The sequence below is a fragment of the Papaver somniferum genome, chromosome 3 (assembly GCF_003573695.1).
Source record: "Papaver somniferum cultivar HN1 chromosome 3, ASM357369v1, whole genome shotgun sequence".
Taxonomy (NCBI): Eukaryota; Viridiplantae; Streptophyta; class Magnoliopsida; order Ranunculales; family Papaveraceae; genus Papaver; species Papaver somniferum.
The window spans coordinates 123,299,405-123,371,493 of record NC_039360.1 but is presented as its reverse complement, the minus strand read 5'-3'; the positions used below and the strand labels follow the sequence as shown (position 1 = coordinate 123,371,493).

The 72,089-nt window shown below is 35.7% G+C and overlaps 2 protein-coding genes across 9 annotated transcripts; one reads left to right on the top strand and one right to left on the bottom strand.

The window, feature by feature from the left end:
* The first annotated feature begins 40,794 nt into the window (after positions 1-40,794).
* On the top strand, positions 40,795-44,586 carry LOC113357245. 8 transcript variants are annotated; one of them, XM_026600590.1, is made up of 9 exons: positions 40,795-41,007; positions 41,465-41,516; positions 41,783-41,856; positions 42,407-42,508; positions 42,713-42,868; positions 43,075-43,126; positions 43,298-43,371; positions 43,509-43,602; positions 44,301-44,586. In XM_026600590.1, exons 1-9 carry the CDS (start codon positions 40,877-40,879, stop codon positions 44,352-44,354), a joined length of 789 nt encoding a protein of 262 aa, XP_026456375.1. In that variant the 5' UTR covers positions 40,795-40,876; the 3' UTR covers positions 44,355-44,586. The 8 variants fall into 8 exon arrangements, with proteins under 8 accessions (XP_026456375.1, XP_026456382.1, XP_026456381.1 ...); XM_026600597.1 differs by having other exon boundaries at positions 40,797-41,007; positions 43,509-43,598; XM_026600596.1 differs by having other exon boundaries at positions 40,797-41,007; positions 44,210-44,417.
* A 114-nt stretch (positions 44,587-44,700) lies between these two features.
* On the bottom strand, positions 44,701-48,503 carry LOC113357244 (polyadenylate-binding protein 3-like). Its single transcript, XM_026600589.1, has 7 exons — positions 48,010-48,503; positions 46,399-47,174; positions 46,234-46,311; positions 46,045-46,134; positions 45,630-45,926; positions 45,264-45,482; positions 44,701-45,179 (listed from the first exon to the last, which is right to left on the bottom strand). The coding sequence occupies exons 1-7, from the start codon at positions 48,263-48,265 to the stop codon at positions 44,958-44,960; spliced, it is 1,938 nt and encodes a 645-aa protein (XP_026456374.1). The 5' UTR covers positions 48,266-48,503; the 3' UTR covers positions 44,701-44,957.
* Between the last annotated feature and the right edge of the window lie 23,586 nt (positions 48,504-72,089).

The window sequence follows — 72,089 nt, the reverse complement described above, 5'->3', positions numbered from 1 at the left end:
GATGGGTTTCCTCCAACCATTTATCTTGACATCTTCATCTTGCGTGATCCGTGTGGATGATATTGATCGTCTCTGCACCGATATAGTTTTCTCTGAGCCCTCGAACTGCAACTTCGAGGAAAGAGTTGCCAGCCAGACAACAATACTATTGCGATTATAGGAATGCGATGCAGTATGAAAGGATGAATGCAGGATGCAATTGCTGGCAACTTAACTTCAAAATCTCACAGAATTAGATCCAAAAACACCAGTAAAAAAAAGTCTTAGTCGGTCTAAGAATCATCCCCCTTCCGTCCTGCTCTCCCTCCTAGCTAAGGGAGAGTTACAAAGGATTATTACTTGCTATTTATGGTTGAGGAAGGTGGGAAAAGGGAGAATAAAAGAAGAGGATAAAGAAAGATTCGTTGGAAGTGCAAACTTTTTGAAACGACAAGCATATATTGGTAGTCTAATACAAGATTTTCTTTACGACTTCTTCCAAAGATCAGGACAAATTCAAACAACAAATTAAACTGTCATTATAGATCCATGTTAAGACAGATAGAAACTAACTAAAAAGTTAACCAGGATGGCCCAAACTAATATCGGAAAAAATGAAACAACTATTTTTTCCCATATGTCAGATTATCTTTTATGACTTCATGCGTCCTAAGTACTTGGCCTTCACATATGTAGTCTGGAAATGACCATGACCAAACTTTGAGGAAGTGTCAATGAACGTAAGATTAATCTATTCCATGGCCAGACTAAATGTTTGCTTAAGAAGTGATTGCCTCAATGTAACATGACATTAATTCGGAATGGTACATGTATAATTCGTCTAAGAAGTATGAATTCGGAAATTCCACAAATATTAACCCATAAAATATATGACTTTTAGTATCATCTCATGGTTATTTAATGAGCTACATTGGCATATCCATAACTACATGTTCATAATCCTTCGTTATCCGTATTTAAAAAAAAATAAAAACAGATGCTGGAAGTTTCAAAGTTGATAGAAAACAATTAGGTGGTAATGATGTGGAGAAATATTATACGCACGGGGTCTAGGGGTCAGTTTCATTCTTTGTTCCCTAACTGTAGCTCTAGTATTTGCACAAACATTCTAAAATCAAGAAAATATGTGAAACTGCATACAAGCTTGATTATTAATATTGGGTGGATCATTAAATTCTGGGATGATAAATGGATTGGTGTATGTCATTCTAAAAGAAAGATTTTCTCATATTTTTAAAATTTAAAGGACTAAGTCGGTCGAATCCGCATGCCTTGCTATCTCAAGCATGTTTATCAAGTTTAGTTGTCAAAACTATATGTCTTGATTTATAAACTACTTATAGCTAAGTCTCGGTTTAGGACAGTTTAGTGTAGTTGAGCTCCAGATTCCACGACGATCATCTTACGAAGACGAAAAACTACTCAAGGAACCAGTGGAACTTCATCCGACTAAAAGGCGTGCGGAGACTTGAACTTATCTATCACTCAAAAGTCTACTCTATCTCCTACTCTTGAGAAAAAGTCGTATAAGTATGATAGTTTTCATACATACACATTTGCTATTTCGAACCGAGTTTACTCGCCTATCTTTTTCTCGAAATATGTGTTGGTAAGCTTTCGCTTTAACCACTTTTCATCTTAACCCGTGACGAAATTCATGATGACGTTTCAATCTTGAAAATAGCTTTGATGACGATTGTTGTGAATAACGACTGTTATAACACTATAGAAGAATGTTTCAATGATTGAAATGTAGAGTTGAGATTACGTAACCAACTATGGATAATGAGCATATATAGTGTGTTCGCACATTAGTGTATAAATCCATGTGACGGAAACCAAGAGTGTGCATATGTGTGCATATAGGTTGGGTACGCGTACCAGCGGAAGTTTTCGAACCGAAAATTTCTGCTGAGTTTGTAAGTTTGCAAACTGTTAAACCAGTCACCTTAGGTACGCATATCCGTACACGTACCCACGGAAGTTTTCGACCGAAAATTTCTGCTGAGTTTCTAAATTCAAATCCGGTAGCTATGGTACACGTACCCGTACGCGTACCCAAGCTGGTTATATTTCTCAAATCGGAAGATCATGAACTTAAACAATAAATCAATAAGGAATCCAATCTTTGCAAACCGTGGATATATTGATCATGAGTTGATTCAAGTGAATCAAACCGATTTTGTCTCAATTGTGTCTATTCATAAAGAGCTAAGCAATTTAACAACTCTTCAACTAGTTCTTATAAGTCATTTGAACTAGTTATGTGAAGAAAATGAATACGGTTAATATGGAAGCGCTCATATGGCTAACTATCGGTTAACCATTTGTGAACCAACTAAGTGTACACGTTTAGGTATGGTTAATCAAACCTAAATGAAATACATTTCATTTGTGTGTGACAAGCTAAGTTTCGATCTAACTGTTGAAAGATATTAGCTTGGTTAAATCAGGCTTTTCATCTAACGGTGAATATTGAATGCTTTGTTACCAAGGTAACTTGGATTGCGAATCCTGATTTGAAAACTATATAAAGGATACATCTAGCATCTGGAAAAAATAATCCCCACACCTCTTGTGTGATACTAGTTGGTTTTGCTAGAGTCGATTCTCCTTTAACCTTAGGTTTCTTCTCGAGACCCTGTAGGTTAACGACTGAAAGACTTTCATTGGGATTGTGAAGCCAGAAGAAACTACTTCTCTTGTAGTTGAGCGATCTAATATTGCCATTTTCTATCTTACGAGTTCAATTGAATAATTGACTTGATATTATATCTCCGATATGGAAAGATAAAAAGAAATCACAAACATCTTCGTCTCATCATTTGTGATTCCGCAATATCTAGTTTCGCTACCACACGATTTAGATTACTGTGAGGTGATTGATAATTCTAGGATGTTCTTCGGGAATATAAGTCTGGGTTATCAATTGGTTTCTGTTCACCTTGATTTTATCAAAAGACAGAACAAAACTCTTAGGTTTATCTGTGGGAGACAGATTTATCTATCATCATAAACTTTTCTGTGTGATAAAGATTTGTTTGTTAAAGTCTCCGACTTTGGGTCGTAGAAACTCTTGGTTGTAGGTGAGATCAGCTAAGGGAATCAAGTGTGTAGTATCCTGCTGGGATCAGAGACGTAAGGAGCGCAACTGTACCTTGAATCAGTGTGATATTGATTAGGGTTCAACTACAGTCCAGACCGAAGTTAGTTTGTAGTAGGCTAGTGTCTGTAGCGGCTTAATACAGTGTGGTGTCCAATATGGACTAGGTCTCGGTGTTTTTCTGCATTTGCGGTTTCCTCGTTAACAAAATTTCTGGTGTCTGTGTTATTTCTATTCCGCATTATCTTTTGTTATATAATTGAAATATCACAGGTTGTGCGTTAAGATCAATCAATTAGAATATCCAACCTTTGTTTGTTGATTTAAATTGATTGACACTTGGATATTGGCCTTTGGTACCTTCCAAGTTTATCTCTCTGGTATTTGATAAAGACTCGCAAATTTCCATTTGCTTGAGTAAAAATCAAATCGAGAGATTGAGATATTAATCTTTGATATACTTTTATCTAGATTGAGTCTGACTGTCTAGTTGATTCTCTAGAAAGTATATTGGAGTTAGTCCATACAGATTGCTAATCAAAATATTGGGTGAGGTTGTTAGACCCTCGCTTTTTCACTAAGAATCTTCTAGTATCAGATATGGTGTCTTCACAAGGTGCTTGGAATTTCAATTTTATGAGAAGATTAAATAAAGAGGAAGTAGGCTGCTTCAATACGTAGGTGAAGTTTCAGCTACAATTATCTCCTCCAATGTGAATGATGACTGAAAATAGGATTTGGGTGATGATTTTCACATTGAATAACTGTTATTTTTCTCTTGATGTGGATGGCTTCCTGATTTTTTCTCACAAGCAAGTCTGGAATCCTAAAGTGCCTCTAATAAAGCCGTTCTTTCTAGTATATACTCTTTGTTATCATGTAGCTCCAACACTTGATTATCTGTTGAGAGCTTGCAAGATAATTCTAGTGCTTGTTTGTTGTGTGTTTTTGCTCCAGAGACTAATATCCATCTATTTCTCCATTTCAATAAAACTAGGAGAGTTTGGCATTATTTTCTTGATAGTTTGGAGTTATATGGGTATTTGCTGAATCCATAAAGTATAATATATGAAAATGTTCTTGAAAGAAAAACAAGAACATAATCAAGCAGACTTGGGGTTTATTGCCGTTCACTATATGGTGGAACATTTAGAATGAGCGTAATGGTAGACTTTATGGACATAGCAAAAAATGCCTTGATCAGATTATCATTTCAGTCGAATGCACTTTATTTAATTAAGCTATGAATACTAAGATTTTCGAGGATTTATTTTTGAGTACTTTGATTTATAATTGGGATCCAGCTGTAAGTAGTACCTAATATCCTTTAAGTAGTCCCTAATATATTTGTACTTCTCTTCTTTTTAACTCTCAACTTTTCGATGACTGTTAATTTTCAATACAATTTTCCCTTTCTTCTTGTTAGAGCATTGCTCGGTCGAATTCGCATGTGTTGCTATCTCAAGCATGTTTGTCAATATTAGTGATCAAACCTATATGTCTTGATTTCTAGTATACTTATGACTAAGTCTCGGTCTAGGATAGTTAGGAATAGTTGAGCTCCAGACTCCATGGAGATTATCTTGCAAATACGAAGAACTACTCAAGGAACCAGTGGAACTTCATCCGACCAAAAGGTATGTGGAGACTTGAACTTATCTTGTCACTCAAATTCTATCTACTCTATCTCCTACTCTTGAGACAAAAGTCGTATAAGTATGATAGTTTTCATACATACACATTTGCTATTTCAAGCCGAGTTTACTCGCCTATCTTTTTCTCGAAATACGTGTTGGTAAGATTTTGCTTTAACCATCTTCATCTTTACCCGTGACGAAAGTCATGATGACGTTTCAATCTTGAAAATAGCTTTGATGACGATTATCGATTCTTTATGTCTAACGACTATTATAACATTATAGAAGAATGTTTCAATGATTGAAATGTAGAGTTGACAATATATAACCACATATGGATGTAAGCATATAGTGTGTTCGCACATTAGTATATAAATCCATGTGCCGGAAACCAAGTGCGTGCATATGTGTGCATGCAGTATTGGTGAAGAAGACAGGTTGGGTACGCGTACTGGCGGAAATTCACATCCGTGAACTTCTGATGAATTTGAAGTTTACGAACTCAAAAACCAGTCACCTTAGGTACGCGCACTGGCAGAACTTTTTCACCCGAAAAAGTCTGATGAGTTTGGAAACTAAAACCAACTCAAAATCTGATAGCTAAGGTACACATACCCGTACGCATACCCAAGCTAGTTATTTCTCAAATCGGTAGTTCATGGACTTAAAATAATAAATTATAAGGAATGCAATCTTTGCAACCCTGGGTATATTGTTCATGAATTGATTCAAATGAATCAAACCGATTTTGTTTCAATTGTGTCTATTTATAAAGACCTGAGCAATTGAACAACTCTTGAACTAGTTCTTACGAGTCATTTGAACTAGTTATGAGAAAGATGAATACTGTTAATATGAAAGCACTCATATGGCTAACCATTGTCAAGCAACCAATGTACGCGTTTAGGTATGGTTACTCAAACCTAAATGAATACATTTCATTTGTGTGTGACAAGCTAAATTTCGATCTAACGGTTGAAAGATATTAGCTTGGATAAATCCGGTTTTTCATCTAACGGTGATTATTGAATGTTTTGTTGCCAAGGTAACTCAGATTGCAAACCCTGATTTGAAAACTATATAAGGAGACGTCTAGCAACTGTGCAAAACTAGTTCCCACATCTCCTGTGTGATACTAGTTGGTTTGCTAGAGTCGATTCTCCTTTAATCGTAGGTTTCTTCTCGAGACTCTGTCGATTAACGACTGAAAGACTTCATTGGGATTGTGAAGCCAGACGAAACTACTTCTCTTGTAGTTGAGCGATCTGATCTTGCCATTTTCTATCGTACGAGTTCAATTGAATACTTGACTTGAGATTATATCTCCTATAGGGTAAGATAAAAAGAAATCACAAACTTCTTCGTCTCATCATTTGTGATTCCGCAATATCTAGTTTCTCTATCATACGGTTTAGATTATTGTGAGGTGATTGATAATACTTGGTTGTTCTTCGGGAATATAAGTCTGGTTTATCAATTGGTTCTTGTTCACCTTGATTTATATCAAAAGACAGAACAAAACCTTTAGGTTTGTATGTGGGAGACAGATTTATCTATCCTTGTAGACTTTTCTGTGTGATAAAGATTTGTTTACTAAAGTCTTCGACTTTGGGTTGTAGCAACTCTTGGTTGTGGGTGAGATCAACTAAGGGAATCAAGTGCGTAGTATCCTGCTGGGATCAGAGACGTAAGGAGCGCAACTGTACCTTGAATCAGTTTGAGATTGATTAGGGTTCAACTACAGTCCATACCGAAGTTAGTTTGTAGTAGGCTAGTGTCTGTAGCGGCTTAATACAGTATGGTGTTCAATCTGGACTAGGTCCGGGGTTTTTCCGCATTTGCGGTTTCCTCGTTAACATAATTTCTGGTGTCTGTGTTATTTCTATTCCGCATTATATTTTGTTATATAATTGAAATATCACAGCTTGTGTTTTGTATAGATCAATAATGAAATCCAACCTTTGGTTGTTGATTGGATATTGATTGATCCTTGGATATTGGTCTTTGGTACCATCCAAGTTTATCTCTCTTGTATTTAATCGAGACTCGCAGATTGCAGAGTAAGATTTAAGTCAAGAGATAGAGATATTAACTCCTTGATATACTTTTTATTAAGATTGAGTCTGACTGTCTAGTTGATTCTCTTAAAAGTATATTAGAGTTAGTCCATACAGATTTTTAATCGAAATATTGGGTGAGGTTGTTAGACCCCGTATTTTCAATTGGTATCAGAGGAGGCACACACGTTAAAGACCTTACAAGTCTAACTGTCTCTTGTTTTTGAGTGTTTTGCTCCGTTTCGTTGCACTTGGTCCACTTCAAATGGACTTGGGAACTTGTATTCTTGGAGTACTACTCTTCTAACATCATTGTAGCTTTTACAAGAATGTTGTTGGTGAATCACAAAGAAGGAAGTTCAAGAACAATAGTAGTATGCATTACTATGGGATTCTTGAATGTTCACAATCATATTATGTGAACTGTAGTGCATGGTCGTTAATGACTTTGTATGTTCTTCTTTGTTAATAAAATCTTTTTATACGCCTTTGGTAGCTATTCTTGGTGTAAATCCGGGCGAAAAAGATTGATTCTGCCCTCTAAGGACAAATCATCTTATATGTGCATTACGAGTTTGTCCTGGTGCCTAGGAAACTTCTTATGAGAATTTATTCTTTTTTTGAGAAGGATTACTAGAGTTTGGAATATCCATTATTGTGATTACACATAGCTATGTCCAATGTTTTCATCTTCATGTTTTTAGATTTATTGGTTTAAATTCTAAAATTGTTTGGAAGATGATTTTTGCAGTATTAATCTTTATGGTTTTATATATTGCAATTTGCTATAGGATATATGTGTTTGCGCCCGTGAACCGTGATTGTCTCATACCTTGTCAAAAGTTAAGTCCTTTATATGTCGAGATGCACGTGTTGATAAAAGAAGAAATGAACTTTTGACAAATACAAAAGTTAAGCCTATTATGTCAATTATTGATGGAAGATAGGATAAAATCTTTTGTTTTCAAGGATTATGTCTATTGTATGTCATTGTGCAAATGGTGATGGAAAATAGAATGAATCCTTGTTTATTCCACGGTATAAGGTCGATCTCCGATCCACAATTTTTGTGTACGTACTGTGTTGTTCCATAAGGTGTCTTATGTTGAGCACAATCGACTGAGTTATTCTTAGCTTAGTTGTTGCTCCGTGAGGTACTTTATGTCGAGCATGTTCAATTAAATTAATCATTCTCGTTTAATTATTTAGTTGTTGCTCCATAAGTTCTCTTATGTCGAGCATGACCAATTAAATTGATTACGTTTTGTGGTTAATTTGGTTGTGTATTCCGATTAGATTAATTATGGGTTCTCTTGTGATTAATCTAATTGAGTATTTTTTTTTAGTCTCCATAAGTTCATTTATGTTGAGCATTTCCGGTTAAATTAATCATGAATTCTCTTGTGATTAATTTAATTGAGTATTTTGGACTCAAATTCATACTTGTATGTGATTGTTATGTCCAAAGAAATCCTTATTTTCTTTCGAAATTAAGGTCGCTCTTGTTGTTCTTTCGGGAATGACATATAATGGGGGAGAGTTCTTTTGAACTTGCGCTTAATTTTCATATCTTTGTGGGGAGTGCGACTGTGGAATTATTTAGGGGTTATCTTGTATCTTTATAAACTCCTTGATAAATGCATTTAGCTTCGGCTTTATGATTGCATCTAAACAAGTTGATATGTACTTTTCTTTGGTCTTGAAGCGTCTTCGTGGAAATTTCATTAGGATCCCGTTTTCGTACCTTTGCCAATTTTATTGACAAAAAGTGGGAGAATTAATGTGTAGTTCACACTACAAATACATAGGATTTACGTGCTTAACGGGTCATTATGTAGGGGGGAGTGGTTTTCATGTTGAGACAAAAGTATTGACTAAGGGGGAGTGATACATATCACCATAGTATTGTTGTCAAAGTTGTGATATGAGAACTTTGATGCTGTGTAATAATACTATGACACTGTATAACAATGATCGAGAGCTTTTGTTTTCTCATTGTTATGGCTACGGAACTTCAACAACTATGATGCTGAAATGAACATCTATGGAGTCACAAGAGTATTTGGAAAAGACGAAGTTTTCAAGTAACGTTGAAGCACCAAGGAGATCAAGCATGTGGACGAGAAGCTACAAAGTTTTATTTATTTTGTAATCCATATGTATTGATAGTTTTGTCACTAAAATTGACAAAAGGGATATTGTTAGAGCATTGCTCGGTCGAACTCGCATGCGTTGCTATCTCAAGCATGTTTGTCAATATTAGTGATCAAAACTATATGTCTTGATTTCTAGTATACTTATGACTAAGTATCGGTCTAGGATAGTTAGGAACAGTTGAGCTCCAGACTCCATGGTGATTATCTTGCAAAGACGAAGAACTACTCAAGGAACCAGTGAAACTTCATCCGACCAAAAGGTATGTGGAGACTTGAACTCATCTTGTCACTCAAAAGTCTATCTACTCTATCTCCTACTCTTGAGACAAAAGTCGTATAAATATGATAGTTTTCTACATACACATTTGCTATTTCGAGCCGAGTTTACTCGCCTATCTTTTTCTCGAAATACGTGTTGGTAAGCTTTTGCTTTAACCATTTTCATCTTTACCCGTGACGAAAGTCATGATGACGTTTCAATCTTGAAAATAGCTTTGATGGCGATAGTCAATTCTTTATGTCTAACGAATGTTATAACATTATCGAATAATGTTTCAATGATTGAAATGTAGAGTTGAGAATATGTAACCACCTATGGATGTAAGCATGTAGTGTGTTCGCACATTAGTGTATAAATACATGTGCCGGAAACCAAGTGCGTGCATATGTGTGCATGCGGTATTGGTAAAGGAGACAGGTTGGGTACGCGTACTAGCGGAAATTCACGTCCGTGAAATTCTGCTAAGTTTGAAGTTTACGAACTCAAAAAACAGTCACCTTAGGTACGCGTACTGGCGGAACTTTTTCACCCGAAAAAGTCTGTTGAGTTTGGAAACTAAAACCAACTCAAAATTCGGTAGTTAAGGTACGCATACCCAAGCTAGTTATTTCTCAAATCGGTAGTTCATGGACTTAAAACAATAAGTTATAAGGAATGCAATCTTTGCAAACCGTGGGTATATTGTTCATGAATTGATTCAAATGAATCAAACCGATTTTATTTCAATTGGGTCTATGTATAAAGACCTAAGAAATTGAACAACTCTTAACTAGTTCTTATGAGTCATTTGAACTAGTTATGAGAAAGATGAATACGGTTAATATGAAAGTACTCATATGCACTACACAATTTTTCCGGAATCGCAACTAAAATTCGTAACGGCCCAGCAGACGTTACAAATTTTCCTGTTACAAATAACCGTTACAACCTAGGCGTAACAGGCTGAAGCCGTTACGAATTTTTTTCCAGATTCGTAACAGGGTGTCGCTGTTACGAATCATAACATGCTAATTTTTAACGTGTGCTAATCACACGCTTGGTCACACTAGAGACGGTAACATGGGTTTATTATGTGCGTGTCATTCAGTTGTGTGCCGTTTTTTCCTACCCAACTTTGCTTTTGCTAGAGGATAATTCCTCCCCTGAAGAGATAAGGGATATTTCATCAAATACCATCGACTAAGCTCACCATTTCTCTTTTCCCTTTCTCTCTTCTCATCGCCTCCCTTGCAGAGATTGGGGTTTAACCAGTTTCGATCTGTTAATTCAATCATATGATAAATCGATCAAAGAGACTAGAGATTAGAGTCTTACAACAGTTTCGATCTGTTATTTCAATTATATTTTTTTTCCATTTGGCGTTTTCATTAATCGTGTTAATTCAATCGTTTGTTTTTTTTTCATTAGGGTTTTTCATTTTAGGGGATTTTTTATCTGATAAAGCTTATATGATTTCTTTTTCTGAAATCATTTTTAGAGTTTTATCTGTTGAAGAACTTGAGAGGTATTTACTTCATCATTTGTCAAATAAAATTTAGGGTTTGAAAGATATATGGTTTGAAGGATATATACTAATATGATTTTCTGATTTCATTTTAGGGTTTGAAAGATTGAATTTGAAGAACTAAAGTTGAAGGTATATGAATTGATTTGTTTAATTTCTATTTTAGGGTTTCAGTTAGTATGAATTGCATTGTTTAATTTCAGAGAGATGAAGTTAGGGTTTGGAAATTGATTTAAGGTTCAATTTTGTAATAGATAAGAAGAAATCAAAGACTGGGTTTGGTGGTTTGAGAGGTGAATCGATGTTTTGAACTTTGATTAGAGACAAGGAATTGGAAATTATTTTCTGGTTCTGAGTATAGATGATGGTGATTAAGATGAAATTGATGGTTAGTGGTTGAAGTGATGATTCAGAAGTTCAATTGAGGCATAACAAGGAATCAAGATCAACTACTTCAATCTAGGTAGGAATTTGATTTAAGGTAAACTGTCTTTACCTCATAGAAGCATGTTATGTTAGGTGACTAGTACCTGCAAGGCAGTAACTAGAAAATTAGAAAATGTGGACACGCGGACACAATAGACTTTATAAATGTGAAATATATTTATTATGAAGTAGCTGCTTTTCTCCAGATGGATACATGTTTCCATGTCTTATCAATACTTAGATGCCGACCACTCCGCATTTGAAGACTCGTCTTCCTATTAAAGTTGCTGCTAGCTTTGCAGCAGCACTGGTAGTGATTCTGCTCACCTTGTTCAGGCTAAATTTAAAAATTATGGTAAGGATTGGGTCACCGGTTAAACCCAAAAAATTCTCATAAAATATGTTATGGCCTGTTTCTGCTGGATATGGATTGTTTACGTACTTTGATAATCAATACGAATGCTAAATTTTATGTAGTAATGAAGCAGCAGTAGATTCATATCCTGCTACGAAATGCTACATTTAAACTTTACACTCTAGTGTTTGAGTAAGTAACGGATCATCTAAGTTGATATATATTTGTATCTTAAAACAATCAGTTAACAATGTGTTACCCTGTGACGGTACTAATTTTTACTTTTTTAATAGAGACATATGTCGCCATTATTCCCAGTGCTTGAGTTTTTTTAATGTGTTACCCGCACTTTAGTGCTTGAGTTTTTCTAATTCTTATGCTTAAGTTCTTTTGAAGTTTTCATGTTTCAAAGTTGTTTGGTTTTGTTTTCCATCCCTTTTGATGTAGTTTGGGTGCCTCCTTTTTTTGAAGGGATTGTAGAATAAAGGAGATGTTCCTTCTTTTCAGACAAGTTTGTGAAACCGTATGAGCAAGAAGCTCCTGCATTAATGAAGGTATTCCAAGGTAAGTTGAGTTGCCAGGTGCTATTTCTGAAATGAGGATTTGTTGAGATGAATACAGGGTATGTGTATTATCTGAACTTGGCGTTCTTGTGTGTGTTTTCTTTCTGCCATTTGTTTGATTGCTGGATTTTCTTTATGAATTTTTAGGTGATAATAATTTTACGGAAACTTGCTACTTTTCTCGTTTGGCATAAATGTTTATAATGTGCACGACCATTTTAAAACTTTTGTATGGATTAAGCTGTCTGAGTTCATAAGTTTCTAATCTTTTAATTGCTGGAACAAAAATTCATTCTAGAAAAATACAACTACATAAAAGCGATCGCACAAGAATTCTGTTAAGCTAGGATTTTTTTTTTATTTCTTTTTTTGCATCTTTAAAAGAGATACAATCATATTTAAAAGGACATGAACCAGAATAAGTAGGTCGACCTATGCAAATTGTGTTGAAATTGTTACACATTAAATTTTTGGTGCAGGATTGGATCACTTATTCTTGGAGATGAATTCTATTTTTACATGGTCTAAGTAAGTGGTCGGGCTTCTGGAATCTCAACAGAATTTTCCATTTGCACATTAACAGATGGCAAAGTTCGGACCAGTCAATTGAGGCAACATTAGAAGAAGGATTTGCTTGTAACTTGTAAGCATTTCAGTTGTATTCACTACGTTATCGTTGTACACCCACAATTTTCTTTTATCTTATTTTCACTTGGATTTCAGGGTAGGTGGTAACCGTTCGGTGAAGATTGTTCAGAGACACCACTTTACGTCTCACTTTAAAGGTATGGCAGTTGTGTCTCGTATTCAAGATAATCTTTTTTTTTCTTTTGTGAAGGTGGTAGTTCTTCCTTTCATCTGTTTTTCTTATTTTATCTATGGACTCCTTTTTCTGTGTATTTTTCATAAAATGCTTGCTATGAATTTCGATCATGAGCTTGAACTTGGTGGGGGTAAGCTTGTAGTTGAGTTTAAGGAGAAGTAAAAATTTTGGTGCATACTTTGCAGGGCCAACATGATGAGCTTGAAGCGAAGCTTTTTGAGGAGAGGGCTGCTCTTGAAGCTAAATACCAAAAGCTTTATGAAACACTTTTCCCCAAGGTATTTTTTTGTGTTCTTTTATTTAGCAAGTTTGAATTCATATATAAATTTATGTCTCCCTTATTAGTTTCCTATAGAGTTTATGGTCGTGAACACTGCACCATAGGCCTAAATTCCAAGATATGGTTCTTGTCTGTTACTGCTTAGGTGGACTTAAAACCTTGGTAAGCTTTAGGCCCCTAAACCATATAGGAAACTGTCCGTCACCCAGAAGCCTGTAATTATCTTGGTAATGTTTAGTAGCAATAAAGTAATTAAGAACCATCTTTTTTCCTTTATATGTTTTATTAGTTCAGTTTGAATTTATATCTTACTTTCTTCTCTGCAGAGAAAGGAGTACCACAACAATAACATAAATCATGGGCTTGTTCTTTATTACAAAACCACAGTAAGTATTTCTCATTGTTTTTCTCCCCAATTTATATTTTTTTTGAAGTTTTGTCTGCTTTTAACATAGGTTGGTATATATGCTTATGAAGTTTAAACTTAGAAGATACTTTTCATCTATAACTTTATGCATGGATTTCTGACTTGATGTCTTAAAATTTGCATCTTAAAGTTGGTCTAGTTGTTGTTATGCTTGAAGGCTTACTCCAGATTTTCTTATTTAAGTCCTTAGATGGCGTAACAGCCTCGGTATGTATAATAATTCTGAAAAACCATAGATGAGATAATTATCATAGCTTACCGGTTCAATTGATTGAAGCTGCAAGTTTTGAGTAACTTTCTGCAGTATCTACTTATAGTGATTTTCAAGTGAGAATGAATGAACTTAGGAACTGAAGTAGGTTTCCATGTATTCCCTAATGTAGTAGTTTCTACGAAGTGGAATGAACTTAGGAACTTAAGTAGGTTTCTACGATATGAACAAGAACTTAATGTGGTATGATCCTCCACTTCTCTTACTTGCAGCAGTAACCTCATAACTTAAGGATGATTTTTCTACGCATACTTCCATCTAAGTATATGTTTTTTGTGTTTGCAGTTTCATTGGATGATGCTCTGCTGCGACAAGTTTGGAGCAAAAAGGTTGGAGAACAAGGCAGACATTAGGTTGCCATAAGTTTCTATGTACATTCTAAGTTAGATAAATTTGTGAACATAGGAATTTCTATGAACTGATACTTAGAAGAATTTGTATACATCCCCTAGTATTTGATACTTAGAAGAATTTAAGTTCTTTTTTGTATGAATCCTTTGTATGAATCCATTTGAATGTGATAAGAATTGATTGAATGGAGATGAATTTGATTGAAGAAAATATTGTTGATTGTGAAGGATAAATGGAAGGTGTATGCAGGTGGTTATTTGGAATTCCGGCGTATTCCAGCCGAGAATGAGCTGCCGGTCAACCTTGACCTGGTCAAAATTAGTCATTGTCGACTGATTCTGACCAGGTCAAGGTTGACCGGCAGTAATTTTTTTACAGTTACAAAAAAAAATCGTAACGGATTCAGCTGTTACAACGTCCTGTTACTAAATAAATTCGTAACGGCTGGCGCATGTTACGACAGTGCCACGTAGTAACGGCTTTAAGATGTTACAAGGGCCGTTACAAAAGAAAATCGTAACGGCTAGTGGGCTGTTACGAAAAAATTGTAGCACCCCTTTTCGTAACGGTCTGGCTCTGTTACAACCCCGTTTCGTAACGCTCAAAAACCGTTACGATTCGGAAAAAATGGTGTAGTGATGGCTAACCATTGGTCAACCATTTGTGAACCAACCAATGTACTCCAACCTAAATGAATACATCTCATTTGTGTGTGAAAATCTAAGTTTCGATCTAACGGTTGAAAGATATTAGCTTGGATAAATCAAGTTTTTCATCTAACAGTGATTATTGAATGCTTTGTTACCAAGGTAACTCAGATTGCAAACCCTGATTTGAAAACTATATAAGGAGACGTCTAGCAACTATGCAAAACTAATCCCCACACCTACTGTGTGATACTAGTTGGTTTGCTAGAGTCGATTCTCCTTTTAATCGTAGTAGGTTTCTTCTCGAGACCCTGTCGATTAACGACTGAAATACTTCATTGGGATTGTGAAGCGAGACGAAACTACTTCTCTTGTAGTTGAGCGATCTGATCTTGCCATTTTCTATCGTACGAGTTCAATTGAGTAATTGACTTGATATTATATCTCCGATAGGGCAAGATAAAAAGAAATCACAAACATCTTCGTCTCATCGTTTGTGATTCCGCAATATCTAGTTTCGCTACCATACGATTTAGATTATTGTGAGGTAATTAATAATACTAGGCTGTTCTTCGGGAATCTAAGTCCGGTTTATCAATTGGTTTTTGTTCGCCTTGATTTATATCAAAAGACAGAACAAAACCTTTAGGTTTATCTGTGGGAGACAGATTTATCTATCCTTATAGACTTTTCTGTGTGATACAGATTTGTTTACTAAAGTCTTCGACTTTGGGTCGTAGCAACTCTTGGTTGTGGGTGAGATCAGCTAAGGGAATCAAGTGCGTAGTATCCTGCTGGGATTAAAGACGTAAGGAGCGCAATTGTACCTTGAATCAGTGTGAGATTGATTAGGATTCAACTACAGTCCAGACCGAAGTTAGTTTGTAGTAGGCTAGTGTCTGTAGCGGCTTAATACAGTGTGGTGTTCAATCTGGACTAGGTCCGGGGTTTTTCTGTATTTGCGGTTTCCTCGTTAACAAAATTTCAGGTGTCTGTGTTATTTCTATTCCGCATTGTATTTTTTTATATAATTGAAATATCACAAGTTGTGCGTTGTATCGATCAATAGTGAAATCTAACATTTGGTTGTTGATTGGATATTGATTGATCCTTGGATATTGGTCTTTGGTACCGTCCAAGTTTATCTCTCTTGTATTTAATCCAGACTCACAGATTGCTTGAGTAAGATTTAAATCAAGAGATAGAGATATTAACTCCTTGATATACTTTTTATTAAGATTGAGTCTTACTGTCTAGTTGATTCTCTTAAAAGTATATTAAAGTTAGTCCATACAGTTTGCTAATCGAAATATTGGGTGAGGTTGTTAGACCTCCGCATTTTCACTTCTTCAAAAAGAAAAGGTATTATACTGGAAATGTGGTTCGCCAATTCGTAAATATGTGTATAATTCGTTTCATACTGAAAATTTGTTAAACTAAGTCGGATCCCATACGCATATCCGTATGTAATCTGGATTCAGAAAAATTCGTACATAATTCGGAAAATTGATAACCATACTCTAAGGCTTAGTGTTATGGACACCCAAGATTCAACTTTCAATGCTCAATACGTCAGCTTGAATCAACATCCAAGCACTATGGTGTAAGAAATTTGAATCAAGGAAAATGATTTGGCGCTGGGAGATTAAAGCCCTTAGATTTTGAAATATAAAGAAGATCTCATGGCTGAGATTAAGAAGTAAATTCCACACCCTTATCCACATGTTGTGGTTAATGGCCAAAATACCCTTAAATTATTTTAGTTTTTTTTATTATTATTTACTAATTAGGTTTGGTTCCGCTAAGCTTTTTATTTTTGTTAGCCGAGTTCCATTAGGTTTTTTGTTTTATTTTCCTAGACGAATTTAATAGATTTTTCATATATAAAAATAACATAGAAATTCAGTTAGTTTTTGTTTTTATAACCGAACCTCGAGTTCGGCTAGTTTTGTTTTTTCAAACCAACTTCAATGGGTTTTCCATTTTTTAAAACCAACATAGAAGTTCGACTAGGAGTTTTTCCCATAGCCGAACTCAGTTATTAATTTTCTTTTAAAAAACAATATAAAGGTTCAACTAGGTTTTCTTTTTTATTTTTTCCTAGGTGAACTTAACTTTTTATTTTTATTTTCTAGGTCGTGTTTAGTGGGTTGTTCATATACCAAAAACAACATAAAGTCTCGACTAAGTCTTTTTTTTCCCTAGCCGAACCTCGAGTTCGACTAGATTTTTGTTTCCTAGCCTAAACCCAATAAAAAAAGGGTATTCGAACAGTTAAAGCCATCTTCCTCTACTTTAGGAGAACTTGGAGAAGATACTTTATGTTTTTTCAAGCGTCCGAAGAATTGTTTAGTTAGCAACGATGCTAGTAGTGGTTTTGGTAGCTTCATATTTCATAGGTTAGGTATTGTTATTCAAAAAGGAGTAGGTGTCCAACTTGTTGCTAGGTTACCACCCAAAGCTTTGTAATAGTTAAAATAAAAGGTCATTAAAACTTAAATAAAAATAAATAAATAAATAACTTAAACTTTAAAAAAATAGAAAAATTAAAACTTAAATTAGAAAAACTAAAATAAAAATATTTATTTAAGTACTTAATCGTCCCAACAAAAAGGAGAGGTGCCCAAATAATTATTCTACCGATGTTTGCGTATTATATAAAGCGTAGTTTAGGAGCCGATCTAGCAATTTTTATACATGTTTTGTGTAGTATCCTCACAATGAATAAGCATTCTAGAAAAATATTCAGTAATTAGGAGCATTATCTTATCGAGTAAAAGATATTTACAACCAATATAGTCTGATATGTTATCAAATCAGTCCTTTTTGAGCGGAAAATCTATCTTTTTCCCCGATGGAAAATATTTGAACATATGTTAAGATTATGGAAACCTAAGTTAACAATAATAATAATTTTTTTCTTGTTAGCAAAAAATTGAAACGTGGAGTTATTTTAAAATATATTTTATTAGAAATGGGTTTCTTTTTTGAAAAGTAAATTAAAATAATGAGAATTAATTTTCTTTAATACAGAGAATAAAAAAAATTGAGTACATAAAACACTACATTTTTATGTCTTTTTAATAATGGTGAAAATATTTTCAAATGCTTTTAATAATTGATAATGGTAACTAATTTCAATATATATATATATATATTCATAATAACCAGAAACGATTTTTCCACATTGCTAGAAAACATCAAAAATGGGTAGTACAAAAAATGCCCTCACCCATTGTATTCTTCTAACAATTTTTATATCTCTTTACCTCTAAACACAGTGATGGCAGATAATCATAATGGGTTTACTACGAAGATCTTTCATAGAGACTCTAAAAACTCACCTCTATACCCAAACGATCGATCATTTAACACAAGAAGAACGATTCTAAAGACTCATCCAACAATCAAAATCTCGAGCACGTTATCTTGGATGAAAAAATATTTTTAATAAAACAAACTTGATAAATCCCGATATTGCACGTTTACCACTGGCTTACGAAATGGAATCATTTTATATTGCATTGATCGGAATAAATACTTTTAATAACTTACCACAACCTTTCAAAAATTATTATTTAATGGTTGATTTTGGCAATGGTCTTATATGGACTCAATGCCGAGGTGTTGTTTCTTATTTTCATCAAGACGAACCCTTATCTCCTGCCGCGGATTCAAGTATATACGAGCATGTCCGCTGCCGCGATCGCCACCCTTTTTGCGACACAAGTAAATGTGATGAAGGCATATGTGTTTATAAAGAAGAATACAACGTAAGGATTCAACTACATCAGGTGCCCTTCAATCTTTTGATACTATCATAGGTTGTGGCACTAAACAAGAGAATTTCGAACCACTTTTTGGTGATGCTTTTAGAACCCAAAAACCTGATGTTATTACAGGAATACTCGGTATGGGAGGAGGTGCTAGGTCTTTTATAAATAATTAAATTTATGGTACCACTACAAGTATTAGTCTTAGTTTTTCATATTAATAGCAATAGACATTTTCCAGAGGCAACAAAAAAAAAACATCTTATACAATATAAATCTCCCAAATTTTCATGTTTCTCATATGTGATTCATGTGGTACTTATTTAAATTTAAAAATATAAAATGTATATGATTCATGTAATGCTTTTTGAACTTCAAATTATATATCTTGTAATTGTATTTGAATAATATTTTGTTTTTTAGGATTATTTTTGTTTGTTGAGTTTCTTACAAGGAATCACATTTTAGTTCTTATTGCTATAAACATGCACGGAGTTTCGAAGATTTTTATGAGTCGTCAAATTTCCTCTGAAAAGACGAGAGTACCCAAATACACCACAATCTTTTTGTTTCAACCTATAGGTGCTTTACCGAATGTGATCGTCTATGGACAGACTCGAGAAAATATGGCAATTCGGTTCACACTTCGTCTGATTCTCTATGAATACGAGATCAAGACAATACAACAACAAAGATACTTGTGTGATTGACTACGGATACAAGATCGAGACAACACTACAAAAATGTGTGTTACTTCATAATAGGTTCGGTAATAACCAAACTCTATAGGATCACTATCAAGTAATGCGGAGTTAACGTATATGTGTATTTTGCTTTATTATAATAAATAATTATAATACAGAAATCAAAGTGAAAGACACATCAAGATTTTGTTAACGGGGAAACTGCAAATACAGAAAAATCCTGGGACCTAGTCCAGTTTTGAATACTCTCAAAATTAAGCCGCTATACAAAATCTAACACCAACTTTGTATAGTTGAGACCAAGCATACTATCGCTAGCTACTTAGTTCCCTCAGTATCCATGCGCCTTCGACTTCTAGAGTCACGCACGTGAATAACAAGTCCTTTGGATTGCATTCCAAACAACAAATGAAAAATCTGTTTGGTAACCACTCTAATCAATCTTGCTACAAGATTTAGATGAGTCATTGACAAAGGCTCTTATGTTTAATCTAATAATCTCTATGGTCTGGTTAGATCAATCTAACTTTAACTACCGAAATAGTCAAGTATATATTCACACTCAATCAATATAAATCTCAAAAAGAAATATAAAGAATGTCGATCTCACGCAACTAATCAATCAGATCTATCAAAGATAAACTGATTCTAGTTGGATCCCAGCCGATCAAGGTTTCTGCACAAAATTCACAAGATACGAAAACTAATAAGAAATTTTCTTCGTCTTCAAATCTTATTTTATTTTCAATAACCTGCACAACACCACTTGAATCTCTTATGATCAATCACGCACAAAACGAAGTCTGCTAAAAATGGATTATCACGAGATGTCTTTAGATTTAACTACAGTTTTAAAGATCCCGTCGATACTCTGATCTAGTTTGAGTGGATCTTATATCAAAAGAGAAGATTCTCATGCATAAACAAACTAGGTGCAATCAAAGTTTCAACAAACGTTAGTCAATTAAATCAATCGAAAACTAATAACACTAAAATTATCTAGTTTCCCACCAACGGTACTCGTAGAGCTTCTTGATCCCACAGATGTCTTTAAACGAGCGGTCGTAAGAGATTTCACCTAATTAGGATACTTTCCACTCTGAATAGACGGCCCCACCAGAAACAACAAGAAATGAAGTTTGTCAGGCACTTTGGATAGTTTGCTAGAAATGCAAACTTAGGTATTTATAGACCAAGGATGTCTGGACACCAAGGAATTTCCAAAACCGAAAGTATTCTCAAGATATGCAATGAATGACAAAATTCGGTTTTCCTAATTCCAATAAATGCTTGTCCAATATTTCCCTCCCAATAGAAAATCTTCAATTAGTAAATGAACATTACTAATTTTTATTCTCTAGAGATATGTATTAATTGCTGGTAATTAAAGCATATAAAACCAAAAACCTTAATTTAAAATATTCTTAATTTATTTCGGCACAGGATCACCTTGAGTACTAAGAAATATCTTTGAACAATAAATGATAAGAGTTACTACTCGTGTTCAAAGTATATTGACATCTTTTCACTACAAATCCTTATTTCATATTTACATGGATTTGTATTTTTGGAATCAGTTATACCACACATCCAAACAAGTTTAGAATTGGTTCGCCTATTATGTCATTATCCTAGTGATTGCTTTCGTGAACTATGATTGTCCCATATATGTCAAAATTTAAGCCTATTATGTCATTATGAAAATATTGATGAAGATAGGATAAACTTTTGTTTGCAAAGATTAAGTCTATTATGTGTCTTTATGCAAATATTGATGAAAAATAGAATGAATCTTTGAGTATTCGTATTGGTCTTTCCCTGATCCACTTCTATGTGAAAGTACTGTGTGGCTCTGTAAGTTCTCTTATGTTGAGCATTTCCGATTAAATTAATCATGGGTTCTAGTGTGGTTAATTTAATTGAGTATTTTGGATACAAATTCATGTTTCATGTGATTTGTTAATGTCCATGGAAATCCTTCTTTTCTTGTGAAAGTAAGGTCGTTCTTGTTGTTCTTTCGGGAATGACATTTTATGGGGGAGGGAGTTCTTAATTGAACTGGTGCTTAATTGCCAAATCTTTTGCGGGGAGCGCGATTGTGGAATATTGTAGGAGTTTTCTTGTATTTTTATACACTCCTTGATGAATACACTAGTTTCGACTATGTGAAATCATTGGAACAAAGTTGATATGTTCACCTTTGGTCATGAAGTATCTCTATGGAGATCATTAGGATCCCACAAGTTTCCATACCTTTGCCAATTTTATTGATAAAAAGGGAGAGAATTAATGTGTAGTTCACACTACAAATACATATGGTTTACTGATCATTATATGAGGGGGAGTGGTTTTCATATGAGATGAAGTATTGACTAAGGGGGAGTGATATATAGGACCATCGTATTGTTGTCAAAGTTGTGATACAATTGGACTTTGATGTTGTGTAATAACACTATGGCACTGTATAATAATGATTGAGAGCTACTGTTTTCTCATTGTTATAGCTACGGATCTTCAACAACTATGATGCTGAGTTGAACACACTCATAATCACTGGAGTACATGTAAGTGACGAAGATTTCGAGTAATGTTGAAGAACCAAGGAAATCAAGCATTTGGATTGAGAGCTACAAAGTTTATTTGTTTTGTATTCCATATGTACTGATAGTTTTGTCACTAAAATTGACAAAGAGGGATATTGTTAGAGCACTGCTCGGTCGAACCCGCAAGCGTTGCTATCTGAAGCTTGTTGTCAAGTTTAGTATAAGTCTTGATATCTAGTTTACTTATAGCTAAGTCTCGAATTAGGATAGAAAGTGTAGTTGAGCATTATAATTCACGGTGTTCATCGATTGAAGACGAAGAACTTATAAGGGGAGCTTGTGGAACTTCATCAACAAAATTTATGTGGAGACTTGAACTCATCTATCACTCAAAAGTCTATCTACTCTATCTCCTATTTGAGACAAAAGTCGTATAGCTATATAGACTTCAATTATGCACATTTGATATTTCGAGCTGAGTTTAACTTGCTTACATATTTCTCGAAATATGTGTTGGTAAGCTTTTGTTTTAACCAAGTTCATCTTATATTCTTGACGAAATTCAAAATATGATCATGTAAAAATCACCTGGTAACATCTTACATGATTTGTGTGAGACAGTCATTTGATGTAGACTCAGAATGTTTCGTATTGATCATTCGTTCACTTGAAAATTGCTTTGAAGCTAATAGTTTGTGCGAGAAAGTTGTTGTCGTCTTTTAAGAATGTTTCAATGATTGAAATGGGAGTTTAGAACACTTAACCATAATTGGATATAAGCACAGTATGCGTACTTGCATATGTGTTAGTCCAAGACCGGAATGCGGTATGCATACCTGTTTGCATACTGGCGCGGTCAGGTAAAGTCCGGGAGCTAGAGTATGCATACATGTACGTGTACTTGCGAAGTCAGTTGAAAGTCGGGTACTATAGTATGCGCGTACTAGACTTAACTGAAGTTTGGACGTGTACGACAGTATGCATACCCATTTGCATACTGGCGAACACACTCCAAGTCCGGCTACTTAGGTATGCGTACCCGTTTGCATACTTGAGTGGGTTATGTTCTAAAATCGATTTGTTCATGAGCTAATACATTTATATAATAAGGAATGCAATCTTTTGAAAATTGTGGGTATAATGTTCATGAATTGATTCGAGTGAATCAAAATCGATTTTACTTCAATTGTGTCTTGTATACTTCTATGAGAATATAAACAATTGAACAACTCTAGAACTAGTTTCATTTGAGTCATTTGAACTAGTTATGGTTAAGATGAATAAGGTTGATATAAAAGTGATCATATGGCTAACTTAGGTTAGCTATTGTTGAGCCAACAAAGGTGCTCACGTTTAGGTACGGTTACTCATATCTAAATGAAGTCACTTTTCATTTGTGTGTAACAAGTTAAGTTCGATCTAACAGTTGAAAGATATTAACTTGAGTCTAATCAGGTTTTCATATAACGGTGAATATTGAATGCTTTGCAACCAAGGTAACGTTGATTGTAAACCCTGATTTGAAGACCATATAAAGGAGAACTCTATCAATTGGGAAATGTAATCCCCACACCTCCTGTGTGATACTAGTTGCGACTAGAGTCGATTCTCCTTTAACCTTAGGTTTTTCCAAAACCCTGTAGGTTAACGACTTGAAGACTTCTTTGGGATTGTGAAGCCAGACCCAACTATTTTCTCTGTGATTGCGTGTTCTGATCTTGCTGTTTTCTATCGTGATTGAGTACTATCTTCTCTAAGATTTGCTCGAGATTTAATCTCCGATAGGCAAGATAAAAAATAGCCACAAACATCTTCGTCTCATCGTTTTTGATTCCAAAATATCTTGTTTCGCTACCATATGATTAAGATTATTGTGAGGTGATTGATATTTCTATGTTGTTCTTCGGGAATATAAGTCCGGTATATCAATTGGTTCATGTTCACCTTGATTTATCAAAAGACGGAACAAAATTCATAGGTACATCTGTGGGAGATAGATTTATCTATTCAATAGACTTTTTTGTGTGACACAGATTGGTTTATCAAGTCTTCGACTTTGGGTCGTAGCAACTCTTACTTGTGGGTGAGATCAGCTAAGGGAATCAAGTACGCAGAGCCCTGCTGCGATTCAGAGGCGTAAGGAACGCGAATGTACCTTGATCACCGTGAGATTGGTTAGCTCAACTATATTCCAGTCCGAAGTTAACTTGGATTAGGCTAGTATCTGTAGCGGCTTAATACATCGTGGTGTTCAAATCTGGACTAGGTCCCGGGGTTTTTCTGCATTCGCGGGTTCCTCGTTAACAAAAATTCTGGTGTATGTGATATATCTTTTCTGAATTATATTTTTTATATAATTGAAATATCACAGGTTGTGCGTAAGTTCAATTAATTGTGAATCCAACCTTTGGTTGTTGATTAAAATTGATTGACACTTGGATATTGGTTTTTGATGCCGTCCAAGTTATTTCTTATATTCAGCCGGGTTCGGAAATTCCTATTTGTTTGATTGTGAATTGAATTGAGAAATTGAGATATAATTCTTTGATATACTTTTCTTAAGACTGAGTCTGACTGTCTAGTTGATTCTCTTGAAAGTATATTGGAGTTAGTCCATACAAAATGCTAAGCGAAATATTGGGTGTGGTTGTTAGACCCCGCTTTTTCAGGATCAACATGAGAAATACTGTAACTCGAATATTGATAGATGAATCAATATGAGGAATATTGCTCCGAGCAATTAAATATTGATGGTTAAATCAATATTGGCGGTTCTGAACCCTGTTGGCAGTGACCGATTGCTAGTTGACGCAATTAGGGTATTGCCAGATAGAGCATTGATGATTAGAGAAAGTATTGCTAGTCAGAGTAAATACTGCTAGATCCATGAATAATTGGTAGTAAGACCAAACAAAATAATAATTAAAAATATTGACCGAATATGATAATAATAAAATAAGAAAAATAGGGGAGGGCCGGATAGAACCGGCGGCATGGCCGGCTGGCCATCCGTGTGGGACCACCCTCACGGTTCCTTTATTATTTTATCTCTTCCCTTTCCTTCTTTGATCAGACTTTCAATCCTAGTTCTTCCATGGATGTTCCTTTGAGCATTATTACTAAATACACATGTGCCTCTTGCTCGGGGCTTACTCGGAGTGCCCAAATGCCCGAAAGGTAAATATCCATTACGTTTCATGGATTTCGACCGAGAAAAGCTATGAATCCTGAGTATGTGAATATTTAGGGTTTAATTAGTCTATAATTTATAGGAATTCAATTTAATGAATACTCCGACTAAATTTAATTAAATCGTTGCTCTATACTAGCATGCAATATGTTTAGGAACATTTAAATATGATGTGACCAGGGATGAGTTTTGAATTCAAATAAAAATGTGCTGAGTCTTTCGGCTTTAATCATGAAATACAATGGAATATTAAAATTCTAGCTCAGAAAACCTAGTACCGCCATTACACGTTATTACCGCCATGGTGTTTTCAAACTGCTTTTCTCTTTGTGAAGATACAAATTTCTTATGATTCCGATACCGATCAGAGATGCATAATTTTCCGATGTGATTTTACGAATATGACCTTCGTCAAAAATCCACCATCAACAAGCAAGACTTGAAATATACATTAGGAATGAAACGGTTCAAGTCAATATTACTAACCTCAAGTGGAAGGATGATATCTTCGTTGTAGTTCTTTACTCTTCACATTCTTCCGGTCTTCGGAGTAATACTTGTATGTCTCAACATTCCTAGACTTTCTAGTCCAACCTATACGAAGTTGACTCTAGTATTTAATCAAGCGACTCTATATGATTTTTGATACTAAAATATGACAACCAAACTTGACATACCAAAACGCTTGGTGAGTTCAACCGAGCTATGCTCTAACAATCCCCCATTTTGTCAATTTTAGTGACAAAACTCTTATTACATATGGAGCTAAACGAATTACAAAATAACTTATTCTTCATACGTTTGATTCCAAGTTTCGACATCACAATAACCTGCATATATTCAATCAATAAATGCCATTGTTGACATTTGAATAACAAAAGATTTTACTCCCCCTAAAGGCAAGTTAGGTAAATATCAATCCAAACATCTTTGTTATTCCCCTTTTGTTGTAAGAATTACTACATAACAATATGATATGTTTCTCCTCGTTAGTCAATGCTTTACTCTTTCGTTAGATATAACGTTTAAGCACAATTGTCCTTTCCTAGTGATTAAAAATTACTTGTTTACTCTATATATTTTTCCCACTTTTTGTCACAAAATGACAAAGGTTCAAGAAAATAAAGGACAAACCGAAAGGATATTACAAATCCAAAAGACTTGTAAATAACCTATAAGAGTTAAGCACGAAGGTTTCACATACCACTTTAGATAACCAGTATTAAAACCGAAACTACAAAGTAATTTAGTTTCAATATGTTATCAAGGAAACAATTTCCCAAAGTAATTTTTCCTAATAGTCTAACAAATCGACTAAGAAACTTAATTCCATTGTTAGACCGATTGTATATGCACAATCTCTTATTTCGATAAGACCAAAATAAAGATCATAATTAATTTTATTTCTCTCATCATGTTCTAATTATCCAGACAATAACTTAGATCTTTCTCTTTAGACAAGACAAACACTAGGTTAGTTATCTAGTTTTTCTTGTCGCGGCATACAATTAGAATTTAATAACCGAATCCTTCAATTTGATAAGTCTAACTAAGATCAGGATTAACTTAGTTTCTCTTATTCGGAATCAATTGGACTGAACAAATGATCTCGTATTTTGTTAATCCTTAAACAATACATACAAAACAAAATAAATTGACTTGCACAATTATTTTCTTAACCGGAAGAAATTGAAACAAACACACACATGCACCGGAATTGCACCGAATTTCGTTAAGTAAAAACACTTGATACCCAACAATAAAGAAGATACAATATCCATATAAATTGACACAATTTTTCTTAACCGGAAACAACTGAATCACACATACATCCATACACAATATGATGGAACATATCCATTGTATCGAAATTTTGTTATGCAAAAGCAAAATATATGCAATATAAACAGGCCTTTCTTAAACATGAAAACGATTAACTAACAAATTTGTTACTTTAATTTCCGCAGCCACTCTCCCCAGAAAGATATATCATTAAGCGGAAGTTCAAATAAAAACTCTTCCCCAATATGTTGTCATCCTGTCGCAAGAACAAAAGAACAGCAACAAAAGCAACCTTTACCAGAGAAAGGTTGAATCGGTTTTAACTAATGAGTGCCAATAACAAAAGTTGAAAACCTGAAACACATACGTTATGCTAAACACAACCCATGAAAACAAAAATCGATTCAACATATTATGACTTTTCACATAGGAGTTTCAATCAGAACACCTTATGATCCTTTGATAAAGCCTACCAACATGGGATAGAATTAAATATCCCGCTAAATCAAAAAGCTACACAAATCGTAAGGGTTACATCATATGAGATAGAATATTAAGGTTTGTAAAAACCGAAATCATACATCTCATAAACCGAATACACCTAGCAAAAATATAAACATTCATTCACAAGCTATGTAATCGGTAACTATCACACAGAAATTACAAAATAATAATTTTATTCATAAATAATTGATAGTTTTATTCAAAAATAGACCTTATACGATTCTTGAAGTAAATCAAAACATTGATGTCTATTTTCTCTAAATAAGAATCTAATCTTATTTTTATTTCATGAGAAACTTAATCGTTTATATCAGTACTAGAGGAAGGCAGGTTATTACTTTAAGTCTTGAGCTTGTGAATTTCTTCAGGAAGATAACCTTGTTGCTTGACCATAATTTCTTGCAGTTTTGATGTCTTCGTGAAGGACGCTGCAAGCACATGTAATTCTGTCTTTGATTGATGTGTCAATATCTCAATATACTGATCTTTCTTCAGTATATTCTCTCTTTCCTTATTGCTAATCCAGTCTCTCTTTTTGATCTTCCTCTTAGTTTTTTTTAGCATCAAGAGATGGTGCAGACTTATTCTTAAAGAATTCTTTGAGATCAAGCACCTTTGCAAGAGAAGGCATGAGATCCTGACTCATAATTCTGACAAGGAATGACCAGAGAATGAGAGAGATATTTTATATTTTCATACTAACAAAAATACAATATTCTTATAAATAGAAATATCTTAAAATATATTTTCAATTACTAGATTTTATTCCCATAATCAACACATATGTTCCTTGATTTTTGCTTCCCCACACACATAACCTGCTAACAAGGTGAGGATGCAATCGAATACCGATTAGGTGGTATTAGTATGGGATTTTCTCTCATCGTAGGTGCTGATGGGAGAAAACGATTTGCTGGTTTTTTAGGAAAGTGGAGAGACGACCGTACGAAGGAGACTCTCGACCGAGCAAATTGCTTTTACCTTTTACCTTTTGCAAACAGATGCACATCACAGGATGAGTTCGAGAGATCAATCTGTAGGAATCCGGCCTAAACCAAGACAATGGTCGTTCCAGAGTCAATTCGGTCACAAGAGAGGATGGTTCGATCTGTAGGAGGGAGGCTGAGAAATGTGTGAGATCAATGATGATCAAGGATTGCAGATATGTTGTGTATTCTGTGTGAATAAGTTCTGATTGATTGAATTTCGAGAGTGATTGCTCATACGATGAGAATTCATGTGTGATGAGAATTATTTGTTCAGACGAGCGTTCCTTGTCCTTTCAATCATGGATTCAGAAACTTATTTATATTGCAAAAATAGTAGACACATTGATCCCAGTAAGTGTGACGGTCGCTGGAGTTAAAGAGTGGGAAAGGAAAAATCGTGTTAAAACTAGTTACTCATCATGCGGAGACTTAGTTGATTGTCCACCCACTACTTTTCTAACTCCTCTAACCGCTTGCATGACTTTATCACATTCTCATCGTGGATGAACGCACTTGCCGTAGACCGCCAGACCAAAAACCTAGTTAATATCCCCCCATGTGACACGATTGATATCTCGTGATTGTGTAGTCTGCAAGGTAGATGTGCATTTAATTAGTCAGTTGTTGACTTGATTGAACGATGAGTCCTTGTATTGTTGAGTCGAGCATGTTTACGAATGCTCTAGGATTCATGAATTGGACATGTCTGTTGAGACATATGTATAATTGTCGAATGAACGTTAATAGTTAAAGTGAGCAAATATTACTCGTATAAGCAAACATTGCTCATTTGATGAATTGTTGAATATTGATAGTTGAACCAATATTTATAGTCTGAGCAAATATTGCTCGTCTAATGAATTAAATATTGATAATTGAATCAATATTCCTAGTTTGAGTAAATATTGCTCGTGTGAGCAAATATTGCTCGTTTGATGAATTATTGGTAGCGAGACCAAATAAAATATTAATTTAAGACACTGGTAACTGGACCGAGTATAATCGATTAAAATGCTGATTGCGGGATCAACATAAAATTATTAGTGTTTGAACCTGCTGAAAATTACGCTTTGAGGAGCATTGTATTCGAAACCCTAATTTTGATCAATTGTTGATCAATTGATGATTTATTGAAAATCAACCATTGAGTGAGAGAGGGACCGGCTACATGGGATGATGGGCCGACCATAGATCCCAAATGCTCGAATGAGCAAATACCAAAGTCCTTTGAAGACCAGTTGGTGAAAGGATGATTAGATGTTGGTTTAATCATTTACTGAAAATAGTGCTCGTCTGAGCATTAGGTAATAAAACCTAATTATGAAGAAGTGGAACGACCAAGAAGTCATGGAAATGGCCCTGGTGGTCATGGTACGGTCGGTTGATGAAATTCCAAGTGATTTGGAAATAGTTTGAACCCAATGTGAACAATTAGGTCAAATCATGAAGATGTGTGGGACCGACTTCTTGCAAGCCAAAGGGCCGATCCTGGTCGGTCAAGGTAACATGCCCATGTCACCATAGTGTATGTGTCTCAGTTCTGAGAGTTTTGATATTTTCTGACGCGCATTTGAGCAATATTTGAGAAAATATGGAGAAACCAGGGTTTTACTCAAACGGAGGAGTTTCGTGAGATGAAGGAAATAATGAAAATAATAAAATAAAGAATTATAAGGTGTGGGACCGGACAAGGCTAGGGAATGGACTTCCGTCCAGTAGGTTCGATCCCGTGACACCTTTCCCTATTTTATATTATTGTCATCATGTGAAGGAAATATGACGAAACTGGGTATTTTGCTCAAACGAGGGAAAAATTTGCTCAAATGAAGTAGTTTTCATGAGACAAGAGAAGGAATAATAATAAAATAGGAACCAGAGAGGTTATGGGACCGGCCACGGCTAGGGCATGGCCAGCCAGTAAGCCCGATCCCGTGTCACTTTTCCTTACTTTATGTCGTTTTCACCGTGCGAGGAAATAAGAGTTTTGCTCGAATCGAGGAAGATTGCTCGAATAAAGGAGTTTTCATGAGATCAGGAAAAATAATAAAATTAAATAAAATAAAGGAAGAGGCGTGGGACCGGCCACGACGGCATGACCGACCGACCTGTGGGCCCGGTCCCCTAGGTGCCCTTTTTAATTTTCCCGGGGCTTACTCGGTGGTGGCTCAGATGCCCGTACGTTGAATATTTATTATTAACCCATGGAATTCTGCTAGGAAGAGCCATGAATTGAAGTAATGAAATATTATGAAGAACGTAGAATGTTTTCTAGGAATTTAATTGACGAATCTAGCGACTAAAAATAATTAATTGATGACTCTATATTAGCACGTTGTCTAGGAACATTACAATTATTCGAGAATTGAGCGATATGAGCTAATTGAAGCGTCATATTTATTCTGTACAGTCAGGAAAAACATTGCTACATCCTGAAGACGTGATCGCTCTATACTAGCAACAATCTGTCTAGGAGCCGTCCAATCATTAAGATTCTATACATATGTCTTTTATATAGTCAGGCAAAACATTGTTACATCCTGAAGAAGTTATTGCTCTATACTAGCAAGCAAGCTATCTAAGAGCCGTCCAATCGTTCGATTCTATATAAAAGTGATTACTAAAATTGTTCAGTATTTATGAAATATTCCGTGGTCTCAATTGAGAGACTGCATATTCATCCATGTTCTGAGAGGAAATACACTCAGTCAGAGGTTCCTATGGATGATCTGAGAGGCAATACACTCATTCGGAGGTTCCTATGGATGATCTGAAAGGAAATACACTCAGTCAGAGATCATCGTGGCATGAGTTTTCATGCTTAAACGAGAGACATGAGTCTTAATACTTGTCTGATTACTGGATCAGGAATATGCAAGGATATGACTTTACGATTTTAGCCTTTGTCAAAAATCCACCATCAATAATAAGATTTAGAACAAACAGGGTGTTCTTGATCTAGTAAAGTATCATTCAAATAACTTCTCTTGTTACCTCGAATTAACGAAGTTTCCGGAGATTGATTGGAATTGCATATGCACTTCTTTGCAATCCTTGTTTTTGAGACAGTTTTGTACTTTGTCTTATTTTTCCTTTCACCGTTAGATGATTTTTCAACATCGGAAGTCAAGCCCATTTTTACAATGGTTAATGATAGGTGCCGAAAACACCTTGATATTTATCTATTGTTTATGCTTTCTTTGCGATTTTTCTTGTAAATTATGTATCTTATGTTTGCTTTTGAGTTTATTAGGTGCAATGGAGTCGTTTGAAGCAAAAGAATGAGAAATTACTCATTTGGAGAAAAAAGGTAAAAAGATCAATTCGCAGACGAGCTATAATTGGAGTTGGCTAGGATGCGCATAAAAGAGGTGATGAAAGAACTGTCAGTTTCCCAGAACTGACAGTTAAACAAGAAAACATGCAGTCAGTTCTCTGACACTGACATGACAAATGATCGTTGGTGGCCCTTATCCAACTGCTCGGCGCCTATAGTAATCTCATTCATTACCCTGCAATCTAGACCTTCTCTTCTCATTATTGTGTCGGTCTGAGAGTTAGAAATGAGAAAAAGCCATGGCGGCTGCTTTAAGAAAGAAGAAGAGAAGATGGTGAAGAAATTGAGCAATCTGGTGATGATGATTGCTTCATACTAATGGAGTTGGTAGGGTTTGAATCAGATCGATAAGAAATTAAATGGGTCTTGAATCCGGTAGCCGCTGTAACGAGATCGAGGGGAAGATGTTGATTTTCATGGGTTGAGCTGTAGTAAAAGATCGATGGAGGTCGAGAGGGGTTTAACCTGAAACTTATCGAGAAGAAGAAAGGTGATGCTGTTCTGTTGATTATCATGTTAACAGGGAAGAAATGAGGCTTGAGCTTGTGATTTGAGATCATAAAGGGGATCTGGAATTGAATGGTTTTAAATTAAGGGAGATGAGTTCGAGTTGGGTTCTGTGAGTTGTTGGATTAGAAAAGAGGGAGCTTGGTGGTGAATTAGGGTTCTGAAATAAGGTCTAATTGAAATGAATTTGCAGATGGAGAGGATTAAGATGGTGTTTGAAGGTTTGAGGAGGAAACTAAAGTTAGGGTTCGATATGTGAAGAGTTGGTGATGACCTGATGTTGAAATGGCAGTGGATTCTAGTGTGTGTGCTCTGAGATTTGTATGGACCGAATCAGGAATTGTAGTTGTTGGTGATGGCTAAGCAGTTAAGCTGGAGTTGCAGCTGCAATGGTTATGCAAGGCAGAAACCGAAATGGTATGGGTCAATGGAGTTACCAGTAAGCAGGTTATGGAGTTGTGATGAACGAGAAGACCTTGCTGCTGTATGAACAGAGGAGAAGACAAGAGTAGATGATATTTCTATTGAGAAGCAGGTACTGGTGCAGTTGGAAGAAGGAATGGGATTGTTTTGGTCTTGAATTAATTTTTGAAGATGCTACAACTGGTGGTAGAAGCTTGAGGTTTTGGAATGGAGATGATGGACCTGACAGATGAAGGTGGTCTGATGCTGCATTGCAGTGAGTGGGTTTTGCAGCTGCAGTTTGTGTTGGTGTTTTGAACACTGAAATGAGCTGCAGTTTGAAGTGATTCTGGTGGTAATTTGAGATTGCAGGTGATCTGGAGTGATGGAATGTAAACTGATGCAGCTTGCTGGTGATGGCAATCGAATGAAGCGGAGTTGATACTGGTGCAGTTGGAGATGGGATTGTGTTGTTGTTACAGGTGTACTGGGTGGCCTGAGATGCAATTGCAGCTGAGAACTTAGCATTGTTGTTGATGAAGTTGTTAGCTCGAGAAGCCAGGAATGAATGAATGGGAGTTTGTGCTGGTGATTGACAGTTCAAGAAGTTCTGATGCAGTTGCACTTTGGTTGTGCCGAATAAGAATCCGTTGCTGTACTTGGTTATTAATAAAATGAAATGGACAATAGATGAATGTTTTAGGACAGGTACAGATTGCAATTCAGATTGTGTGTCGTGGTCCATGAGTTTCGGTGCAACGGAGTTGCAGAAATAGCTAGACTCTAGTGGATTTGGTCTGCAGTGTTGGCTGTGGCAGCTACAGGTGGTGCGAGATTTGAGGTCGCATGAACGCAGTGATTTTGGTGCTGAGTTAGAATTGGTATCGTGGGCTCAAGCTGACAATTATGGAAGCTGTAAAGGATTGCAATCGAGAACCAGCAAGAGATGGAGAAGTTGTGTGTGCAGCTGAGACAGTAATCGTAGTCGCGGTGGTGGTTGAAATGCAGAGAATGGTGTTATGGAGTAGTGGGTTGAGTTGGTTCTGCAACTGGAACAAGGAAATGGGGAATTGCAGAATGACAAGACTAGGAAGAACTAAAGCTGCAGAGAAGGTGAAGTCCATAAAGGCGCAACACCAACTACAGCCTGTGCAAGACTGCAACAACAATGGTTTCGGCCAATACCAACTCAGCCCACTCAGATGAGTTAGCTGATCTGACTCGGTCTTAACTCAGGTCTGACTAGAGCCTGAGTCAGCCTACCGTTATTGAACGTTAGTCAGCCGTTAACCTTAACGGTTGACTGTTATGTTTGACCGGTGACCCGGTGGACTTTGCCGGCTACCTGAGCTCTTTTCCAGCGACTTCTCCGGCCAAATTCCGGTCGTTTTACCAGTTTCCGACGACCTCTTTCGGGACAAATTTTCTACATGGGTATTTTCACATATGGGCTTAGTGGACCACATTGGATATGGGCTTTTGGAGGATTGAGCTAGTTTTTGAAAGATGAAAAGCTACAAAAGAAAAAAGTTTCTACTTTTTTCTACTTGGAATTTTGGAGAGCGGGGATCTATTAGGGTTTGCTTTCGTTTATTTTTCATCTTCTTGAATTTATTTATGATTATGATGAACTCAAAAGCTATGAGTAGCTAAACACAATTATTGGTTATGGGATAAAAGTTGATTTCTCAAGCATGATATTTGAATTAATGGATTAGTTTTGTCTTAACTTTATTATTTATGATTCGTGGTTTATATTGTTTTATGATTTGATTGCTAGTTTGGTTGAGTCCTGAATCAATTAGATTAGTCTTCATCTCTATTGCTAGGTTAGGGTTATTATACGAAAAGTGATAGTTCCTGATTATAAGTAGCATAAATGTGAGTAGTGCTTGTAGTGATATATCTTACTAGTCACATATGAATCATAACCTTTGTTAAAACGAATTAGTGCTTTTACACGTTTGTTTGCATTGATTAGTCTTATTTCATAAAACTTATTGCTCTTAGGGAGTTAAACTTAATTGTGCTTTTACACTTTAGGTTGCTTTTTAGGTAGATTTCACAATAGCATCTTTTAATGTTGTTTGTGATAAAATCAGGAAATAAACGGGATACTCTTGCGATCAAGATATCCTAGGACTTCTAATAAATGAGAGATTAAAATATCAATTCTAGTCATTGATGAAAATACATGTTTGTGAATGATACTATCCTGTGACCAATATCTTCTCCTTATTGATTATTCAAATTATTTTATTGCTTTCGATTACTTTTATTGCTTTGTTTATTTAGATAAAACAAAAATCCCCCCTTTGGTTACTTAAGAATCTGAAAATTTGATAACAACAAAAGCCTCTCTGTGGGAACGAACTATTTCTTATCACGTACTATATTTATATCTAGTTGAGTGAGAAAGTGAATTATTTTTGACGCATACGACAGCGATCAGTTAAATCACTAATGGAACATGAGGGAGTTAAATTAACAACTAGTGCAATATTAGTTGTTTCCTATTCCTCAGAGTTATATGAATCAGAGGTATCGTCTAGAGTTACAACTAATGCCTTGCTTCCAGTGTATTTCCTTAGATTAGGACAGTCTTTAGCCAAATGACCAAAACCTTTACACTTGAAGAACTAAGGATGATATTCATCATATTCTTCTTGATCCTTTTTTTTCTTGACTGGAACTCGATCATGAGGGCGAGAAGATCGATGAACATCTTTTACAAATCTCATATTCCTTTTCTTTAAAAAATCTTAAAACTGTCTTGTAATCAGTGATAAAGTTTTTTCTACATCATTATCAGAATCTTCTGCAATCAATTGAACAAAATCATCTAACAATCTATTTTTCTCCACATGAGCTTTTGGAATTTTTTCATCTTTAAAAGCGATTCCTTTAGCTTGAATAGATTGTGATTCATGACCAAAGATCTTTAACTTCCCAACAAGTGTGCTTCTTGAGAGAGTTGAAAGATCATTTGTCTTTATGATTGCATGCTTCTTAGATTCATATCTAGATGATAATGATCTGAGAATTTTGCACATATCTTTTTCAGAAATAGTCTTTCCAAGAGATAAATAAGCACTTACTATCTCAGAGAGTTTAATATGTAAATCTTCAAAAGTATTATTGTCATCCATTCGAAGGTTTTCCCAACCATAGGTGAGAGTTTGAAGTCTAGCTTCATTTTATGATGTGATACCTTCAAATACAATCTGAAGATTATCCCAAGCTTCCTATGAAGTTTGGAATGTGGATACATGATGTTGTAGATCACGGCTTACAACATGTATAATAGCATTCAAACCATCTGAATTCTATTTAACATATGCCTTTTCTTCCCATGCGTAATATACTAAGCGTTTAAAGTCAGTTTCTGAAATTTTCAATTTTTCGGGCGATTATACCCGTCAACGACTAATAGCCAAGTATTAAAATCGCGTGATTGAAGAAAAGATCTCATATCATATTTCCACCGATGATAGTTTGTTCCTTCGAATCTTGGCGGTACGTTAACTGAAATCGATTCATGAGAACTCGAGTTCATTTAGGTTGGATCGCACCAAACACATATTGTCAGATCTTTTCGTGTTTGCCTACTCTGATACCAATTGAAAAGACGAGGGTACCCAAATACACCTCAATTTTTTTGTTTCAACCTTATAAGTCCTTTACCGAATGTGATTGTCTATGGACAGAGTCGAGAAAATACGACAATTCGGTTCACACGTGTGATTGTCTATGGATACGAGATCGAGACAATACAACAACAAAAATACTTGTGTGATTGGCTATGGATACAAGCTCGAGATAATACTACAACATGTGTGTTACTTGATAATAGGTTCGGTAATAACCAAACTCTCTAGGATCACTATCAAGTAATGCGGAGTTAACGTATATGTGTATTTTACTTTATTATAATAAACAATTATAATACAGAGATCAAAGTGAAAGACACTGCAATATTTTGTTAACGAGGAAACTGCAAATGCAGAAAAACACCGGGACCTAGTCCAGTTATGAATACTCTCAGAATTAAGCCGCTATACAAAATTTATACTTACTTCGTATAGTTGAGACCAAGCTGACTACCCATAGCTACTTAGTTCCCTCAGTATCCCCGCGCCTTCGACTTCTAGAGTTACGCACGTGAATACCAAGTCCTTTAGATCGTATTCCAAACAGTAAAGGAAGAATCTGTTTGGTAACCACTCTAATCAATCTTGCTACAAGATTTAGATGAGTCATTAGCAAAGGATCTTATTTTTAATCTAATAAACTTCTTTTTATGGTTAGATGAATCCGACTTTAACTACCGAAATAGTCAAGTATATATTCGCACTAAATCAATATAAATCTCAAAGAGAAATATAGAGAATGTTGATCTCACGCAACTAATCAATCAGATCTATCAAAGATAAACTGATTCTAGTTGGATCCCAGCCGATCAAGGTTTGTGCACACAATTCACAAGATATGAAAACTAATAATAAATCTTCTTCGTCTTCTTTTATCTTCAACAACCTGCACAACACCACTTGAATCTATTGTGATCAATCATGCACATAACGGGGTCTGTTAACAATGGATTATCACAATATGTCTTTAGATCTAACAACGGTTCTAAAGATCCCGTCGATACTCTGATCTAGTTTGAGTGAATCTTATATCAGAAGAGAAGATTCTCAAGCATAAACAAACTAGGTGCAATCAAAGTTTCAACAACCGTTAGTCAATTAAATCAACAAAAAACTAATAAAACTGCAATTATCTAATTTCCCACCAACGGTACTCGTATAGCTTCTTGATCCCATAGTAGTCTTTGAACGAGCGGTCGTAAGAGATTTCACCTAATTAGGATACTTTCCTCTCTGAATAGACGGTTCCACCAGAAACAACAAGAAATAAAGTTTGTCTGGCTCTTAGGATAGTTTGCTAGAAATGCAAACTTAGGTATTTATAAACCAAGGATGTTTGGACACCAACAAATTTCCAAAACCGAAAGTATTCTTAAGATATGCAGTGAATGGCAAAATTCGGGTTTCCTGTTCCAATAAATGCTTGTCCAATATTTTCGAAATCTCTCAATAGAAAATCTCCAATTAGTAAATGCACATTACTAATTTTTATTCTCTAGATATATGCACTGATTGCTAGTAATTAAAGCATATAAAACCAAAAACCTTAATTAAAAAATTGTTAATTTATTAGCACAGGATCACCTTGAGTACTAAGAGCTTCTCCAATAGTTGATGTGCTTATTTCATATGTGTCGATATTGTCTTGACTTTCTCTTGGTAAAAATTCCCTTATATAGATATAAATTCCTAAATATTGGGAACTAAAAAAATTCATCTCCAACCCAAATCAATTCTAATCTTTTGTTTCTTAAGTGTCATTTAGTAATTGGTTAACAATCATTCCATTTTTATTTGATAACTTATTTCACTACATAAAAATGACTAGGATAGGAAGACATTGTGAAGGTGAATGTCTAGTTTTAGAAATTCACCTTGACAATGTCTTCCCAAATTAAGCCACGTCACTCCACATTCATTTAAGAAGTTGGGGTTGGAGAAGGGTTTTAGAGAAAATTGATGTGTATCCTATGTGGATTTAGATATTTATCCTCACACACATTTCATTGGAGAATCTCTAAGGAATATCTTTGAACAATAAATGACAAGAGTTACTGCTCGTGTTCAAAGTATGTTGACATCTTTTCACTGCAAATCCTTATTTCATATTTACATGCATTTGCATTCTTGGAATCGGTTATACCACACTTCAAAACAACTTTAGAATTGGTGCGCCTGTTTTTCAAGACTACTATGTGATTGATCAAATACCAAATCACGTACATGGGTTCTACCAGTTCTACCAATCAGTAGGATCGGTTATACCTAAAAATGGAAACACTTGTGATCGGCCACACCGGTCACTAGGATCGGTTACACCAGTTACAAGGATCAGTTCCATCTACACATGGTATTACTTGTATCGGTCACACCAGTTATCAGGACCGGTTACACCAATTACAAGGATCGGTCACACCAATTATTAGGATCAGACACACCAATTACAAGGATCGATCATACCATCACATGGTGATTACTTAGGATCGGTTACACCAATTATCAAAACCAGTCATACCAAATCATAAGTGTAGGCATTGTGATTAGTTATACCAAGATACATAACCTGAGTTAAGTTCGGTTCTACTAACTCACACATATTGGTCATCCAAAGATTTGCAATGAATAGCCGGACCAATAATCCTATTGATTTCCTTTTGGATTCTCGAAACAAGTTCATGAATGTACTTCCTTTAAACAAACGTAAAACATTGTTTCCTATGATGAAATATTCACCATAACGCATTCACATAATCATAACAATATATACAATATTATGTTGATATCCTATCTACGAAGTTCAAAAGATAAGTGTTATACTTCTTAGTCTAATTCCTTAATACTATGATCATACTATATTATGATCATGTCACATCACTTGAGTAATATACAATATGTACAATATATACAGCTTCGCAGTTATGTTTTCAATATAACACGACTTGAAAGATACTTTAGCAATGAAACAGTTCAAGTCAATATTACTAACCTCAAGTGGAAGGATGATGTCGTCGTTGTAGTTCGTTACTTCTTTACATTCTTCAGGTCTTCAGAGTAATATTAGATAGACCAGAGTATGATAACATAAACATATTATGCTAGGACTAGGAGTTGGCAACTACGTAGCAAAAGATGCCATATACCTAGCTAATTTGACGCCTATTGCTAGAAGACAAAATAGATTCATTTTGAAGTAAACTAAAAAAAACTTTGAGAATGGTTATCTGGCCATCTGACCCCCTTCTCTTCTTGTTTTGATATTGATGTTAACATCCAGATTGGTGTTGTGTTGTTCCTGACTACTTGGAGATCCAACATGTGGATATGCATTTCCTTCACGTAAGGAAATAGATGCACTATTCTGAAAATCCTGGGAAATTGGACCATGTGGTGATCTTGTTGGCATTTGATTACGTTCCAACACGTATGGATTAAATTTGTTAAGTACCTTCAGAATGTTCAAACAATTTTCGTGTTGGAAACCAGTTTTATGGGTTCTTTGCCACTCTTCTCGACATCTCAACTCCACATTCAGTAACATCTTTGCTAATTGTATGAAAACGACGAGACAACCCTTCGACATCACGATTATAGATGTTACCGGTTTCTTCACGGATTTTTCAAAAATCTTTCCATAAAACGTGGTCTATAGTTGCTGGCAACCATTGATTTGGTCTACCATAAAGAATACGTAATTCCTACAAATTAATTCATCTTCATCCATCATAAACTTGACATCATGGACTCTATCGGATCTTGGTTGCCTTTGTTGTTGTGATTGTTGCGTTTGTTATTGTGATTGTTGCGAAGGGGTTGCCATGGTTGTCGTAAAAAGGGATTTTTTGGATTTTTTTCTAACAGATTGAGATGGTATGAGTATTGTGCTTGAAATGAAGGAAAAATGAATATTGAGAAACACAGAGGTAGAGGTGTAGAGGGTGTGAGTTTTAATTTTGAAATGAGCTGAATTGATAGGGAAACGAATAACAACCACTGGATGATGAAAATGAGACGTAGTCATTGGCGGGCTGATAAAGGTCGCGCGGATTACTAACAGCAGCTCACGGATTTATTTTAACCGCACGGTTTAAGTCAGGCCGCTGACGGATGCTGATGACCCGCATGATTTAAAAAGAGACGCGCAGGTCTTCAAAAATCGCAGTGATCAAACCATTAAATTTGTATGTTTACTCAATTATTTCTCTTTTATTGAGTCCATAGTGGAATTAAAATGAACAAATTCTTAATTTGTTTGTGTCCATAGAAACTGTCATCAAAACTAGGTAAATGTTGAAACAACTATTCTAGACTAGGTAAATTTTTAATTTGTTTGAGCCACGGGTATTTGTGTGTGGCAGTTTTTTTTTTTTTTTGTGGTTTTTTTTGCTCGGTCTGTCTGTCGAGACTTTTTGAAGTTGAAATGGCAACGTCTGACAAGAATATGAGATCTGTTTGCATGAGATCTGTCTAGATTTTAATCACTTCGTCTACTCTATATGCTCTTAAATAATGACGTGGACGAAGCACACCCACAACTGAAAGAACTTTCTAGTCCAAGATCAAATTTCTTGACTCTACATAAACTCGTGTAGTTTCTCTCTGTAAAAGTAGTAGTATAGCAATGGCGTCTACTTTGCTGTCTGTGAACGTCTTAAGAAGTCTGTTCTGTGTATTGGGTTGTTTAATGACAGCCACCTTAATCTATACTATTGTCACTGATGGTCTTCCATTCCGTAAAGAGCTTTTAATACCGTAAGTTGTTCATTCTTTCTACTTACTGGTTATGCATGCGTGTCACAATTTCGATGGTATCATCTCTCAATTTGTTTGGTTTTTTGAGCTGTTTTTTGTTCTATAAGAAGATTTAATTAAAACCCACCAAGGATTTCTGAAACTGTGCATTTGATTTTGTGTTTAATTTTAATATCTTTCTTAAACTTTGTATATCAGTTATTCTCTGAATCTGTGAACAAACTTTGGAGCTTAAGTAGTTATTACTCTTTAGTTACACTTGGGTTCTAGGTTGGTAACAAGTAAAACCCCAACTCCATGTTAATTTCTTTTAACAGAATTACCATATGAAATTTCAGATTATTGAGAAATTCTAAGTGTCATGAAGTTTAATTTAAACCACTTCTGAGCTATGAATCTATTGAGAAACTCCATCCGTGCCAAATTTAAAAGGAGTTTGTGCTTGTGTGTTTTGTAGGTGGATGACAACAACCTTGATTGATTTCTATATTATTGTTGTAGCAATAGCGGTATGTCACAATGAACTTGTGCTTCTTTCTTTTCTTTTTTCCTTCATTATGCAGAGAATTGCAAATTTCTCAGAATTACTTTAACTGTTGGCAAGTCTCTTTTAAAAACATAAAATGATTCTGGGACATTGATCTTTAGGACAAACATTTCCACTATGAGCTCGCAATCTTTCATATGTCTGTTATATCTAATTAAGTTTATTTGTTTATTCCTTTGCCATTGGCAACATATCTTACAAGTTCTCGCACAATTTGAAAACCACCAGGCTTGGATTGCCTACAAGGAATTAAACTTGATCAGCGCAGTAGTGTGGATAATCCTATTAGTATGTTTGGGAAGGTATGGACATCTTTGTATTTTTTGTTTCTCTTTTTCTCATGAGAAATTAAACCATTGCCTTTTCCGAATTACGGTAACGTGCATTTGGAACTTAAGTGCTGGAATGGAACCTGCCACTACTTTGACTCCTTCATGTTTGCCTGCCTTTTACTTTTTAAACTAGTTCATTAAAGCTCGTGTCTACACCAGACTGTTTTACAAGCTTACGATTGTCCGCATAGTATAATGGTAAACAGTAACTACTCAGTTGCAGATCATACTGTTAAACTCACCCATCACATGAGATGCTAAGATGTATTCGTAAAAGAATTGTTAGTTTTTTTGTTTTTTTTGTCCAACAAAAGCTCATTAATAAAAATAGCAGTCAAACAACAGCTCATTGTCAAAGTAGCAGTCAGAAAAACACAGTGGAATGTCAAATGATTCAAAATTACTAGGATATTATTGTACACGCCAACCTTCAGTTTGTTGTTATGCAAGTAGTTGACATTTCGTACAGTTCTGTAATTGATGTCCTTGTCTCGGTGATATTTTGATTTTTCATTTTCAGCATAACTACATGTGCCTATGTTGTGGTGCAACTTTTCAAGTTGTCATCTCAAGAGGCTTCACAAGATCCCATGTATTACGTTTTGGTGCGCTATAACAGCAAGTAAGTTAACTAGTTCTTCATTCATTCAAATTGAAGAACATAGAAGATCTAGTGAGGGAATGAAATACATTCAAGAATGCTAGCTGCTTAAAACCATAGGAAACTATATTATTTCCTAGGTTTTCGGTTAATTTATATCTGTAATGATAATGTTGTTCTAGTTGCTAAGAGTCAATTGTTTTCTTTTTTGATTGATGCTAAGAGTTATTTTAGTAGGGATGATATAGAAAGAAAGAGGAAATTCTCTTCTGTGGTGGCTGCTAGGATTGGTTTCACGGCATTGGGTTGCTTGATGCTGGGAGCTCTGATCTACACTCTCTTAACTGATGGCAGTCCTTTTCGCACAGAGCTTTTGATACCGTAAGTTACAATTTAAATTCTCAATTTCTAGGTTTTACTTTTTCTATTAGTTGAAGATTTTTTTTTTATTTTACACAAAAAATATGCATACATCAGGAAGTATGGAACTCTTTTTATGTTCATTTGGGTTAAAAAAAAACTTTTTCTATTTTTGTCAGTACTTCAGATATAATAAATGGATTAAAATGACGCTAAACTGTTTGCAGTTGGATGAAAGCATTATTAGTTGATTTCTACATTCATATCATGGCTATGTCGGTATGTATTTTCTACTTTTTATTTGGTTTTTAGTACTTAACACCCTTAGATATGCTGAACTTGCTTGAGAGGATCTTTCTACGTGCTCCCAGTATAAAATTCATAGCTCGAATTTGTCCTTAACCAAGCAAGCAATCTTACTTCATCTCTGTGGATATTAATCGATTTCAGGTTTGGGTCATTTACAAAGAGTCAAGTTCACTAAGCGCATTCATTTGGATTATCCTTTTCATATGTTTGGGCAGGTAATTCTCTCTATGCTGATACTTTGGTATATTAGTTTGTCAATAGCTTTCCATTCATTGTGATATGCAACATACTTTGGCCTTATATTTACTTGAAATGGATGTCTGTGGCTCTAATCTTTCTCTTCGTGTCGCAGCTTTACTGTTTGCACGTACATCGTCATACAGCTGTTTCAGCTCTCATCCCAAGATCCATTCTACCTTGTTTTATTGAATAGTCGCAGCAGGCAAGTATGAGACTGTGTACCTATTGCACTTTGTTTCCTGATCAAATTGCATTCGCTTAACAGGTTGATTCTATATATTTCAAAATAGATCAAAAATAAAATCCTAGGATAATACAACAGAACATAGTGTATCGCTTTTTTAAGTTGGAGCGAAAAATATACATTTTGTACCCGACCCAGTGACACGAGTCAGAAATCCAATCGAACAAACCCGAATTCCTGAATCTGACTCAGACCCTAGTCAGGTTGAGGCGCATAACCACTAAAATAGTGCGACCACCATGCATTTAGGCTCCTTGCAAATGGAACCTCATTGAGACTGATCTTTAGCTATAGTCCATTCTCATAGTTTGAACTTTTAAGCCCATGGAAGTGTTTTCTTTTATCCGGATGTATGATCCCGAAAGCTTGTAGACTCAAAATTCCTTTACTGAAATTAACTATCTAAATGAGAACTTCGCTATACTGTGAGGATGCTTTAGGTTACTGGGCAAGGGCGTATGCTGCAAAATGTAGAAACAGCTGCTACCTGCTAGTCTTTTCATGAACTTCTTGTAATGTAGAGATGTTCTTTCTGTTTTTGTTTTTTATTATTTCCTTTTACATTTCAGGGAGGGTTTTAAGACGTTAGTCAGTTCTTTATCTTCATCAGTCGGTCCTTGATTACCATGTAAATTTTCTTCCTCGTGTTTGTTGTCACAGAAGAAAAGGGGCTTGAATGACTTCATCAATAATTCTATGTACTGTACTGTGTAGACACAGTAAAGACCTCCTTATTGCTAATAAAGTAATAATCCATCATTCATGTTTTATATTTCATTATGTTTTCCTTCATGTAAATCAAATTTCAGATACCACACTCAGTTTTCCTTTTCTTTGTAATGATCCTGTACAAGACAACTCAACGTTCAAAGTTGAGATATTTGTATGTGAGAACAAAAGATACAAAAGTGAGTAGAGAACTGTAAATATTGTTTTCTTTGCATTACTTCCGTCATTGCCCACTCTGGGTCTTCTGCCCACTATATTTTTCTCCTTGGATCAAAGTAGTGCCAGAGTCACAAATTTACTTTATTATATCTAGCAGCTAGATGAGATCAAGTTTGAAAAGAATTTATCAAGTTAAAGAATTCAAAGAAATATTCCATAACAAAGCTAGAAATCATCCAACAAAACCTTGCTTAAACCTAAAGAGTCGCCAGTAAAGGTAAAACTAAAAAAAAGAAAAACAATCCACACCCTCCAATTCCCACTCTCCGCACATACGGGCACTTTTTTTCGTCCAAAATCATCAAGCCACAAAAATTTGGCTGCACGCACCCAAAGCTAAAAATCAATATCTAACCAAACGTATAACACTCAGTTGAGTGATAATGAACCGAGTTGATCTGCAGCATCAGATCCAGAACCAGCTCGCTCCAAAACAGCCATGGCTTCTGAAACTTTTTTCTTCAAAGCATCTGGGGACTCTATCAGATGGAGCACTTCTGTTTTATCCATCTCTAGAAGCATTCCAGTAACCTTGCCTGCATAATCATGCTCGATGCTCTTGACGAGCGGAAATAGCTGTTCTCCTAGCATCTGAAATCAATGGACATCAAAGAATTTTAATATATAAGAAAATTAGTTGTTTCCTTGTCACCTCAGGGGAAACGATTCGCGTACCTGACGTTGAAGCTCAGGCTCTGCTGAGGCCAAAGTAGAGGCGAGTGTTTTAATATGCACTGGTCCACTTCGCTGTGCTTCCGCTGTAGCTATAGGTACACCAGAAGCATCAAGCGGCAACGTCATAATTGGACTCAGAGGTACCACAGATGGGTCTACAAGCCCATTCCTTGAGTTTGGTATGTATCTGAATCCTTGATTAGAATTCCCTGGCATCACCTGAAGAGACCAAATGTCATTGTTACAGATCATTCACTAACTATATTTGATAAGAAACAAACATGAGTTCTTAATCAGGATCAGCTCCATGTCATCATTAAGGGTAAAACTAATTTCAAGTTATCAAATGTTGATAAATTGACCGACCTGCTGCTGTATCTGATGTGGATTTCCTCCTCTTCTTAAACCCATTCTCTGCCCAGGCTGGCCCTGTCTCTGAAGGTGGTAGGGCACCATAAAGTTTGGTCCGACACCTGGCCGAACTCCTGGCAGTATTTGTTGCTGAAATCCATATCCAGCAGGCTGGGATGGAATCAGACCCGGGCCACCTTGACCAAAATATAACGGCTGGGGGGCAAGCCTAGGTCCTCCAGGATGGAAACCGGTCATACCTGATGGAAGAGGTGCCATTGCACCAGGTGCTCGCATTTGAGCAAAATGAGCCTGCAAAATATAAATAGAGTCGTGTATCAGGGTCGGATCTAGATAAACTCAACTCTTAAAAATAAAATACCTCCTCCAGTTAGTTAAACATTAATAATTCGAGGTAGCAGTAGATTACCTGCAGCCTAGCTCTCCTTTCTTCTTTGCGCTGAGCCACGGCAACATAAAGAGGTTTCCGACCTATCATCTTCCCATTCATTTCAGTCACCTACAGGATTGTTTCACCATCGGTACAGGTTTCAGAAATCGCAAAAAGCACCATGTCATTGTGAAGAAAAAAGGAAAGAAGAGAGCCATAACAACTTACAGCTCTAGCAGCTTCCTCCGGGGTGGAGAATGCAACAAAACCAGAGCCCTTACTCACTCCTCGAGGATCAAGCATCACCTAAAATTAATAACACAAAATTAAGTGAAACAAAAAAAGGCGAAATACCGAGCTTGTCAAATTTCTAATTGCTTCAGAAAACCATACCTTGCTTGATGTTATAGAACCGAATTCGGAGAACAACTCCTTAAGTTTTTCATCATTAATGCTTTCATCAAGATTTTTAAGATATAAATTAGCTCCTTGTAGTTTTTCCAACCGGATATTTCGCTCCTGCTCGAATTTGGCTTTCAACTCAGCCTCTCTTTCAGATTTTCTTTGAGCCCTACCGACATACCACACTTTATCATCTTTAGTGGTTCCATTCAATTTTTCAACTGCAGTAGCTGCATTGTCTGGATTCTCAAAGTTAACAAAACCGAATCCTTTAGAATTCCCATCAGCGTCCATCATCACAACAGCACTAGTGATGGGTCCATAATTTCCAAAAAACTTCTTAAGGTCCTCATCAGTAGTTGTTTCAGATAAATTTTTCACAAATACATTAGTATATTTTGGTGACCCGTTTGCTTGATCTCTTTCATGTTTGCGAACAAAAAGACCAACATAAACTTTCTTGTCGTTTATAAGCATCCCATTCAGACTTTCAATAGCTCTCTGGGCAGCTTCCTCCTTTTCGAACTGCACAAAACCGTACCCTTTTGACTGACCATTGTTATCAGTGGCCACCTTGCAGGAAAGTACGGTACCAAAAGTAGCAAAAGTATCATGCAACGCCTTATTGTCCAGTGATGTATCCAAATTCTTAATATATATGTTAGCAAAACCACTTTTCCGAATGCTAGGATCTCGGTGGGAGTACATAATTCTGATAGGCTTTCCGTTCACCGGCGTAAAATTCAGGGTGTCCATTGCATTCACAGCTGTAAGTTTACAATGAGAGTACCGAGATTAAAAAAAAATTACAGTTGAGAACAGCAAATACATTAACTAAGCAACTCTATTCAATTTTAAGCAGCATAATTTAGCGTTTCCAAAAGAAAAAGACTCATCCTAGGACACTGATGCCGAATTCCCAGTACTACTTACTACACAGAGAATCTATTGAGAATTAAGGAAAAGTTATACCAAGATTTTTGTAACATAAAGATGGATTAGATAGTACTAGCTAGTTCCCATTTTAAGGAGGATTTATCAGTACAACTACGGTAGCGTGACGTAAAACTGCTGCAGTAATATTACTCTACCACGAAGATTCTCATGTTATGAATGCAAAAAGTACTACGACGGCATAAATATTTGCGGGAATTAATAAAGACAACCAGTCTACCACGACTATGCATTCTATTGATGGTTACCAAAATAATACTACACACCATGTTTTCTGAAATACTCCTTGCTCTCAAACTCAGTAGACAGTGACACTACTTATGAATCTACGTATATCATACCAACATATAACAGCATATAACAATCTGACGACCAATACATATTCTAATTACACGAAAAAATACAATGTAAAACAGAACCAGGGAACAGATCAAATAACAAATAACAGGAAGCACAATATATGCCTCTATGATATCAGGGTGATACGCGCTAATATATATATATATTATTATAATGATGGTAACAAGTACAAATCAGAATAAAAATATTCAATATAAAAAACTCAAACATGCAAAACAGATGATGAATCGAACTAATGAACACACAAAAAGAAAAGAAAAAGAGAGTGAGTTTTTTGTTATGGCTTACCATCTTGATGATTCCTGTAATTAACATAAGCATAACCAAGAGAAAACCTTCTGACCTGATCCCTACAAATCCTAATGGATTCAACTTGAGCAACACTGTTAAACAGATCATACAATTGTGCTTCTGTAATAGAATGATCAAGATCTCCAACATACAATGACGAATTACCAAATCCTTGATTCTGCACTACTTGTTGTTGCTGTTGCTGTTGTTGATCAACAGGAGGAGTTTGATTAGCAACAACAACGTTTGCCATTGAGAGAAAAAAAGAAGAGCAAGGCAAAGACAGACAAGAATCTCAAACTCCCACGAAATAAAAAGCGAACAATGCAGACACTAGGAGAAATTAGGGTTTTCTTCTCCTAGGGTTTTCTCTATGATTTTTTTCTTTCTTTTTTTTAGTTTTTTGGGGATTTTTGTGGGGAGAGAATGTATATTTATAGGAAGAACTTAAAACTGAACCGAAGCGATACTTCGATGAATCGATGTGCCTTTTTTCAGTTTCTTAGTTGGAATCCAACAAGTAAGCAAGTCCATATACCTTGTCCGTGTCATTTATGTCCCTTTTCGGGTAAACCTTTTCGTAGGGCGGACCAAATAGAATGGTCACTATTTCGTCCACGGACCAAACGGCAAACAAGTGACCGAGACTTCGTATATTAGTATGAAGAAATTACAACAAACGTGCTTTGGGCGCATCATTCCTGATAATTGATATAGATGTGGTCATGGAATTAAATTGTGTGCACACTTTTTAAAAGAGAGTTTAGTTGAAAGCATTGTTTGACTATTATTCGTTCGTTAAGCACGACTCATCTATCATACGTGTTAAGAATATTATATTATTTTATTTCTGTTGTTCGGAAAATGAGGGCTAAATCCATAAACAATATATTGATTATAATGATTGTTCTCGGAGAACTGAGTTACATTATCTATTATAAGGTTGATTCTGTTTTCAGAAATCTGCATCTAATTTGCAGTCATAAGATTAATACAATCCCTCATAGAAAAATTGTTTGGTTTTCAGGGTTTGCCTTTTCCAAATATGTTTCACAGTATTTCAAATTACAAAAGTGGCTATATATTCGTAGCCTTCTTCACAACGTATCTTGAAGCTAAAATAAAAACATTTACTTTAAAAATAATAACAAAATTTGTTTGAGTTCTAAAATTAGTACTAGTTTTTTATCTATACTCCCTAGCTTCAGCACATCTTCCCATCAACAACTTCAGAGTTGGTGAGGGATCACTTTGGAAAATGAATTGATATCCACACTATTTAGTTGCTCATTGAAAGGCAGCTTCAGCTCCTTTTTCCACTAGTTGTTCTCTGGTAGTGCATTCTACATATGATCCCCTAGCTTCAATTGTGGTACTTGTTTAGTCAATAAGAGTTAGTCCAATACACGAAACAGTAATAGGATTTTGTATTGATAGAGCTATATTTATTCTCAAGTTCATGAAGGTGATTTTTTTTTTTTTTGGTTCTCTGTTTGTGATTTCTAGATTTTCATCTTGCATATGGTTATTGAAAAGAGTCTGCATGATGTTATCGTTTGGTCTGTTAATAGTCATAAAGTTGTTGATAAAACTTATAATCTGACCAGCTGTTATTGCACTATTTTGTTCTTTTTTCTTTGGAATGCAGCATTACACCTTGCTTTCCATACATGCCATGTGATTAAACTACAGAATTATTGAAAAAGCGGGGGTCTAACAACCACACCCAATATTTCGCTTAGCAATCTGTATGGACAAACTCCAATATACTTTCAAGAGAATCAATTAGACAGACAGTCAGATTCAATCTTAAGAAAAGTATATCAAAGAGTTATATCTCAATTTCTCAATTCAATCTGCAATCAAACAAATAGGAATTTGCGAGCCCGATTGAATATAAGAAATAACTTGGACGGTATCAAAAACCAATATCCAAGTGTCGATCAATTTAATCAACAACCAAAGGTTGGATTCACAATTGATTGAACTTACGCACAACCTGTGATATTTCAATTATATAGAAAATATAATGCGGAAAAGAAATGACACTGACACCAGAAATTTTGTTAACGAGGAAACCGCAAATGCAGAAAAACCCCGGGACCTAGTCCAGATTTGAACACCACACTGTATTAAGCCGCTACAGACACTAGCCTACTCCAAGTTAACTTCAAACTGGAATGTAATTGAGCCCTAACCAATCTCACACTGATCAAGGTACAGTCGCGTTCCTTACGCCTCTAGAACCACGCCGGATTCTGCGTACTTGATTCCCTCAGCTGATCTCACCCACAACTAAGAGTTGCTACGACCTAAAGCCGAAGACTTGATAAACCAATCTGTCTCACACATAAAAGTCTATTGAATAGATAAATCTATCTCCCACAGATATACCTATGAGTTTTGTTCCGTCTTTTGATAAATCAAGGTGAACAGGTGATAAGTGCCTAAAATACATCTTTCGAGTGTCAATTATTTATACTTTTCTTAGTTATTTCTCTTGTACTTTTGTATATTACACTTTTTTTGCGTTCTGTAGATACTTTGGAGTCATGCGACAAAAAAAAGAAAGAAATTGAAGCTCAAAGCAATGCTCGGAAGCCTTAGATGCTGATGGCGCGAAACATAGACGCAACACAAGCCTATACTGCATAGGAAACAAGAATTACTGGAGCACCAGGCATACTCTGCTGGGAGCTGCCAATGAAATCATCTTGAGAATTGTAAAAGACATGATACATTGCGTTAAGGGTCACCATCCTCTTTGCCTTATAACCTAGCAGCTGAAAATCAGGTCGAGTAACTCAAGTCTCTTCCAAGGTTCACTTCCCTGTGCTTAACCAAATTCTTCTTCTCCCAAGCCGTGACGCAAATGGTGGTTATGTTAAGGAAGCTGTCATGGTCACGAATTGTTTTGGGTTCAGGTAGGAGTTTAAACCGAGAATACAAGTCTGAAAGATTAGTTCCTACTGCCATGAAATGGGAAGAGAATAAAGACTAACGGAGGAGACTAAGAAGAGATTCGAGTCTGTCACTGGGTTAGGATGAATGGGTGTCACTGGATTCGAACTCTCAATCGAAAATTCAGTTGAAGAAAGCATCAGGAGAAGAAGTTGAACGAGTTGGTGTTGTACATTTTCAAGTCGTGGAAACAGTTCTTGTTGCTACTGGTTTTGGAGGTTAATGATTGAATGAATGTATTAGAGTCTTGAACAACGCCGTCTTTAACATTTTAGAGGCTCGGGGCAAGCATTTAGAAAAGGTGACGATAGATTGAGCATTAATGCAATATCAGAATCTTCACATGAAGGGGGATGCAAACATCCGCAGCACAGGTGATAGAGCATTTATGTGGCTAATTTGTCCTCAATGTTTCGTATTGTTGGTACTCGTTTTCGTCCTTATTATGGTGTTTTGTGTATTTTTAGGTATTTTTGGAAAATAAATATTGTTGGAAAAATCGGCTCGAAAAATCACTCCGAACACCCCCGGAGGACACTTGTTATACGGAGCCCAGATTTGGTTAAGGGGCACCTCAATTACTAAGGGGCTCCCCCAAAAAGGCAGCTGCTATTCGCACCCCACAACTGGTTAGGGGGACACCATCTTCTTCATTTGAAACTTAAAAATTGGCGGGAAAAATGTGGCAGCTCTCTGAGAATGTTTCGATCGAAATTTGAAGATGTTCTAGGTGGACTAAAGGGCTGAAATTTAATCGGTAGTTGTGATATGTCATAAAAGAGATGGTATGGGTGTTTGTTTCGATCAAATTTGGCTGGAAAATCCGTGACAAGGAATCAGGGCAGCCCGTGCATGAGAAGAATAGTTCACGGGTTTTGGAAGATTTATGCGTGTTCTGCTCGCGTATGATGACTCTAGCAACACTCTGGACCGTGAAGAAGATAAATGAGGAGATTTTGCAGCTGTAGAAACACGTGAGAAGCTAAAAAAGGGAAGAAAATATTCCCAGAATATTTTTCTGCACTGCCGAGTTTAATGAAAATTTGTGAGAGTTATGACGTGATATTTTGCTGCTGTTGAGTATATATATGGTGAGGGGATCATAGAGAAGTGAGACGGAGAGATTGGGATGAAGAGTAAGGGGTGAGAACAGAGTGTAGGAATTAGAGTTGGAGAGAGTTGTTGTTGCTGCCATGAGAGAAGAACACGAAGAACAATATACTGCAAAAAGCAGTCGTTTTCTAGTGTCAAAAAAACCGTTACGTTTTCTTCCAGATAAGACTGTTGTTTTGCGACAGTTTTGAGCTATAGTTTTCTTGTAACAGCTACTTTGTAACAACTCATTTGTAACAATAGGTTTTGTAACAATTATAACTGTTACAAACACACTACTTTATATCTTTTCTTCAATAAAACACCTTTTTGAGCTATGGAAAATTATTTTGAGCGTGTTTTGAGTATGAGGATCTAGAGCCTATCGCTGGGATGACGGAGGAAGCAACTTTTCATGATTGTGGTAAATGAATTAATTCTTTTATTGACTTTTTGCATAGATTTAATTGCTTTATGATTTCTATTAATTATTTGTTATTTTGTTAGATGCCGCATGCTTAGTTCTAAATACTTTAGATGCGTCATGTTTTTAACTTACAAATAATATTTTACGAAATCTATTTTTTGCAAAGAACTAGAGTCACAACTTCTTTTGTTTGAGCTATATTGTCTAGAGTTAATGACTGAACCATAACAATATGAAAAGTAGTGGAATCCCGCGTCTCAACATCTCTTCATCTTGTGACAAGTTGTGTATATATATTTTTCCTTATTTTCTTTATTAAGTCTTAAAACAAATTCTCAACAAATCTGAGTGAACGAATCATCTTACTACAACATCATTGAAAATACCATCAACAGGGTAAGCATTCACCATGGCATCAATGATAAATATTGAACTCGTAGGAGTACTTTTATTTATGAGGCCATGACGGGATAACTATGTAATGCACACTTTTATGCAACACTTGAATCAAATATCAGAGCCTGAAAACCACACCCAAATGGACCAGAAAACAGGTAGAAATTTGTGCTTTAAAATGACCCATGTTTAGGTTTCAGTATATATGATTAGTTAGGCATTTGGGACCGGACTCTCATCATTTCTATACAGACCACAAAATCTAATTTCGAAACCAACAAGAGCCAAACCAAATTCAACTTAAGTGATCATCAGAATTCTAATCAACCGATAAAAAAACAAAATTTAAAGGGATGGAAATTTGATCGTAAAAGGATTGTACACAATACATGCATATCATGTTTATCTTCACTTAATGCTTTTCTTTTCTTTCTTAATTAAGCGGGAACAAAGGGAACAATTGAATTTAAAGAGCACAAACCTCAAGTTTGTGCATTAACAGAGACGAGTTGCCGGCTGCACTTCTCTTTTAGCGCATACATATATAGGTAGTGGAATTTTTTTTTGGTCCCTCTGATTTTTGGGCCTAGGGCGGTCGACCCTTAGGCCCTATGTCAAAGACGACCCTGATCTTGAATAAGAATGGGTTTGTTGAATTGCATGCAGGGAATAAGATAGAACTGCAAGAAATCAACAGAGATTTTGTATGTGTATCAACAACGAAATGCACATTGACTGTTTGAGAAAAGGCCGGAAAGAGCAGTACTTCACAGCATCAAGTTTAGCCGCTACCATCTTAGTCTTCCAGGTTAGCCATGGATTCTGTTCAGGTGTCTACAAGGGGTTCAGAGAGGATTTCGAAGCTAAGACAAATATTGAACATAGGAGAAGAGTTTGTTGCGAATTTGAGGTTAAAGACTTTGCCGAGAATCCAGTCAATAGGACCATGTTGCTGCCGTTGATTTGTGACTTCAAGGATGTTGGTTAAACTTCAACATAGAAGTCACTAACAAGCTGGTTAGGACAAGATTAGGAAATTGATGTAATCCTAAGGGAATTAGAAGTCATCTTGATGCAGGGCATACTACAATTCCATAAGATTACGCTTAGAGGTTTGGCTTCCATGGTTTCCTAGTTTCAGTCTTTCTTATTTTTAGGATTCTTTTAGATTTCCTTTTAGTTTTCTGTTTCCTAGTTTAGTTATTCTTCAAGCCTATATAAAGGCTAGATTAAGTCTTGTAAGAGCTATCTATTACTCAATCAAATTATTAAACACAAAACTTATCTTTCTCTTCTTGCTTGAATTCTCTTCCCTTCTTGCTTATAGCAATCTAGTATTGCTTTCTTTTACCTTGTTCCACATTAGTTGGTATCAAACGCTTAGTTTTAGGTTTTCATCCTATAACTTGATCCTTACTTCGCTTCCGCAACACCTTTCAGTCCTTTTTTAGTTCCTTTTCGTATACAAAAAAAAAAAAAAATGACTGCTCAACCAGTTACTCTAGCAGAAATCGAAGCTCTCATCAAATCTCATACCGAGATTTTGGCAAAAAACATTACTTAAGCTCTTGAGAAGTCCATGGAGGACAAATTAGGGTTAAGAGATACCAAGCTTGAAACCATGCAGAATCAACTTTTGAAGGTTGCAAAACATATAAATCTAGATTTGGATATGCCTGAGCTTGTAGACTTAGAAGGAAAAACTAAAGAAGATATACTTCAGTTTTTACAGAATGATGAAGTACCTGAAGATGTATTGCGTACTTTAAACATTAATAAACCGTATGATGGTTTCATAGGTCATTCAAAGAAGAATATAGTTTCTCCTGCACTTGACAGTGATGATGAAGATGAACGTGAGAACGATCTAGAGAAGAATTGGATTGAAGAACGACGTTTAAAAACTGGTCACAAACCTTACAGTTCTTTACCAGAATATAAACTAAAAGCTGATATTCTCAACTTCTCTGGAAATTTTCGTATTGAAGAACTAACTGATTGGTTCTTTGAGGTAGAAGTTTTTTTCAAATTCATGGAGGTCCCTGAAGATTCTAAGGTTAAACTTGTGATATACAAACTCAAAGGAGGAGCTGCAGCTTGGTGGGATAAGATCTGTGATGATCGTAGAAACGCTAACAAACCGAAAATACGTACTTGGAAACGTATGAAAACTTTGATCAGGGATAAGTTCTTACCGAGAGACTTTATGCAGCAACTTTTCATCAAATTACAAAACATTCAGCAGGGGGCACGAACTGTTGAAGAATATGTGTCAGATTTTTATAATTTGGTCGCACGAAATCAACTCAAAGAATCTGAAGAACATTTAGTTGCAAGATTCATTGAGGGACTGAATAGATTAATGCAAAATGGTATGACTCATTCAGTTTTTACTATGGTCGAAGCTGTGCAGCAAGCTATTAAGATAGAAAATCGTCTTATTCGTTCTTCTAGGATTTATCCATCCAGACAAGGGCGTTATCAAAATACTTACAGGGGTACCAATTCATCTCAAAACTTTTCTCCAGATACTGTTTTGAATATTCCCAGACCTCCTTATGATGATGTTAGCCATTCACATCGACAACCTAGCCATATTGTGCCCTATACTCCACCTCTGGCTACACCTATCTTAGCCAATCCAGTTGATCTTCAGCCGGGTCAGCAGTCTCACTCTCTGCAACCAACTCCTTCTACTACAGGGAATCGATTTCATAACAGGCAACAACAATTTCCACCGCAACAACGAGCTAATAATGCTTATACAAAATTTCGTGGAGATAAGTGCAATAAATGTCAGCAATCGGGGCACACTTCTAGTGATTGTCGGAAATTCAATGCTTTGATTGGTGAACCTCAGTTCATTAATGAAGTCACTGGTGCACTTAATGAGTTCGAAGATGAAGACTCACCTGGTGATGACGACGAGTTTGTTGGGATGATTCGTCCATTATTTCTTACTCAACAATGCAAGTCTCAAAGACACAGTATTTTTAAATCCAGATGTTATATTGGGGGTAAAATCTGCAAGATGATAATTTATAGTGGCAGTGTGGATAATTATATTGTTGATCACGTAGTTAAGAAGCTTGAACTACCAGTAACTTCTCATCCAGAACCTTACACTGTAGGATGGGTTAATGCCTCTAGCACACAGAAGATTACTCTTCAGTGTTATGTGTCATTCTCTTTTGAGGGTTATGAAGACACAGTTCTATGTGATGTCATTAATATGACGGCAACCCATCTTCTTCTTGGAAGACCTTGGCAATACGATCTTCACGCGGTTCACAATGGATTCGAGAATACTTACACTTTTGTTCATAATGGGAAAATCAAGGTTCTTAGTCCATCCAATTCCACTTCAAACTCTTGTGCGCAGACTGATGCTGTCGTAGCCACTGTTATTCGTTCTTTGCACCCACAACATTCTTTACATTCCCATGAAGATTCTAAGCCTATGATTGAGTTGCCTGCAAAGGTGAAGCCCTTATTATTTCAATATAATGTTTTATTTACAGATGAACTACCAACTGCATTACCTCCTTTACGGAATATTCAACACTGCATCGATTTTATTCCTGGAGCCTCTTTACCAAACCAAGCACACTATCGCTTGAGTCCTGCTGAGCATGAGATATTACAGGGACAGGTAAATGATTTTCTTACAAAGGGTTTGATACGACCTAGCAACAGTCCTTGTGCCAGTCCTGCCTTCTTGGTTAGTAAAAAAAACAATGGATGGAGGATGTGTATCGATTGCAGAGCATTAAATCGCATCACCATTCCTTATAGATTTCCGATCCCGCGTATTGATGATATGATTGATTTACTGTCGGGATCTATTATTTTTACTAAGTTGGATTTACGCAGTGGTTACCACCAAATACGCATTCGAGGTGGAGATGAGTGGAAAACATCATTCAAGACACATGAAGGTTTATATGAATGGCTGGTCATGCCATTTGGGTTATCTAATGCACCTAGTACTTTTATGCGACTCATGAATCAGGTTCTCCAACCCTTTCTCAGTAAATTTGTTATTGTCTATTTTGATGACATACTAATTTTTAGTCGCAGTGAGCCAGAACACCTCCAACATCTTTCACAAGTGTTTCAAGTTCTTGCTGACAACTCTTTATATGTTAATTTGAAGAAGTGTACCTTCATGGCTTCTTCAGTAACATTTTTGGGATATGTGATTTCTACTGATGGTATTCATGTCGATCCTTCTAAAGTTCAAGCAATTGAAGATTGGCCAGTTCCTACTTCTATTCGTGATGTTCGTAGTTTTCATGGTTTGGATTCTTTCTATCGAAGATTTGTGAAGAACTTTAGCTCTATTTCTGCACCTTTAACTGACTGTCTCAAGAAGGAGAAGTTTGAGTGGACGGAAGCAATGGATAAAAGCTTTATTCTTCTTAAAGAAAAGCTTTGTACGACACCAATTCTTACACTTCCGAATTTCAACAAGCCTTTTGAAATAGATTGTGATGCATCTGTTGTTGGTATTGGTGCAGTATTATCACAGGAGGGTCATCCAATTGCATATTACAGTGAGAAGAATTCAGATGCACAAAAGAAATGGTCTACATATGAATTAGAGTTATTGGCTCTTGTTCAATCTCTTAAGCAGTGGCATACTTATCTTATACATAGGGAATTTGTTGTCAATACTGACAACTATGCTTTGAAGTTTTTGAATACTTCTGCTAAAGTTAACAGAATGCATGATCGATGGCTTTCCACACTCAACAAATACACTTTTTCCGTGAGACATAAAAGTGGCAAATTGAATCAAGTTGTTGATGCCTTAAGTAGAATAAGTCATCTATTAACTACAATTCGTAATGAGAGTTATGCATTTGACTATATCAAAGACATTTATCCAGAAGATGAAGATTTTGGCAAACTATGGGATCAATGCAGTTCTCAAACTCATGGGGTTGATGATTTTCTTATACAAGAAGGTTTTCTTTTTAAAGGGAATCGATTATGTATTCCTCAAGGGTCTTTACGTTTACATCTTATGCGAGAATTACATGGCAGTGGTCTTGGTGGTCATTTTGGGAGAGATAAAACCATTGCCCTGATTGAAGAAAGATATTTCTGGCCATCTTTGAAACGCGATGTACAAAAGTTCGTACAAAAATGCATGGTCTGTCAGAGAGCAAATGGTACAATTCAAAATACCGAGTTATATACTCCTTTACCAGTTCCTGATGCACCTTGGGTTGATATAAGTATGGATTTTATACTTGGTTTACCTCGTACTGCTAGAGGTAATGATTCTGTTATGGTCGTAGTTGATCGTTTCTCTAAAATGGCTCACTTCATGGCTTGTAATAAATCAACTGACGTTTCTAATGTTGCTTCTTTGTTCTTTAAAGAAGTAGTAAGATTGCATGGGGTTCCAAAGTCTATCACTTCTGACAGAGATACCAAATTTTTGAGTTATTTCTGGAAAAGTTTATGGATGCGCTTAGGCACAGTTCTACAATTCAGCACAACTTCACATCCGCAAACTGATGGACATCTGAGGTTGTTAATAGATCACTTGGGAATTTGATTAGAGCTAAGTGCCTGGATAATAATAAGCAGTGGGATGTGTTATTGCCACATATAGAATTCGCTTTCAACACTTCTGTGAATCGTTCTACTGGGAAAACTCCATTTGAGATTGTGTACTCTAAAGTACCTAATCATACTCTTGATTTGGTAGCCTTACCCACCAAACAGAGTACAAACACTGCAGCCGACTCTTTTGTAGACAAAGCAACTGAATTACATAATGAAGTAAAATCTAAACTGGAGAAGTCCAATTCTAAATATAAAGAGGATGCTGATAAACACAAGAGGTTTAAAACCTTCAAGGAAGGGGAGATCGTGATGATACATCTAAGAAAAGAGAGATTTCCAGTGGGTACTTATAACAAAACCAAGATGAAGAAATATGATCCTTTCAAGGTTTTAAAGAAGATCAATGATAATGCTTATGTTATTGATCTACCAAATGATTGGAATATCTCCAACACATTTAATGTTCAAGAGATTTTTACGTTTCATGGTGACAATGAACTTCTGGTTTGTTTGGACAACTCGAGGACGAGCTTTACTCTAGAAGGGGGGACTGATGCAGGGCATACTACAATTCCAGAAGATTCCGCTTAGAGGTTTGGCTTCCATGGTTTCCTAGTTTCAGTCTTTCTTATTTTTAGGATTCTTTTAGATTTCCTTTTAGTTTTCTGTTTCCTAGTTTAGTTATTCTTCAAGCCTATATAAAGGCTAGATTAAGTCTTGTAAGAGCTATCTATTACTCAATCAAATTATTAAACAAAAAACTTATCTTTCTCTTCTTGCTTGAATTCTCTTCTCTTCTTGCTTATAGCAATCTAGTATTGCTTTCTTTTACCTTGTTCCACATTACATCTAGTTCTAAGAAAAGAAAAGACATGTAATAAGGTAATAGGACTAGGAAAAGGAATTCATAGTTCTATATATATATGATCACCAAAGTTGTGGTTGATCATATGATCAAGATTAGAGCTTGTGTTTAGTTTTGAGAGATTTTCTAAACATCAATAAAGAGAGTTGTCTTTATATAAGCTAAGTTTCATCTTGCAGTTTCCATTAATTGGTATCAGAGCTTGTTTCTGAGACATAGAAAACGAAACCACCATTGTGGGTGCAAAACAGTTCACGCCACCATCAATACAAGTTCCAATCCTCAACGCCACAAACTACACAGTATGGGCCATGAGAAAGAAGGTACTAATGAAAATCTACAAAGTTTGGGAAACAATTGATCCTGGTACATTGGACCCAGACAAAAAAAATGTTGCCATTGGATTACTCTTTCAAGCAATACCAGAATGTCTTGTTCTACAAGTTGGTGAACAAGAAACTTCAAAGAAAATTTGGGATGCAATAAAGGCACGTAATCTCGGAGCTGATCGAGTTAAAGAAGCCCTTATGCAAACCTTAATGTCTGAATTTGAAAGAGTGAAGATGAAAGACACTGATACTATTGATAGCTTTGCAGGAAAGCTATCAGAGATAGCCTCAAAAGCTGCGTTACTTGGACAATCCATTGATGAAGATAAACTGGTAAAGAAGTTTCTCAATAGTTTACCAAGATCTAAGTATATTCATATCATAGCTTCTCTCGAACAAGTCTTAGATTTAAAGAAGACTAGCTATGAAGATATAATTGGAAGATTGAAAGCATATGAAGAGAGAATCCTTGATGAAGAAAACAATGGAGAAACTCAAGGAAAACTCTTGTACACAAACTCTTACCAACAAAACTCTGCGACAAGAGGAAGAGGTGGAAGAGGAAACAGAGGCCGAGGAAGGGGAGGAAGGTTTAACTCACAAGATAGAACAACAAGTCAGAATGATCAAAACCAAGGGAAATAAAAGAAGGATAGATCAAACATTATTTGTTACAGATGTGATAAACCAGGACACTTCTCCTCTGTATGCCCTGAAAGAATACAAAAGATGGAAGAAACAAACAAGAATGAAACAAGGGAAGCAGATACAACTCTTTTCATGCACGAAGTTGTATTCTTAAACGAAGGGAAACTAATACCAAAGAACTACGAATCAAAGGATGGAGAATAAGGAATCTGGTATTTAGATAATGGAGCCAGCAATCACATGACTGGTAAGAGACACTACTTTTCTGAACTCAATGAGAAAATCAAAGGACAAGTGAAGTTTGGGGATGAATCTTCTGTAGAAATTGAAGGGAAAGGATCAATTCTATTTCAGAGCAAGACCGGAGAACATAAGCTTGTCACAAACATCTACTTCATCCCAAACTTACAAAGCAACATTCTAAGTTTAGGACAAGCTACATAAGTTGGATGTGATGTTAGAATGCGACAAGATTATCTAACAGTTCATGACCCAAGTGGAAGACTTTTAGTTAGAGTGTCACGTTCACAGAATATACTCTACAAGATAAGTCTCATGATTGGAAGGCCATTGTGTCTGAATATGAGACTGGAAGATCAGACTTGGAAGTGGCATGCAAGATTAGGACACATAAGCTTTAGAACTTTAAAGCCAATGTCTCAGAACAAGATGGTTCGAGGGCTACCACAGATAAACGATGAATCAAGGATCTGTGAATCATGTTTAGTTGGGAAACAAACGCGTCAAGGTTTTCCAAAAGCAACAACATTCAGAGCCTCAAAGCCTTTAGAGCTTCTTCATGCTGATTTATGTGGTCCTATTACACCACAAACCCTTGCAAATAACAAATACATATTTGTTATTATAGATGAATTCTCAAGATATATGTGGTATATTCTTATGAAAGAAAAGAGTGAAGCATTTGACAGATTCAAAGCCTTCAGAAATATGATAGAAAAAGAGTTAAAAGAGGAAGTCAAAATGATTAGAACTGATAGAGGAGGAGAGTTCACTTCCTTAGAGTTCAACAAGTTCTGTGAGTCAAATGGAATCAAAAGGCAACTCACAGCACCATATACATCACAACAAAACGGAGTGGTGGAGAGGAGAAACAGGACTCTAATGGAGATGACAAGAAGTTCTTTAAAGGCTATGCAGGTAACTAATTATCTATGGGGAGAAGCTGTACAACACTCCACATACCTAATAAACAGGATACCTACGAAATCTCTGAAAGACATGACTCCATATGAAAGCTTGCGAAAGAGAAAACCAAACATAGATCATTTAAGAGTGTTTGGTTGCAAAGCATAAGCAAAAGTTGATTCTGCAACTCTTAAGAAACTGGATGATCGATCTCAGAGTCTTGTGAATCTAGGAATTGATCCTGGATCCAAAGCTTACAGATTATTCAATCTAACAACGAAAAGAGTGATAGTGAGTCGAGATGTGGTATTCGATGAAAAAGCAAACTGGAACTGGAAAGAAACTAATGATGGACCAAGTAGGGATCCAGGAATGTTTCACATGAGATGGGGTCAAGTAATTGATGAAGGCGAAGGACCCATAATCATCAATACCAATGGAAACAATGATGTTAATAAAGAAGAAGAAGAGAATAATGAAAACACTGAGAATAACGAAGAAGAAGAAGAAGAGATCGATGAAATAACTCAACCCATTCCACTGCGAAAATCAACAAGACAGATAAAAAAGCCACAATATCTGGAGGATTATGTTCTTCAAGCTGCAAAAGAATGTGAGATAATGCTACTTTCTGTTAATGATGAACCAAGTAATTTTCAGGAAGCAAAGGTCTCGACTAAATGGACACAAGCATGTAGAGAAGAAATTATTTCAGTCAACAAAAACAAGACTTGGTTTCTAGTTGATAATCCAGGTGGGGTAAAAGTGATTGGTCTTAAGTGGATCTTCAAAGTAAAACGGAATGCTGATGGTACTATCAACAAATATAAGGCAAGACTTGTAGCTAAGGGATACGTTCAAGAATCAGGCATAGACTTTGATGAAGTTTTCGTACCAGTTGCTAGGCTAGAGACAATTCGTCTCTTAATAGCAGAAGCAGTATCAAACTCATGGGAAATTCACCACTTAGACGTTAAGACAGCATTCTTACATGGTGAATTGCGAGAAGATGTGTATGTTGAACAACCAGAAGGTTTTGAAGTAAAAGGACAAGAGCATAAGGTTTACAAGTTATCAAAAGCTCTATATGGCCTAAGACAAGCTCCTCGAGCCTGGAATACAAAGTTAGATCAAATCTTAAGAGAAATCAGATTTGTTAAGTGCTCTAAAGAAACATCAGTATACAGAAGAGAAGAAAAGGGAACGCTTCTTGTGATTGCAGTCTATGTAGATGATCTATTTTTGACTGACAACTTCCTTAAGGTGATTAATGAGTTCAAGAGAGAAATGTCATTAAAGTTTGAGATGTCAGACCTCGGAAAACTCACTTATTACCTTGGCATAGAAGTCCATCAAGGAATAGATGGGATTCGGATTAAACAAGAAGCTTATGCAAGGAGAATTCTGAAAGAAGCAGGACTTGAAACTTGTAATCCAACTAAGATACCAATGGAGTTTGGACTTAAAGTTTCAAAGGCACAAGAAGAAGCTGAAATTGATCCAACGATTTATAGAAGAAATGTTGGATGCCTTAGATACTTGTTACACACAAGACCAGACTTGGATTTCTCAGTGGGAGTAGCTAGTCGTTATATGCAGAGTCCACGCAGGTCTCATGGTGATGTAATAAAGCAGATATTGAGATATCTAAGAGGAACAATCAGCCGTGGATTGAAGTATGGTCGAGGAGGATCAAAAGGAATTGTTGGGTATAGTGATAACAATCATAATATTGACCAAGACGATGGAAGGAGTACGACAGGTCATATCTTCTACCTAGGAGATGCACCTATCACATGGTGCTCACAGAAGCAAGACATAATAGCTCTCTCATCCTGTGAAGCTGAGTTTATGGCTGCAACAGAAGCAGCTAAACAATCAATATGGCTTTAAGAACTGTTGGGTGAAATCAAAGGAAGAGAACCTGAAAAAGTTCTCATCAAGATTGATAATAAGTCTGCAATTGCACTCACTAAAAATCCAGTGTTTCATGGGAAGACGAAACACATTCACAAAAGATATCATTTCATATGAGAATGCATCGAGAAGGAGGTCATTAACGTTGAACACATACCAGGAACTGAGCAGAAAGCAGATATATTGACAAAGGCATTAGCTCGGATCAAGTTTGAAGAAATGAGACAATTGATTGGAGTACAAGATATGTCACGGGTAAGGTTGAAGCTTAACGGGGAGAATGTTGGTTAAACTTCAACATAGAAGTCACTAACAAGCTGGTTAGGACAAGATTAGGAAATTGATGTAATCCTAAGGGAATTAGAAGTCATCTAGTTCTAAGAAAAGGAAAGACATGTAATAAGGTAATAAGACTAGGAAAAGGAATTCATAGTTCTATATATATATGATCACCAAAGTTGTGGTTGATCATATGAGCAAGATTAGAGCTTGTGTTTAGTTTTGAGAGATTTTCTAAACATCAATAAAGAGAGTTGTCTTTATATAAGCTAAGTTTTATCTTGAAGTTGCCATTAAAGGATGAAAGATGAGATATATGAGTTTAATTTTGATAAGTTTTAAGAAGATATGGAAACAGTTTGATGCGAGAAGTCAGCGAGGAACCTAGCTGTGATGTTGGTTTGTGGTGATCGACAGAGTAGATTGAAGTCGTGTGTTAGAAGACGTACTGAATTAGGAAAGCTTGGTACTTACTTGATACGTTTTTGCTGGAGAAATTGAGCTATAAAAGAAGAATCCGAGGAGATATCATCTCACACCATACCCCTTCACCACTGTTTGAAACCCTAGTTTCAGCGAGCTTTTGCTCGCTGAACAACCACCTTCCATCTTGCATCTCCATCTTCATACACACTTGCATTCATACCATCTCACTGTATACATCCACCACCTCATTTGCATACACCCACCAACAGTCGCAGCTGGAGTTCAGTTCCATCTCCCATTCCATTCACAACAGCAATTGCATCCATCACCAGCACTCCACCTGTTTGCAGGAAACTACATCAGCAGCTGCACTACGCCGCCACCATTCCACAGTTACCAGGCCACATGTCCGACTACACCAGCAGCGAGCTTCCTTGGTTCACTGTCATAATACCAGCTGTTCGCAAAAGTTTCACCAGTCCACCTGCTGCTGCCGTTTGGTTTGCTTGTTTCAGTTCCATAATTTATCTTTTGTTTCATCATGAACTCCAGTAGCTAAACATTATTGATTAGGGACGACTTCAACGTCCGAACATGAATTCATATTGATAATTAAAAAAACCGTTTCTTGCAATTTATTTCGTTATTGTTCATTCTCTACGGTGCCAATAATGTTTATGAGTTGTTTCTCAATCGTTTATGTAACAACCCTACCTTCCACATAACCCCGGCCGATGATTATATAGAAGGTATGTCGTTAATTTTCTGCAGCCAGGTACATAACCACAGAAAACTAGGAACACAGTTCCGTTACAATTGTATATGCATAAGGAAATTTTATTATTTCTTAACAAAAATAATGAAGATGTCTAAAGAATTGAAACGATGTATTAGACTTTAACAATATAATCCACTTTTAAATCGAACTAACAAAAGAAAAAAAATTTAATAAAGAAGTCTACCCAAAGAAAATATCCCCACTGCCTCACAACTATATAACGAAAAAAAAATGAAGTATAGATGTCCACCCTCAGTTAGATATCTTCTGAGTATCCACCGATACTGGAATCAATCAAACTCCTTCACGATTCCTAACAACACCTGAAAAATATATTCAACGGGAGTTAAACTCCAAGCAAGTTCACTCAATCGCCGAGCCACGAAAATATATAAAAATGTTATACAAATAATTCGCGAGCCTAAACATGACACGAGAAGAAAGATAAAAAAAATAATAATAATCTACGAGTTACCGTAATGTTATATCGGGACATATCCTCAATAACACTATAATGAGTCCAAAACATATCGGCAACTAACCGTTCAAAAAGTACACTGATATATACAACTGTACCTGGGGATGCATCTCCCTATCTCATTTAACCCTTTTTCTGCGATGAGATAAAAGAGCACCGGCCTACATAAAGCCTTTAGGCATACGAAATGCCAATCCTGTTACCAAAGGATCTATCATCTATAAACGGAACTATCATCACTAAACACACCCGGTCATCAAATAAACGAGTATGTGTGAATTGATCCACTAAACAAGTGGGGATATTTTGACTCTCTGCATAAGTACTTACATCAAATGCTTAACCAGCACGATGCCAGAGAGTCAAAATATCCCCACTTGTTTAGCGGATCAATTCACACATACTCGTTTACTTGATGACCGGGTGTGTTTAGTGATGATAGTTCCGTTTATAGATGATAGATCCTTTGGTAGCAGGATTGGCATTTCGCATGCCTAAAGGCTTTATGTAGGCCGGTGCTCTTTTATCTCATCGCAGAAAAAGGGTTAAATGAGATAGGGAGATGCGTCCCCAGGTACAGTTGTATATATCAGTGTACTTTTTGAACAATCTTGTTAAAGGGGCGGCATGTTCCATTAGAAGGGCGGCAAGGGTGATAGCAATGTCCCTCTCATTGGTTAGGGGATGTCCTATAGGGGGTGTAAATTGACCAGATTACCCTACTCCTATTTTTAACCTAATGGAATCAGAAAAATCAAAACAGTTTTTTGATTTTTTTCATCTTCTCTTCTTTTCTCCTCCTCCATTAGAATTGAAATTTTCATCGTCCTCGATTAATCAACGATTTGAAAAATTGATAATCGTTGATTGAAAACTATATTTCCAAAAGACCCAGTTAGGGTTTTGTTTATTGTGTTTGATTTAAGTTAATTTTGTATCAAAAATTAGGGTTTTGGATCAAAATTGAAATTGGAATTTCTGTGTTGCATGTGAGTTACGGTTGGTAATAACTCCAATTGGAACCGTAACTATATATTTGGTTGATGTTACGGTTCATTTAACTCAAATACCAACCGTAAGTTCTTGATTTTGAGATAAAAATATTCAGTTACGAATTTTTTTTCCAACCGTAAATTACTTACGGTTGGTCTCGTTACTTAAGTTACGAACCGTAAGTTGTCCTGGATGTTTCATTTTCTTTTTACGTACGGTTTGTAATAGTATCACTGTTACCAACCGTATTTGAGTTACTACTTGTAACTCAAATAACCTTACCAACCGTAGGTTAATTACAGTTGATCTCGATTCATTAGTTACCAACCGTAATTTGTTACGGTTGCTATATGTTGTCATTCTACCAACCGTAACTGGTATTACGATTGGGTTTTCCCCAAATTGAACCAGTTACGATTGGTAACGATCTAAATTCCAACTGTAAGTTCTTCTGAAATTTTAAAAGTTTCGATTTTTTTACGTACTTTAGATAATTTTGAGCGACAAAAAGCTAATGGGAACTAATTTAGAGATTCACCCATCTCAAATTTTTCACTGGAATCACTCATTTTGGTTGAGTGAATCAAAATCTAGGGTTTCAAAAAAATGTCTTTTTTCTTCTTCTCACAACTTTTTTTTTCAACTCTAAAAATCTGATTTTAGAGTTATTGTAAGTGAAAATTAATTATCAACACTAATCTTGATTATCAACACTAATCTTGATTATCAACACTAATCTTGATTATTAATAATAAGGGTTCATTGGTCATTTCCATATTTTTTTTGATAAGGGGTGGCATGAATTACCATGTAATGACCCTTTTTGTCTTATTAGGTTGCCGCCCATCTAATGGATCATGCCTCCCCTTTAACAAGATTGTTTTTGAATGGTTTGTTGCGGATATGTTCTGGACTCATTATAGTGTTATTGCGGATATGTCCCGATATAACACTACGGTAACTCGTAGATTATTATTTATTTTTTTTATCTTTCTTCTTGTGTCATGTTTAGGCTCGCGAATTATTTGTATAACATTTTTATATATTTTCGTGGCTCGGCGATTGAGTGAACTTGCTTGGAGTTTAACTCTCGTTGATTATATTTTTCAGGTGTTGTTAGGAATCGTGAAGGAGTTTGATCGATTCCAGTATCGATGGATATTCAGAAGATATCTAACTGAGGGTGTACATCTATACTTTTTTTTTTTCGTTATATAGTTGTGAGGCAGTGGGGATATTTTCTTTGGGTAGACTTCTTTATTAATTTTTTTCTTCTTTTGTTAGTTCGATTTAAAAGTGGATTATATTGTTGAAGTCTAATACATCGTTTCAATTCTTTAGAAATCTTCATTATTTTTGTTAAGAAATAATAAAATTTCCTTATGCATATACAATTGTAACGGAACTGTGTTCCCAGCTTTCTGTGGTTATGTACCTGGTTGCAGAAAATTAACGACATACCTTCTATGTAATCATCAACCGGGATTATGTGGAAGGTAGGGTTGTTACATTTTAAGTGGCAAATTGAATGGTTGCTTGATGATTCTATTGCTAATTCGAGACTTCTTAGACCCGTAATTGTCTAGATGTTCCGAGTACAAGTAGCGATATATAGGTATTGACGATGAGATTTTGTTAAGTACACGTATGTATTGAATGACACTAGTAGATAATTCATGCTTTTGATTTTATCACCAGGAATAATCTTATCTCATAAAACTTAAGGCATTTGTTTAAGTCACACCTAGAGAGCGTACTTCTAGGAAACTTGACAAGTATAATCCAATAGTCGAGCGCTTCCATATCCGGTGAACTTAGGAGATAATTGCGGAGTATTTGAGCGTACCAAAATATTCTAGGGTTATTAGTAATGGGTGATTGCAGAAACATAGCTATATTGATAAGATTCTTGTTTTGTGACCGATAAAGGGTCCTTGATCATTTTCATCCTCATATTTGCATTATTCTTATTCAGAAATTGAATTGACAACTTTAGACTCAACTCTCCCTTAGGAAAGAACCTGCTTATCCATATACTACTAGTTAGTGTAAGAGAAGTAAGGAATTTATTTTTGGGAGTTCGACACCTCGTCAACAGGAACCAATTGATATAACGGACTTATATTCCCGAAGAACAGCATAGAAATATCAATCACCTCACAATAATCTCAATCGTATGGTAGAGAAACAAGATAGTGTGGAATCACAAACGATGAGACGAAGATGTTTGTGACTACTTTTTATCTTGCCTATCGGAGATTAAATCTCGAGTAAATCTTAGGGAAGATAATACTCAATCACGAATGGTGAATTGATTGACGAGAGGACGAATCAGACTGAGTTACGCTCTACGAATCGACGACTAACTCAATCTCTTTTTTCTTCATTTTCGTTTTCGATTTCAGCGTTCTTCGTCATTAATTCAGGTGATTTCGATCTAAACCTCAATGATTGGCGCTAGAATTTTCTTCAGGTGTTAGGTATCAGTCTTTAATTCAGGTAGTTTTCATCAATTTTTATGGAAAATAATTCAAACCCAGAAATGGGTTCTTCTATTGTTGATATTAGTAATTCTGTTGATCTTAATAACCCTGTTGAGGAAAGTCCTTCAATAGATCTTGTAAAGGGTACTGATGATAGATGTGCTGCTTGGAGATTCTCTTTAATTGGTCGCCTTGATTTACTTTGTTTAGAATTTTATGAGGTTGTTTGGATCTAAAAAGTCAGTGAAAATTAGTTGGTCAATGCAAAATGATTCCATTAGGAAAAGGATTCTTCACGATTAAGCTTGATGATGAGCGAGATCAAAGTTATATCAAAGTTGGAAAATGGGAAGTTCTTCATCAGGATTTATGGATTTGAAATTGGATACCTAATTTTCGCCCAGAAAATCATCGTACATCTTCTGCAAATATTTGGGTTCATCTTCCTGGTCTCAGCTTGGAGTATTGGGATGAAAAAACACTTTTCACCATCTGTAGTGCTTTGGGTGATCCTGTTAAAGTGGATGAAGCTACCTTAAACTTTGAGATCGTGTTTGGCAGCCTTGATATCCTAATCTAGGTTGGGTTATCCCTTAAATAACTGTATACTGTGTTTGTGTGGGTGCTTATTCCGTGTCAAGATAAAAATAATGTATCATATCTAAATTTTAGGAGGCTAAAAAGGTGGGGTTTTGGAATTCCATGTAAAACCTGGAATACCTTAATCCTTTCCTGGGTTAGACAATTATTTTTATAACTACTTTATTTATTTAAAATTTTCTTATGCTCAAAACCATAAATTTATATGGTTCAGGCTTTTATTTATTTTTTAATTAACTAATTTAGCTTGTATACAAGTCTATTGACAAACAACATACTACATTAACCCAATGTGGAAAACAAACACCATTTAAAATAACCATTACCATGATAGCCTTGGATAAACCAAGGAATACCCTAAACTGGACAACGTTTTTTATATCCAAGCAGCCAAACAGACCCTGAGAGTGGTTTTTATGCAAGAGTTTTAGTCAACATTGATTTAGAAAAGAAGGTAGCAGACAAGCTTTGGATCAAAACAAAATTTGGAGGTTTTATGCAAGATGTGTTACTTACTAAGCTACCTAAATTCTGCCATAATTGCAAAATTATTGGTCATCTTCAATCTGAATGCAGAGTTAAGAAGGTATCACAAGAAGTAAGTAATCAACAAAACAACAGTAACTCTCCACTATTTGGCTCCACATCAATGAAGATTCAAGACAAATTTGATTCTAATAAAGTACATGAAGAAGACAAGAGCACTAACTCTACAAAACGTGCATCTCCTCCAACAAATAAAGAGAAGGTTGATATTTGTTTCACTCCTGTAACACGTATTAATCAACAAAAATTACACCTCAACATTCCAGTAATACAGTTCAAATTATTTCATGAAGATTTTGTTCATTAAATACTGTGGTTCAAGAATAAATTGTTATAAATATGACCGAGGAAAGAAGCACTCTAGATCCAACAAAGAATATTACAAATAGCTGAATAAAATGTAGTGGAAAAGAGTGTTATCAAATACATCAATGGGAAGGATGGATCAATATCAGAGGAAAGAGTTCCTACTACCTCTTGGTCTAAAATAATTCAAAAACCAGCTTCATCAAATGCAACATCCAATTCTGAAGAACAAAAACAGGAAGCAGAGCCATAAGTAAGAATTCTCCAAGCTACCATCAAATATAACTTTACGAAAAATCAAGGAAAGAGAGGCACTATAAAGGCCTCCATCCACAACTATGAAAAATTGTTTTTGGAACTTAAGGGGCCTTAGAAGGACTAGGGCTCAAAATAAGTTGTGGTCTTTAGTAAATCAATTTAATCCATCCTTAGTTTTTATAGCTGAACCTAAAATTGTTTGTAGTGCAAGTTTCTGTAGTAAATTAAATCTTCCTGGTATGCAAAATATGGTCATTCATAACTCAATAGCCAACAAAAAAGGAAATATTCGGTTATTCTGGAACAAAAATTTACCTACTCCTTCTATAGTTTCAATGTCAAGCCAAATGATAACAGTAAATATAGGGGGAGATCTTATTTCTGGTGTTCATGCTCATGTTGGAGTGGTACAAAGAAGAGTTTTATGGGCTGAGATGGAAGCAGTTAGTGAATTAAAACATCCATGGCTAGCAATTGGTGATTTTAATGCTTTTACATCAGCTGAAGAAAAAGTTGGAGGTATACCTGCTAACAGAAGAACAATGCTTGAATTTACTTCATGTCTGGATAAATGTGAATTACGGCAAGCTCCAAAAACTGGTCTTCAACACTCTTGGTCTAATTGTCAGCATGGCACAAGTAGGATACTAAGTAATTTGGATAGAGCAATTTTTAATAATCTTTGGCTTCAGAAATATGAAGGATGGGGATATAAAGTTGGTCTTAGGATTGCTTCAGATCACTCTCCTCTCTTGGGTGGTAATGTAAGTATTCCTAAACCAAAAAATGTGCCACAAAAATTTCAGAAAATTTGGATTGAACATCCTGGTTTTTTGGAGGTAGTGAATAAATGTTGTTCTGAACAAATAGTGGGTGACCCTGCTTATATTTTTCAAAGTAAACAAGAAAGCTCAAGAAATTTTTGGTTGACTGAAATCGGAATGTATTTGGTAATGTGAATGTGAAGATCAAAGAAGCGGAAAAAAGAGTTCAAGAAGCTATGGCTTTATCTGATCAAGATCCTTTTAATGATGAATTATTAAACAATCTTGTGGAAGCAGAAAATGATCTAAACTCCAAGGAAGTGCAGTTGAATACAATGATGAAAATGAAGGCTAGAATTAAATAGGTAAATGAGGGATCTACAAATACAAGTTTTTTTCATACTAACTTTAAAATCAGGCAAGCCATAAATTTTATTGGAGAGTGAGAGGATGATAACAATGATATTATTACAGACCAAGGAAAAATTGCTGAAATACTCATTAATCATTTTGAGCAGAAATTTAAATTTAAAGAAGTTGATATAACAAATTCATTACTTGATGTGATACCAAAAGTAATAACTGAAGAAGATCAAGAAATGTTAGATGTTATTCCATCAGCTGAGGAAATCAAGCAAACTCTTTTTGAAATGGATCCTGATAGCTCTCCAGGACCAGATGGATTCTCTGGCATCTTTTACAAAGCTTGTTGGCAGATAATTCAGTGTGATGTAGTGAATGCAGTTCAATTTTGCTGGAGAAGAAGATTCATCCCAAAGGGCTTAAACTCTAATTTCCTTGTCCT

Excerpts from the sequence above, each read along its gene's own strand:
- LOC113357245 (XM_026600590.1), top strand. The coding sequence starts at position 40,877 with ATGGCGTCTACTTTGCTGTCTGTGAACGTCTTAAGAAGTCTGTTCTGT. Across the intron at positions 41,517-41,782 it reads TTATTGTTGTAGCAATAGCG|GCTTGGATTGCCTACAAGGA; the intron begins GTATGTCACAAT and ends GAAAACCACCAG. Across the intron at positions 42,869-43,074 it reads CGCACAGAGCTTTTGATACC|TTGGATGAAAGCATTATTAG; the intron begins GTAAGTTACAAT and ends AACTGTTTGCAG.
- LOC113357244 (XM_026600589.1), bottom strand. The coding sequence starts at position 48,265 with ATGGCAAACGTTGTTGTTGCTAATCAAACTCCTCCTGTTGATCAACAA. Across the intron at positions 46,135-46,233 it reads CGGAGGAAGCTGCTAGAGCT|GTGACTGAAATGAATGGGAA; the intron begins GTAAGTTGTTAT and ends ACAATCCTGTAG. Across the intron at positions 45,483-45,629 it reads CACATCAGATACAGCAGCAG|GTGATGCCAGGGAATTCTAA; the intron begins GTCGGTCAATTT and ends TGGTCTCTTCAG.